Source organism: Halichoeres trimaculatus, unplaced genomic scaffold, assembly GCF_033239565.1.
Source record: "Halichoeres trimaculatus isolate MK-OKI-2021-1 unplaced genomic scaffold, fHalTri1.1 fHalTri1_scaffold_7, whole genome shotgun sequence".
NCBI lineage: Eukaryota > Metazoa > Chordata > Actinopteri > Labriformes > Labridae > Halichoeres > Halichoeres trimaculatus.
Genome location: NW_027437185.1, coordinates 14,509,519 through 14,570,466, shown reverse-complemented (window position 1 = coordinate 14,570,466; position 60,948 = coordinate 14,509,519). Strand labels below are relative to the sequence as shown.

The following is a 60,948-nucleotide window of genomic DNA, read 5'->3' as shown; positions in this document are numbered from 1 at the left end:
GTTGTAGGTTGAAGTATATTGTTGCAGTAATTAGTTGTGGTTTGTTGGCTAGATTACCCCCCCCCCCCCCCCCACAAAATAAATAAATAAATAAATAAATAAATAAATAAATAAATAAAATAAAAATAAAAATAAAATAAATAAATAAATAAAAAATAAAATAAATAAATAAAAAATAAAAATAAAATAATAAATAAATAAATCCTGCACTAAATGGAAGCACCTGCAGCCAAATAACTTGTAGCACTTTGTTGCACTAACTAGGTTTCCTTCGATCTGAATTCTTGCTCATGTTGTTCATTGCTTTGAACAACAGCGTCTGCAAAATGAAACTGTAGAACTGTAAAGAGTGTATTGACTCTGGGCAGCTGGGCACAGATTTCTTGAATTGAGATTTGTGCCATAGCTGCCAATGTTACCGCCCATCAGTGCGGTGGCAGCATCAGGAACTCTCTGCCTGTTCTACATATTATGAGTTTTCTTGTGTGCACCAACTTTTATGGTGAGGAAATATTCGATAAAAGGAGAGTGATGAATGTCACAATGAGACTATAATTCTGAAAAACTGGGGGCATTTCATTTTACTTGATTCTCTAATAGGAAGACAAATCAACTTTGTGATGATGTGGACTAATAAATGGTTTTCCCTCCAAGGTCATATCTAACTTGAGTTTTATGAAACACACTTCACCTAAATGTGTAACAATTAACATGTAATTGGACTGCTTGATGTTGGTTTGACTGAGAAATTTCAGAAAAAAAACAAATGCTGTACAATTAAACAATCCCAAAAGTAAAGCTCAAAGAAACTTCTGAGCAGTGTATTACTGAATTTATACGAATTGGTTACACTTAGCTCCACTTTGCAATTCCAAAGCCATGTCTGTATCAATAAATAACAAACAACAAAACACTTCTAACCACCAGATAGAGTTATCAAGCAGAAGCTCTATTTTTATCTTCCAGCTATGGAAGTTATTCACCCATACTCTCCAGGCCATCATACTTGGCAATCGCACAGGAATCTGCAAATAATAAGTGCTAGTTAGACTCCTAAGCTTTAATTGATTTCATCAATCTTATCCATTATGGGAGAATTCAAAGTAATAAAACTGTCTCTGCAGGGCTCCATGTTTGCAGTGAAATCCCTCTGAAAGGCATGTGAAAACACAAAACCAAAGAGAGAGAGAAGAGAGCACTACAGTAAGAGAGCCTCCCGAGTGGAGACTGCTGCTTCAGTGGAAATGTGCCCATCCTTATTAGCCATGTGGGAGAAAGTAACTCATTACCAACTCCTTCATTTCCTCTGACTGTCTTTATTAACCCACTTTCAAACCAGGCGTTGGTGGGCGTGCTTGCATCTTAAACATTGTGCTGTGCTATATATTTGAATCAACATGCAAAGAATGCACGTTTCCTTTCTCATATTGTGTGATATTTTCTGTTTTCAATTTTGCAATAAGAGAAAGAAATTAAATATCCGGAAATGTTGAATGATCATAAATAAAACACTCCAGCTCCTTTCCAGTAGCCTGCACCTGTAGGCTTGCCCTAAGCCTTTTTTTACCTTTCAAAGTCTGTGCTTTAATGTATCCCTTTCTTCTTCTTTCTTAGTTGTCTTCCTTTCTTGGTTCTGCTACTTCTGCCTATCAAGTGAATGTTTTATCACCCTTCCTGTGAGCGCCCCAGCATCTTGAATGGACTGCCTTAAGTGTGAATCCATTAACCAGCCTGTAAGATCCCCAGAGATCTCACACTGGATTGAGTCATCTACGTAACAAGATGGGACCTTGAAACACATGGAGAAGACAGGTCAGGGACGCAAGTTCATGCACACTCCCAGTTGGTCACTAAGAAATGTTGTGGTGCTTTTGCTCTTCTTATCGGTAACCTTGCATTTCACAAGTCATCAAGGCAAATGACATCATAACAAATGTTATCCTTCTGTTTTCTTCAGACCCTCATTTGTGTATTAAACACTAGCTTTTCTCCAGCAACTTCCAGGCAGTATCATAGTCTTCATGGCACTTTTACCTTTATCAAATCAGTGCACTGACCCATGCAGTCTCTCCTGCTAGAATTATCCCCTCTCCCTGGAGCAAGTCCTGTCCCTTTTGCCTTTCTACTTGAAATTCAGATGAGTGCATTGTCAGGAGCAGTTATCGTCTGGACCTTAGTGGCATCTCGTTTAACTCTACGGGGAATACAATCCCTCGTCACCTTCAACCTGCCAGCTCAGATATATCAGTATTCTGTGTCTCTCTGTGTGGAGTCAGTAAAGAATTCTATTTTGGTCTTTTCATCTGCTTTTTGTTTCTTTATTTCTACTTTAGTTAAAAAATCTGCTCAATGCTGTAAAAAAAAGCCAATCAATGTTTAGATTCCCTCATGATTCCTGGACTAGTCGATCTGACTTTTATTCAACAAGAATTTTTTTTTTTTTTCGTTCCTTTTGAAGACATGCCAAATCTCACACTGATATTGATAATTCTTTTCTGCTGACTTAAAACCCGTTGATTACACATTACACATTATTCACAAGTAAGGTTAATATTTCAGGTCCATACCACTGAAGCTTCTGTTACCCCTTTTCCACTCAAGTGGCCCTTGCTCTGGGGATGCTAGTGCCAGTTCTGGACCCCCTCAGAATGGACACATGCACACAGTTTACAAATATAAATGAGCCCATTATTCTAGATCAAGATTTTATTTTATTTTATTTATATAAGAGTCCTACCTCACAGACAAATCCTTCATAGTGTCATGGCGAGAAGTGTCTAAATCACATGGCTTATCAACAGGGGTACCCCAGGGTTCAGTGCTTGGTCCCCTACTCTTTTCCCTATACATACCTCACTTGGTGCAGTGATCCGCTCTCATGGCTTCTCCTACCACTGCTATGCTGATGACACTCGGCTCTTCCTGTCTTATCCTCCTGATGACATAACTGTCTCGGCTTGGATATCAGCATGTCTGGCTGATATCTCCGCATGGATGAAGGAACGCCACCTTCAGCTAAATCTGTCCAAAACTGAGCTCACCATCCGTCCTGCTTGTCCCTGGGTTCAACCACAGATCAATGTCCTGCTTAACTCCAATCAACTTGTGCCACAAACTCTGCCAGAAATCTGGGTGTCATGATTGATGATCAGCTGACCTTTAAGGTTCATGTGGCCTCAATTTCCCGGACTTGTCGATATGCCCTCTATAACATCAGGAGGATCAGACCCTACCTGATACAACAGTCCACACAGCTTCTGGTACAGACCCTTGTGATATCAGGCATCGACTACTGCAATTCCCTCCTCGCAGGCCTCCCTGCGTGTACATTTAAACCTCTGCAGATGATCCAGGATGGTCTTTAACCAGCCCAAAACAGCACACGTCACCCAGCTGTTAATCTCGCTTCACTGGCTCCCAGTAGCACCTCCAATCAAATTCAAAGCTCTTCTTCTGGCTTACAAAACATTGACAAGAACAGCTCCTGCCTACCTGGGGCCCCTCATCCAGGTCTACACTCCCTCTCGCTCACTACACTCTGCTTGTGAAACATGCCCGGTGTTCCCATCCCAGTGCGGCTCCAAATCACTAGCCAGACTCTTCTCCTCTGTTGTGCCCAAATGGTGGAATGAATAACCTACTAGTAATGACCTACCTAACTCTATATGATCCGCAGAGTCCCTTTCTACTTTTAAGAGATGTCTGAAAACTCATCTGTTTAGGGAACACTTGTGCACTTAAACTGACCCTTCTCCTCTTTGCCTTCAGGGGTAGAATTAGTCAGTAGGTCTAAGACTCAGCTCTTATGATTTTTTAGCACTACTACTGAATGTTGTTGAAGTTTGAAGTATACTGTTGCAGCAATTTATTGTGGTTTCTTGGCTTGTTGATTATTGTACCCCCCCCCCCCCCCCCCAAATAAATAAATAAATAAATTAAATAAATAAATTGAAAAATAAAAAATAAAATAAAACAAAATCCTGCACTTAATGGCAGCACCTGCAGCCAAATAACTTTGTCTCACTAACTAGGTTTTTTCCTTCTGTTCAAATCTTTGCTTGTGTTGTACGTCACTTTGGACAAAAGTATCTGATAAATGAAAATAGAATAGAATAGAATAGAATAGAATAGAAAAGAAAATACTTTATTTATCCCCGAGGGGTAATTCAGGAGTCACAGGCAGCATTTAAGAAAACAAAAGTAAGAAAGAGTACAGAAAGTGCAAAAAGGTCCGTAAGAAATTAGATGACGACATCCCGTCCACCACTCTCCAGCCCAGCCAGCCTCCACCTCCACAGGGTCCAGGACTGAGCCTCCTCAGCAGTCTGTTCAGTCTCTGTCTCCTGGATCCTGTCTGCTCACAGCAGGTGAAGCTCCTCCAATGTGGGGCCGGTGTCCAATGTCAGCTCCATCAGCCACGTCCGTGAACAGCATGATGCTGTTGGGTTGGCACAGCTAGCTCGTCCATCTCCCGGGGCTAGATCCCACGTTCCCAACAACGATGGATGGAAGGACAGGTCCACGTCGTCACCTCCCAGCTCACATCCGGGAACCAGCATGTCGTCCTCACCTCCTCCTCTTCAGCTAGAGGGAAATCATCAAGCCCTACACTAGTTAGCACTGACATGCTACAGGCTGCTAACAGCTGAGTTCACATGTAAACAATGCAGCCATGGTTACATGTAGGATCTCCAGACAAACACAGGAGAAAAGTAGTAAAAAATATCGCCAGAGCCACAAAAAGTTTGGTGTCCGTGACCGACAATGAACCATTCAAAGTGATGATCCACTCCAAATACAAAGATGACGAAAAAGAGACGAGAAAAATGACAAGAAACGGACAAAGACGAGAGAGCTGCTGCAACAGGCAGCTACTTGGGCAGCGCCTAGCGAAAATGTAGAACTATAAGAAAAATGGGATGTTATATTTGGGGTCTATGCTTTTAAATGTCAACATTCACGCAGATAGCGCTAAAGTAAGCCGTCTACTTCTTACTTTCACCTAAACACCACATGTCATATTTGTCTGCTGATCCATATAGGAGGTGCTGGATGCTATCAGGCCGTCAGGTTTTCTTATCGAAGGCAGCAGGACAACACTTCTCTGTTGACTGCAAAAGAATGACAGAAAAAGGTAGAGAGTCAATCCCATCCTGACAGAGAAGGAGGATTAACAGTCAGCAGGTGCAAGTGAGTCAATAGCACATGCATGGCACCAATCGGCATTACAGCCTTCACAAGTTGCAGGAGGATTTAGAACTGTAGTGCTGCTTGTTCTAAATTCAAAGACAGAAATAAATGTCAAGCAAATCATTGAGAAATGTCACTAATAATGTTTGGATGAAACAATGAATAACGCCCTATGTGGGATTTTTAGACAGCTCCACAACCCTGTTTGTCTGGAAACACTTTGATTTCACCTCCAGCGCCGTGAAGTTAGCCATTCTTTCCTTTGGTGCTCTTAACTAGCGCAGAGTGGCTTGGTGGAAAAATAAAGTATCAGTTACTTTTCACTGATATTGAAGCTCATAATAAAAGATGAAAAGGCACCCTTTTAAACACTGCTTTGCTTTAGACCTAAACACAATTGCTTTCACTAATTAGACTGCCAGCAGCGCAGGGCACAGTAAAAGTAAGTCTTTGCTGGATGTCACGTATTGCTAACTGCTGGGTACACAGCCACTATCAGAAGTGATAACACTGTGTGAAGGGGATGAGTCCCAGGATAAATCTAATGCTACCTGTAGTTTTACACCTAACAGACAAATGAAAGCGCTTTTAAATCTTCTTAACCTCAGTATTAGAGCAAACAAAGTGCCTCATTGGTGTAAAAGATGGATCATAAACAGAGCTTATATCACCATTTTCTAAGTTTACAGGGTCAAGCTCATTTCTGTGATCCCTTATTCCCCCTGTAGTTGCTTAATTTTAGTTTCAATCTACCCAGACAGCTGCTGTCCCTGGTAATAGCCTGATGCATCATCGTAAACGGTACCCCTGACTGACAGTTACTGATAATTCCTGGGTTGCTGCATTTGACTCTCACTGACATAATTTTTTATTCAACAGAGAACAAAATGTCTTTGGCAACACCTGCGTTATTTTATTGGCTCTTAACACAATGCAAGCGATGAAAGAGTGTTGGAAGAAACTCAATTGATTTGTCAGCACAGCTTTCAAGCAAAAGTTTACCAACTGTGGAAATAAATGATTACTTACTAGAAATGATTCACAAGTTTTCATTTTTCTCCTTTTATTTCCTTTATTAAGTGAAAACACTTTCTTGTTCTGCTATACTTTTTAAGACATCCTTTCAGAGCATTTTTATTTTGAAGCAGACTTTTGGGCAATTAAAGCAAAGAGAATGGTAAACAAAAACTGATATTTACAAAACACATCTGAATTATCTAAACAAGAAAATACAGGATTGTTCTCCTCTGTAAGCTTTTAAACAAGGGATTAGTTCACCTGCAACTGCCAGACTCAACTAATCTGCATGGTCCAGCAGAGACTCCCCCTCTCATATACGCCCACACATACTACATGTGCACATGCATGCATTGCCAAAGGGATAAAGACGCTAATTAATATGCACCAGTTGGTTTAAAGGAGTTGTAGAAAATCCCAAGGGGAAAGGATCAAGGTTCATAGGGCCAAGCTTTAGCGTCTGGCTTGGGCATACATTAGAATACCACCGCAGTAAGAATAATTAGAAACACAGTTGTGTCTTGGATGTTTAATGACTTTTTGGGGAATTTAAGATAATAGCCAATTACTGGATAATGGACATTAAAGCTCACATAGTTCCTAGCATGGCTTCATTTATCTATGAGCTTACAATCCTTTTTTTTTCCTGCTGATGAATGGATGCAGCTGTTGAGGTGCAAATTAAATTTGTCCTTGCTGCTTCTTCTGCAACATTGTGCTGGATATGTAAATTGCATGTCATTTAGATTATACATCATCCTGGCCATGTTATCAAATATTGGGTTTTCAGGAATCAACCGTGACAGCTTTATTTTCCCGACGGCTCTACAAATATGTGGTTTTATAAGGATTATATGATGCCTATATACTCAGGAGGAAACTCTGCTTACACTATTAATTCAATCTGACATATTTTTCATTTGGAACTCAGTTTTATTGCTTAAAATGGGAATCACTGTCTTGCTGGTTTATTTAGGTTGCTTGTACGATTCGATATTCTATAAAAACATGAAGTGGAGAAAATAAACATGTTCCATTTGTCATGAGTACTTTAAATTAAAGTGAGTATGTTAGCAGAAAAGCGTTTGGTGTAGGTTTTCTTGGATTTTGGTTGATATAAATAAATGTAGCTAAATGTGTGCAGTCACTTTCTGTTCTCCTAACACATCTCCTAACCAATACAGGGATTTGAGTTAAGCTCTGTAAAAACTTCTTTTTGAAGTCAGCCAGCTGTTTGAACACTTTATTGGCTGCCAGGCTACTTAGGTGTGAACCTAAGTCCTTGGTGGACTTGGGTTTGGGGTAAATATATTCTGATCTGACGATGTGTGGAAAGTGGATTCATTTATTCCAGCTCTGGGGGCTTCTTGAGCTCCCTGGTGTTCTCTAACGGTGGTCACAGCTGACTGGCTTTTTTCAACACAAACTATGTTGTAGTGCTCTCTGCATTCACCAGTATGGGTTATAAGAATGGAAATGAGTCTGTGCGAGAAGTGTGTGGGAGATGATTGCAGTATATGCAAAGTAAGTATGTTAAAAGTGAACATAAGGCTGGCCATTCTGCCTCATGCCTTGGAAAATGAAATAATGGGTTATTTGCCAGTCAGTGATGCTCAACCAGCAAAGGCAAGTCTCAATGAAGGTTTAGTCAATTATTCAATGTACATCAAGAAATTGCACCAATGGACAGAAAAAAACACAGAAATGCAAAAATGATCAATTTCTTTGGTCAAATGTCGCTGTCCTGGTCGTGTATTCTTCGTCACCCGCTAATGTACTTGTTAACATACACCAGTCATATCCCAGCTTATAATGTATTCATAGACTACAGTGGTGGTCTCCTTAGAAGCAGTCTGGTTTTTCAATGGATTGATTAGTGATCCAGATCAGCCATGTGTGAAAGACTCTGCAGCATAACAACACAAGCAATTACTTTCCCATTGATTCACTCTTTTAACCCCAGAGATCTGCAAAGTAATGAAAACGGATGGACTTTCCCGAAAGCTGCTGCCTATTGTAACATTCATTAAAACACCTACATCTGAAAGTGAGTTATTCCTTTGATGAAGTGCTACCAACTCTGAGTTAATAATGCCAGAGGTGCACCACACACTCCACCAATCTGATGCAATAAATTTGAATGTAATAACTGTAAACTCTCAGTTCCTTGAAGTGAAAATCAAATGGCTCTTTACTTTACAAGACACCTGTTTCTACATGTCACAGCTGGTCTGCTTGTTTCACACTCAGGGAAAGATACGTAGCTTGAAATTGCTTTGTGTCATCTACTTTTTTAAGGATCAGGGTACTTTCAACTAAAAGCCGTGCTGCTGGTGAATTCTACACTTACTCGTCTACTGTTTTAGCACTGGTATTCACATAAAACACCGTTTATTTCCTTTTAAAGTTTTGTGAGATGAGAGATTGAACTTCTCACCCCATAAGCCCTCTAATGGACTTACAGTCAATCTGTAGCTGCTGAATAAAAATAGTTGACAGAAAAAAAAGACTGTTGTGTTGCCCAATGAGCCAAAATGCGGGCAGATGTTAAATGTTGTTGTATTGTTGTGATACTCAGCAGCACATGTATCCAAAAATCATTTTGTCACACAGTCAGAGAATCACATTAATCCTTAAACTTGCATCAAACATGACCTAAATCCACCACTTGAGTTTTGCTTATTACTCTAAAGCATTAAAAACCCTCTTATCTCCTATAAACCCAGCAGTACCGATCAAACCAGTGGCGTCAGGAACCTCTATTTTTGTTAGGGAAGTCAACGCAGTGTGTCATAACACAAAGGTCATGAGGGTTTAGGGGACGTGACTGCCGGATGTTTCCCAGCATGCTGGGCCAACAGTACTGTGAAGACATCTACAGTTACTCCTTCACAGTAGGTGTGACATCTAATCTATCAGAGATAACCTTTAGGCGCCAACAATAACCGAGTGGCCTCACAGTGAAGGCTTTATGATTAGAAGTGATAGCCCCTGAGGTGAGAAATGGGTTGTCTCTGACATCTTTATCCTGCAGTTTCCTTGTTGAATTTAGACCTTTTGGTTCTTTGGTCTTTACTTTTTTGATTTCATTCACCTCTGGAAAAAAAAAAAAAAAACAAATCCCCCAAAAAAAAGTAGTTGTAAGAAGGATGTAACAAGAAAGCTACAGAACAAAATAATTTCCCCTCGCTTGTGTGAGCCCTAAAATCTGCCGCTCCATCAATTTCTCTGCCTCTTTACAACATAATGGGGTGTCAGACACACTATGGCAAGTCCTTTGATTACCTACAGCGGTCAATGCTGCAGCCCACGTTTGTGCCAGTAAATGCAGAGCATGAGTGCAGACAGCGTGTATAATAGTATTACTTCTTGGGAGCAAAACATGAAGCTTTAAAATCAGTTTTAAAGAAGCTAAACTGTGTTCTGGTAAGCTGAGCCACACAAAGTCTTGGATCATTTTAACTGCATCAGAATGCTTGCCCAAATGTACAGATAGGAAATACAGAGCTGTCAGTCATTTTTGTGCGTACTGTTTTTTAATCAAGATAAAAAAGTCAATTTTGACAGCTACTGCATTTTTAAGTATTTAACTGTGAAGTTTCGGTTTAATCCATTTGCAACACCTCCCTGCAAAGAGAGATGGAAAATTTTCAGAAAACAAACTGCCTTTCAGGTGTGTCAAACACATCATTCTTTAGCTGCATCTGCCTGAGGGGAAATTACCGGAGGAGAGTCCATGTCTGAAGGTTAATGGCCACATTTGCAGACTAGAAAAATGAGCCATGTTTGTTTTCTTTTTGGATTGGTTTTCTGTTGAGCAATTTGTCATCTAAATTGACAGAGTTTGGGAATCATTCGTGCTGACTGGTCCAGTTCCAGAGCTGGTTAATGGGAATAAATTGGATTCCTTTTATGCAACATGAAGTGCATCAGTGCAACTGCACCCATGCTCCTACAGTGTGTTTCTACAGTCTGAGCGGTACATGCTTAAACACAGACTCATAAAGTCCTTGAAATCTGGCTGACATTAAGAAGAACCAAATGTAATTCACTGGGTTTTTATGCTCTGGCTAAAATATTTTTTTTCCCTTCCAGGAAGAATATTATTAGATCACGCTGTCTGAAAACAATAATAATGCCACTTGTTATATAATAGTTTCTTTGTGACTTTTTAAGAGTTGCCTAAGGGTAACATTGTGGAGCCACTGTATGTCATCAGGAGCAATAACTCAAGTACATAAATGTATGAAAAAAAAGAAAAATAAAGAAAAATGACTTAACTTTAACTCGGGCTCATGCTAAAGCACTTACATATCTTTTTTTATCCTTTACAGAAAAACTGGAGCAGACCTGAGGACCACTTGGCCTTAACATCTTGAGGCTTGATTCACAAAAGGATTTTAAGGCTTCTCTGCACACTAAAACAATGCAAATGAGACAAAAGAATACTGAAACTCAAATTCACCATGATTTGTGCTGCAGAACACACTGAACATTTTCTTTCATTTAAATGAACACTAACACATTTTGATGCACAGTTCTTCTCTGTCTACTGGAATGAACCCCTAAACATTGGGACTGACAGGCGTGCAGAGTAATGACTTTTTTACCATCTGCTGGGCGTTGGCGTTAATTGCAGCAGTACTATAAGATGTCTCAATCAAACCTTCTAGCAATCATGAGGACATTTCTTGTTCCGTTTATCTAAAAATGATAAATCTGTTCACACCTTTTTGACATGAAGATAGTGTGAAACTGTTATCTGTGACGTTTTCATTTCAAGAAACTTGTTCTTTCTGTCTTCCTCCTGGGAGAGAGCTTTCTTATACACAGTGAAATTCATCACATAAGTCATGAATAAACAGGTAACCCTCTTTATTTGGCTTATCATCTCTTTGTGGGCAAATCTGAGCTTTAAAATTTGAGGATTAATGCACACGTCAAAGCTCAGCAAGTAGAGGAAAGGGTGATGTTTTGCCTCCTCAGCCAGCCACAACACAACAGCAAACTACCACACAGAGTTTCAAATCTTTGTAAAGTTTCTGCTTTGTGGATACCATCAGGTTATATGCTTCGTAAACTAGACTCTGAGATGACACAGTTAGGAGAGGACAAATTACAAAATTTGGTGTTTAAATAAATCTATGATTTTTTAAGTCAGCGTGCTAACTTGCTTAAATTGGTACACTGAAATCTTATCAAGTGTTTTCTTCTTGTTTTCAGAAAAAATGTCTTTTTAGACTTGCTTTGAGCCTCTTTCACCTGACCAGTCCAGAAACATTGGGGCAAGAGAAATGTGCTTGTCAAGATCAGAGTAATGTCTCAAGACAGGCACACTTCTCTTATCCCAGTGGCATTTTTTTTTACTTGTTACAAGCAATTTAGACCTCATTTTTGTAAATAACTTGAAATAAGTCATTTTTGGACTGGTCAGGTGAATGTGGCTTATTTTAAGTCTAAAAATACATTTTTACTGAAAAAAAGACAAAAACACTTGATAAGATTTCAGTTTTTTTGCAGTGCAATCTTGAGGCTAGGCTGATAAAATGTTTACAAACCTGTCCATGATTAGCTTGTCCAATGATTACCATGTTCATGATGCAAATTTAAGCACGCTATAAGACAAATGAAATACTGACAGAAAGTTGATGCTTGATAAAAAAAAACAGAGACACCAGAGCTATAAACCCTGAGCATCATTGTCTTTAATTAGTGTTATATTTTTGCCAACCCATGAAATATCTTGTTGAGACACGTCCCTGTGGATAATTGCACAAATCTGTATGTGAGTCTCTTTATGTTTTACTGCCCTAAGTTTTAAAATTCTTAGCATATTCATTTTTAATATCAATAAAAAAAACATGCTTCCTTTAAATTCACAAGGCTAAATAATCTAGTGTGATACTTTCAGCAGATGTTCAGTGAGATGTAAACACATTATTCCCCCCTTCTTCCTTCTTCTCCCTCCCTCACTGCTAAGCCCTGTTATATCGCCATGTTTACTGCATGTTGACATGGAAAATATTTTAGGGTGAAATAGTAATGATTCATATATACACACAGTCTCACTGCGCTCTCTGTTTGTCTTTAAACTTCACTTTTCCCCAAATCGTGTATATAAGCCATGTTTAGAAAGGAGAGATCACTTGGTTTCTCACTGCCTGGAGTCTGAACTACTGGGATTTATATGTCTATAAAGATGGACTTGCTTTTATTCTCTAGATTTTCTTCAAGAGCTGGAGTGTGTGGACAAACTGGGACTGCTCACACAAACTGAACATGCTGGACATTGGAGATTACGATCTGGCGAGTGTCTGAGTATTAAGGAATTGAGTTGTGTTGCTTTAATTTTTCTACGATTCCTGGTACAGCTATCTGTCAGGAATGGAAGTTTTCAAGCTATGAATATTTTTTCTGAGCCAAAAATGTGAGAGCAGCAACTGGATAAAATCAAAGGAAAGATGAAGAATTTCAAGTGTTTTCCATCAACCTCCAAAGAGCACAAAAAAACAAAAAGGTTGTTCAATGTCTTCTAGGCTGAAGGACAAGGTACACGATTCCTTTCATCACCTGTATGCGTGTGTCTGGAGTGTGTGCCGATGTTTACACACAACAGCAGGTTGGTAATGTAGAGCTGAAGCACTGGGCATGACGACATGGCTCCAGGCTTGACGTTCTCTGCTGCCGTTTACTAAACAGCCTGGATAGGACACGACTGTTTTAGTAAATACAGAGGTGTGTGTGCTACTTAGTGTGTGTTTTGGGTTGATTTGGTACCAGTACGGTTAGCTATCCATTCAGGTAGCATTTCTCTAAAGTGAAATGGTGCATCCACTCACTAAACCTGCACAGATACATAACCTGTGAGTCTTTACCGCTTCAGCTCAACAGTTGTGAAAGATTTGTGAAATCTGTTTTGAAAAGCTATAATCAGGACAGCTCCTACAAACAAAAGCTTCTCATGCATGGCAGCTCAGGTATAATCCTCTCTGTCTGAGTTTATATTATAAACACCACACACACTGTAAGCCCTGCACCTCACAAACGCGTACCCACACGCACGCATAAACAATATACGAGTGTGGGTGCGTTCCGTTAGATCGACAGGTGTGTGGAAGACTGCCACGAGCCAGGCGGCAGGTGGAGATGAGGATTTATAGATTTTAATCGTATCACTGTGTTGAGCAATAATTCTACTGCCTAAGGCGAGGAAGGTCCACAGCTACAGTAACATGTGATTGATGGATGCTGTGCTGGGTATCCCTGAATCATTGAGAAACTACCACCTTTCATAAAACAACTATTATAGCTTAGGCTCCAATAAGAAACATCTTAATTCTGAAACTGCAGGCACTCTAAGGTAAAAGAAACAAAGTTATTATGCAGGATTTGCTTCTTATCGTCTACAAGGGAACAGATAAAGCTAGATGAGAAGAAATGCCAGAAGGAAAAAATGTTGCACCAGTTTGATGTCTTTGGATAAGCTACCAGATAAAGAAATATTTGCCCCTCATTAAGAAACAGAAAAACAGAGAAGGGGAGTTCCAAAACATTCAAAGGTGTAAAGACTTATCAGTTTCAATGAAAGCTCCTTGACTTTGGTTTCAGGGAGTCGGTCACGTAAATCCCTCAGGTTTTACCGTTTCTTATCTGGAAAGCTGCATCTGGAACAGCACATTTTCCCTCTGACCCTGTCATCCCCATCCATGGTGTGATTAACGGCTGCAAATTTGCATCAATTTGAAACTGTCTAAGGAAGACAGCAGAGGGTGATGTGTCTGCTGTTAATGAAGCAGTCTACAAGACAAAAGCCCTATAATGTTTCTTTTGGCAGATCCACTTGCATGGGATCAACAAGGCAAATAGCCACCCCTGTTCTTGATACCACATCTTTCACCTGTCAGCATTAAGTCTGAACAAGATATGGAGAAAAAACAAACAAAGTTGGCAGCACAGACCATCAAAAGTGCCAAGACGATAGCTGGGATAGCAGTGTGACATGTTGGGACAGCGATTCTTCTCATATTCATAGGGCTTTTCTCTTTTGTCTCCACTTTTCTCTGCTGATCTCCCAAGTCTTTCTCTTCTTCCTTTAATAAAAGCTCCATCCTTTTAGTATCTGCAGGAAAACAAGATCTATTTGCATATGAATTTGGCACAGTCATGTTTCCCAGAAAGAGTGCTGAGGTTTATGGCGCGATGCGAGGCAGTACATACCAAACAGTTAAATCAGATACGAATAATAAAGCAAAACTTTGTGATCTGAAAGCAACCTCTTTGCTTGTTTTAAAATCAGTTATGCAAATTTGAATGGGGTGACCTGTTAACCTCCAACCACTAATGCACTTTGTCACTTGTGCCAGATTGTTAAATTCCACTTAATGTAGTTCTGAGGAGTGTGCTCCTTCTTTCTTTCTCTCCCTGTGTTTCTTTCTGTCTTGTGTTTAGTGTAAATTGTTGTCATGCTGCCTGTGTTTCAGGGTAAATAAAGGCCCAAGGGTGATACCGATCAAAGAGTTTATATCATTCTGTATAACAAGACAACTTCATGAAAAAGTGAACCCCAGGTTGGAGTTTGGAAAATTCCATTCATCACCGTTATACAACTGTGACTAATAGAAGTTAGGAAATAACTTATATCATTGGAAAGTTTCAGAACTATTTCAGTAAAGCTTAAATTATGATTTTCTACTGTATTCAATGACATTAAAAAAATGTGTTCCGAGTATTTAACTGTGTGTTTTATCTTTAAAACAAAATCATCTAAAGGATTTTAACTTGTGGTGTAATGTATTTAATATGATGCAGCACATCTTCAGTAATCTAAAATGAAACTACTGCTCCACATATGAATTCATGTATTTACGTAAAGCATGTGCATCCCACTTTACAGTTTTACAGTTTTTAATGCTTCTATTTATGCTTTTTTATTTGCTTTATCTGAAATTACTTTATGTATTCTGGGTCCACTTTAATTTGCCGATACAGACCTAAGAAGACGAATGTCTGTAAAGTTTGGTCCTGTTTATGTACACAAGTGAATAAAGCTTCATACACACATTTTTCTTGTACAGTTTTTATTGTTTTGCTTTTAATTGCCTGTCAGAAGTGTAATAGTTTACATTATTTAAGTTTACCCTCTTATTTTGCCTAGGGGTCCACTTTAAATAAACATGTTGTAAATAGTATAGGGTGATATTGTTTATTTGGCAGTCAGTTCATGCTTCAGCATTTTTATAGCTTTTCTCAGTTGCTCCCTCTCCCCACCTAAACCCACTTGCATCCTGTCAGCACTATCTGTGTATAGATGGTGTGACAGACAGGGATTTATTTCAGTGTTAGGCGTAGCGGAGAGGGGCAGCATGGGAATGTAGATCTTTACCGTTTAGAAGAATCAGTTAACTATCCATCACACAAAGATCAGGTTTCACCGACATGCAGGTTCGACACTACTGGTCATCGTTTTTCTGACAGGGCTGTTTTCTGTCATCGGGTGCTTACTGCATTGCTTGTTCTGCCTTTGTTTTTTACAGAGGGGGGTGACTTTTAGGCTGTATAATAAAGGTTGACTGAGAAATACAATGGTAGAATTTCAAAAGCTTTTAATCATATTAAAAAAACACATTGTAGATAGAATACATTACAAATCCACTTTGTACAATAATAGTAAAATACCAACAAACCCAAAATACAAATGTATAACATTTCACAACAAAATCAAGCAAGGTTTAACTTCTGTATCAGTTGGTCAATCAGATACTTGAGTTTAGTAAAAGCAATAAAATAAACTCTTAACTGTGTTTTTTGTTATTTTTCTTAACACAGAGAAACTTCACACAGTATGTGGTGTAATTGATGTGCTTGTCTGGGCTAAATATGCTGTCTGAGCGTGGTAAAGTCGATACCATCAAAGAATTACAGAAAGCTGTGTGGAAAGACCTGACGTCAGCAGATCAGATCGAGGATCAGTTGGTAATGAGTCAGATCTGATAGAGACTAGCTTAACTTAGAATAAGAGCTGACTGAGGATCTGATAGCACAACTGACTGCTGTTTCAGGGAGTGACACTTGTAGTCCATTGCTGCTGACTCAGCTGTTCCTGTGGGAATCAAAGCCCTGTTACTTAGCTGTCACACGCTATAGTGATCTGGAGTGTCTCAGTCAGCGCAAACATACTGTGTGTGTGTGTGTGTGTGTGTGTGTTTTAGAGTATCACTCAGAACAAAGCTTCTCTAGAACAAAAGTGACCAGACAAGTTCAATGAGTCTTTTTTCAAACTTAACTCTTCACCCTCACTGTCTCATTACACCTCTGTGCCCTCACGATGATAGATGATTCCTGTTGAACCCAGCGAAGGGTAAAAATGCCCGCTGGAGCCACTGTACTGGCTGAGGATTGGACTGGTGTAGCTTAGAGAGGAGTGGGTGGGTGAGGAGGAGAGCACAGGGGGAGCTGGGACTTGTGGTACCCACTCTGGGCCCCCTGAGTTGGGGGAGTAGCTGCTGAAGCTTCCTGGTTGTGGGGGTCGATGAGGCCCATCTAGAGGAAGATTGATCTGCAGGGGTCGGCTTAGACCATCACCCCCCACTTCGTTAGCTGCACCGGCTGTCACTCCAGACATCTCAGATAAGAAGCTGCTGAGACAAGGTGTAGGACCTGATGATGAAGGGGAGGGGATCCTGTCATCTGCGGGGGAGATGCTAAGGGACGCTGGGTTGCCAGAGTGTTTGGGGCTGCCTCTCTCGCTGTCACCTGAATCTTGAGCTCCGCCATCACCTCCAGCCAGGGAATCTGACTTCCTCTTCCTTTTGCGACGGAAATTTCCATTGTCAAACATCTTTTCACAGTTTGGGTCAAGAGTCCAGTAGTTGCCTTTGCCTGCAAATACAAACAGAGAATTTGTGAAGCTCAAATAAAATCAAATAAAAACATTACAACATTGCAACACCTCAAGAAATCACTTGAGAAATCCTATTTTAAAATTGAGAACATTAAATAAAATATGATTTCAGCATTTAATTTTTTTTGTCCTGGTAAGAGATATTAAAAATAAAGGAAGGAAAGGAAGTTGAATTCAGCATTTACCTGGGTCATCCTCATCTCTTGGTACTTTTTTGAAGCAGTCATTAAGCGACAGGTTGTGTCTGATGGAGTTCTGCCAACCTGCTTTGCTCTTGTTGTAGAAAGGGAAATTGTCAGCAACGTACTGGTAAATCTGACTCAAGGTCAGTCTCCTGTCTGGTGCTCCATGGATAGCCATTGCAATGAGAGCTGAGTATGAATATGGTGGTCTGACCAGCTTCATTAAGTCTTCCTGTGAGGGGAGGGAGAACCAGCTCAGCTCTCCCCCTGGGCCCCCAGCCCCAGCAGGACCCAGGTAAGGCCTCTGCATGCCGTAGTGCTGCGGGACAAAGGGAGGGCCAGGGTTGCCAGGTGGGCCAGTAGTGGCCAGGTACGGCGGCGTGTTGATGCCAGAGCCATTGAACCAAAGGTAAGGGTTTGGAGAGGACGTGGTGTAGTCGCTCAAGTCGTAGGAGGTCGGCGTGGTGCGCTGAGGACTCGGCAGTGAGGGAGGAGGGTAGTAGCAGTCACTGTACATGCTGAGCTCAGGGGGCTCCTGGCCCAGGCTGGGAAACTGTGGGCCACATCGAGGAGGAGACTGGCCCTGGGTCTCAAAAGAAGACATTATCAAAATTCTTCTCACCTTCGAGTGTCTCTTCTTTATTCTTCAGTTTTCCTTCAGTTCTTTGACAAACTTTTTCTTTCTCAAGTGAAGCCGTTCGTAATAAAAAAAAAGTCTTCTTCTTGTTCAGATCTGATTGCAAGCTGCTGAGCCAAATGATGGTCCTACTGCTTCCATGTGACTCCTCTCCACCCCTTTCTTGTCTGTTTGCCCTTGCTGTATGTCAAGATGTCACCTGTCATACCTGCTTTATCTGTTCCCCTGGAAACACCCCCTGCCTGCTTTGATTGGTTGTTTTCTCAGGTGAGTATTCTGTTCCTGCTTTCTCTGTGTTTTTCCTGCTGACAGCTAATTTAGTTCCTCCGGGGGGGTTTGTTCACTCTCAATTAAATAATTTTCCACTCCAGCAGATTCTTCAACATTAATGATGTTAGTCATCCGTATTTTGGGTTAATAATGATGAAAATTCAAACAGACTGAAGTAATGTTATTTGGTGGACTGAAAATATGCACTTGGTTCATTCTGTTTTATGGGTGATATAATGGACAATTTGCACATAGTAAAGATCAGTTCATTATTCAATGAAAGAGATACAATTGTGTTAACATCCTGGCAGTTTTTCACATTGAATATTTTCGATATTTCATGATAGCAGGACTGACATTAACATTAGGCTTTTATCACTGTAAAATTTCCGTAAAGCCTGGGATACACATGAAATAAAAGATTGTATAAAAAAAATCTGTCAAGAATCCTTTCAAACCAGCCTCTCACTTGCTCTTGTTATATCTAGCATTGTGGTGAATGATACATGTCCATCCTGTTAGGTGGCCTTATAGCTGACAAGATTTAATCATACATTTAAAAATCAGGAATCACCGTCAAGAAAGTGCAGCACAAAAAGGAAAAATACCTAAACATTTACAAACTGTAGATGTCTTGCACAATATATCAAGCTTCTTCAAGTATTTAGAAAAGTGCTACGTCAGCCTGATCACTTATTAAAGTATTTGGATCTGCATTAGTAATGCAGGCTTTTTTTGTTCATGAGAAATGCAAAGTACCAAACTTCAAGAGCAGAAAAGGTCGTATAATCTCCTGTGAAACTTACTTGGATTACCCCTGCTTCTTGGAAGGCCTGTGAAGTAATCTATGATTGACAGGTTGTGCTGAATGGGTCCAGCTCCTCTGCTTGTAGTCAGTGGCAAACAGGGGAATCTGCTGTCTTTCTTCTTCTTGGCTAGCAAAGCTGAAAGAAAACAATTTTGTGTTTTTATCATTAAACCATTTATAGAACTAAAAAAAAGAGCAAAATATAAAAGTAATCTACCGTTAATAGGAATGAATCAGCAAAATCTGGTAGGTTTGGCCAATTAAGTAGCAAAGGACTACTTTTTAATTTATTTAATTATTTTTTCACAGCTGCAATGCACTTAATTCTACTTTCCTTTTAATTCCTGCAGTTTGACTAGTAGCACATATCTTTCATTCTTAAACAATTAGGAAGCTAGCTCAGTTGTCAGAGTTCGTTTATAATAAACGAAATAAAAGTATCACAGGGAAATTACCTAGCAGGATGTTGTATCATCCCTCTTTGGTACTGAGTCTGCGCACTTACCGTTTTTCAAACAGTGGAGCTACCTCGCGCGAGACCTCCTTCAACCTAACGTACGCAAGAAAGACAATTCACCGTAAGTTTGGCTTGTTTTGGTAATGTGCAAGATGTGCAGCATGTAATTTTGTTAATATCCCCAATGTGCAGTTTTACAAAACGTCATTTCAATTAAGAAGCTGAATTTATTCGAAACCTCGACAGTTACTTTACTCTGTTACCTAAGCTAAGTATTTCGACCTAGCTTCCATTGAACGTTAACTATCTCACTAAAGGTAACCCGAATTGCCGTCACAACTTCGCATCAGACGGTGTCTCCTGACGGCAACAAAATTATTTAGTTTTAACGCAAAAAAAAAAAAAAAAAAACTACTCACCAACACCTTTTAAAAACAATGAACTGTTTAGATGGCAGATTCTTCGCTCCCTGACCTCTCGCAGGACATTAACCAGGTTGTTATGGAGCTCGACGAGGATCTGGAGCGGATGATAGAAAACGTTGAAACCATATCAGGTAACCATCGACCAGCTTGAACTGTTGCATTGTGTTTCACTTCAGTGAGTGTTGACGTATTTCGAGTGACGGACTTCTTTGGCATCTAGCTTTAAATTAACATTTAATTGTCTAACATGGAACTGCACCTGTGTCTTTATTTTCCTGCAGTTCAGTTGACCTGGATGGCTTATGACATGGTGGCAATGAGGACCAGTCCAGACCTGGAGTCCTCAATGCAGAAACTGGAAGAAGCCTGTGACAGATGCAGAGCTGCTGTGTTTGGGGAAGAGCAGCCAGATGATGGCGAAGTCCCTGATCCTATGTGATGGAACAATTAGAGTTCTTGGTTCATAAGAATAGTGCACTGAAATTGAAAGATTGGTTGATAGAGTCCATAAAACAAGCTGTAACTGTTTTGTTTGATATTTCTTGCTACAATATCCAGCCAGGACTGCAGCTCTTTGAGTGTTGTTTATATAAGCACGCAAATTCGGGTTGCTTTGTTGGTATAGAGTTCTTCTCTTGAATAAACAGTTAAATAAACCAGATGAAATTGTGTTTTGTTTTATTTGAGACATGACCGGCTCCTCTTCTCCATTGTTCTGATGTTTGTACATGTCTAACTTCAGGTTTGATTAATGTAGCATTTACAGTTTCATGAACTGTTGTTGATAAGGTCTGTTTTGCCTCTGTGTAATGTGTTTTTCAGATGGAGACAACAGAGAAAAGCTTAACACAAGCTGCTCCAACTGCCCGCATAGATCTGGACTACATACTGAAAGAGCTGGACTCCTTGTTGAACTGCATGGATGAACTGATATGTAAGTATGACTGTTTATTCCTGTCATCTCCCTTCATAACCCCCAAAATGTCAGGAAGCATCAATTCTGCCAGCAAAATGATCTTGATGTTCGATTTGCAAATATGCAAAGCACATGATGTAACTGTAACACCAGATCTGTAATGTGATAGCGAAAAGTGGATTTTGCGCACCAACTGCTGCGCACTTTCACCTTGCTTGTATGTGTCAAGGGTGCAGAGTTACATGATGCTACATGATGTCTGTCAGATCACACTTTGCTGATGGGTAGATAGGAGCAACTGAAGGATTTCACACACAGATGTCCATCGGGAGATTTGATGTGAAGTATGATGTTGCAACATCTTTCTTGCTAAAGGGGACAGTTGCGGGCAAAGAAGCAGTCAAAATCTGCTTGAGAAGTCTTACTCGATCAGGGCTATCTTTCTATACCTTCACTGCTTGAGGCCTGGAAAAAAACAACAGCTGTTCATAAAGTATTTAACATTTTAAGAAGAGAAAAATGTGATACTTTGCAATTTGTTTTGACACCACATGTAGTACACCAAGCAGGAAAATTCTGCTTTACCTAATCCTTTCAACAAAAAAGACTAAAGACATGCTCAAACAGATTTCAAACTGGGATTTTAAGCAGCTGTTGCCATTTTCAGAGGGGAAAACTCGACACTTAAATGTATTTATTTCCCTCGTTCTCTCACGCTGTCGTACAATTTATTAACTTCTGCCTCACCCCTGTCTTCTAATTGTTTCAAGTACTCCAGCTGTGAGCAGCTCCTCTTCATTTTGCATTGTGAAGCAATAACACCTTCTGAACATCACACTCTCAAAATATCAATCCAATTTAATCTGCTCGCAGACTTTTTTATTCTTATGCAATTTTGTCATACTCGGTGGTGAGCCCACTCCTGTGTTTAAAAAATGTTTTTGTTTTTTTTACACTTGCACTTCGTCTTTGCATCCCTCATGGGGATGTTCATGTTCACATAAAGGTTGTTTTAGACGCCTGAAGACCTCTGGCAGTTGAAGAAGTTATTTGTTTTCTGTCTACAGTACGAACCCAGCTGAAGCTTTGTGATCTGATCACTTGTGTTGGCCACCCTGACAAGCTGGCACTCCTGACAGTCCAAGAGGAAACACTGAAGCAGCAGCAGCCGCCAGCATGGCGGGAAACTGAGGTACGATAGACACAAGTAAAACTGCATATCTGCAAAAACATACTTTAATATAATATACAAAACCATTTCCACTTCAGGAAAACATTTCCTTGTGTTCCTTCAACTGAAAACACAATCATGGTTAACAAAAAGAGAAATGAAAACACCAAGGAACACTGTGAAAATTGTGACATATGTGCAGATGTTGTCATACTTCTTAACAAGCCACGAGGGCACATTGGAGCTTCTCAGCATAGAAAAACACCCACATTAAGCTAGATGCTGGTATTGGTCAGAATCCCGCAGGGTGCAGCAGACAGCAGTGGTTGTGTGCTTCAGAGCTCTGGTCCGTGGCATCAATGAGCAGCAGTGGAGTGTGTGTGTGATGGGTAATCATCTCCCTCACCCCAGGGAAACTCTACAGCACAGCAGCAGACAAAAAAGATGACAGGGACCTAATGACGCAGCGCAATACAAGTCTGCATCAAACGCTCCCAGAGGCGTCTCAAGATGTGAACTTTTTCAGTTCACTTTGACTGAACACAGACTGCCTTTTTTCACTTTTTAACATTGTGGATAATGGCATCATTTTCAGCTTACCTTGTTATTGAGGCCATTGCCCAGAGAGTAGGAGTTGCCTTGGTTACGGATTTTAATGTTGAAAACCTTATCTTGTTTAAGCAGCATTAGGGTGTACGGATGCTCTTCTGAACTTTTTGAGCTGTCTCTCACTAGAAATGCCCCATCCTGAACACAGAAGAGATCACAAAGACTCAGTGGGAAATGATGATTAAAATCCATGCTGCTTCACAATTTGGTGAATGTGTGTGTGTGTGTGTGTGTGTGTGTGTGTGTGTGTGTGTGTGTGTGTGTGTGTGTGTGTGTGTGTGTGTGTGTGTGTGTGTGTGTGTGTGTGTGTGTGTGTCTCCTCTAGGTACTAAAGAGATAGGATACTTGAGACTGTAAGAGGCAGCATCTGACCTCGTTCACATCTCTGAGAGCTTCTTCAGCTTGATGTCTGGTCATCTGTCCTCCATACCAGCTGGGATCCAGATCTGGTGTGGACTGGAATTAAACAGGCATGTAAGGATTATGTTGAGTAAAACAGCAATGTCCCCTGTGCTGTCTTTTGCAGTGAGAGAAAGATGTGTTAACACCGTTCTTTTGAACAACACTGCCACCTGCTGTTTGTTTTAGAATGTGAGGAAACAAAATGTATATTAAGGAATTCAACATGTAATCCTTGTTCTCATTGTGGTTCCTCTTGGAGTTCTTACCTGTCTTGGTTCTGGTGGTGGACTGTTCATTTTAGCTGCCTGTGGAGGCACTGGAGGGGCTGGAGTAGGTTTACTTGTTCTAAAAGAGCAGAAGATTAAATGGAAATGATTAAAAAACGTAAACATTCTCTTTAAACCTAGTGATGAACTATTTTTCCACACAACTCTCACAGTTTTGATCACCTGCTGGAAACCTCTGAGGGTGTTGGGGGTTTTGGTTTGGAAGCCTTTCTGAAGGATGAAGTGAGACTCTTTACAGTGCTGCCCTCTAGTGGACAGATAATAGACATGCATAACTATGTGGGTGAAATTGTTGAAATGAACCCAGATACAGAGCTGTACATACTTGATTTCTTTATGTCATTCTTAGATGAAGCAGGCTGCCTGGGCTTCTTGCTCCTGTCCACAGGTTGACTGGGCTGGCTTGCTGTCGCTGCCAAAAGAAAAACACATCACACAATAAACAAAAATCATCAGCTTAATCATAGTTTGGATAAGTTAATGTGGAGTAGTTAGATACAATGTCCACCTGGTGCTTTTGGAGGTCTCTTAGTGGCATTATTTGATTTTTTTGGACAAGGAAGTGGAGGTCTCAAGACCCTCTCTGTAGGGGATGAGTCTGCTCACATACAGACATATATATTATTAGTAAAGCTTTTAGGGAAATCAAGACCTAATGTTGTCAAAGCACAGAAAAAAACCTTTCATAAGGTTGCATTTCTTGTCATGCTGAGTAACTGCAGTGATCTGTGTTACCTCTGTTGTTACCTCTGTTGTTACTGTCGGGATGTTTGGCTGCTCTGGGATGCTGAGGCGGTTTCACGGGGTCTTTAGACGGTATCTCATACTCGTCTGAACTGACTTCCTCTGTGTCATGTGACTCAGTCAGAGCACAGATGTAGCCATCCCCCCTTCTGTGCTGCTGCAGAGCCTCATCTTCACGATCACTTTCATTGTCCTGACCGAAGTGACACAAGCAGTGCAGTCAATTTGAGAATTAAGTTCTTTTGTTATCCTAGAAGTTGAATGACCTGTGGTATTTTAAATAATGTCATTGTCAGCTGCAGGTGAGATGTAACAAAAGCATGAATAATTTTTCAAGATCTTGTTTAAATATGACTTCACTTTGGCTAGACTAACATCGTGCATGCAGATCAGTATAGCCTGAAGACTATCTCTGTAAGGGGCCTTTAATGGCAGATACACCTGCACATCATCAGCAAAACAGTGAAAAGGTATACCACGCTTCTTAATAGGTTTTCACACCTGAAGTTTGATCATATAATGAGTTTTTCTTACTTACAAACTCATCTGAGTCCCACACTTCCTCTTCCCGGGCAAAAGCTGCAAAATGAAAGACAGTTGTAGACCCTTGTTAAGATGGTTTGTGTTAATTAATCTATTATAATCTTCTCATAACCTGGAGGCATGAATCACTAATCTATATGACAAAAGGCTTTTGATTTATTGGACAAAAATATCAATATAATAATTACACTTAATGGTCATTATAATAATTAGCAAGTCAAAAATGCAAATTAGGATTAGATACTGAAATCAAAAACTTCACCGTGATACAGACTTGATTCCTATTCAGTTCAGAGGCCTGAGATTGATAAGAGATAATGATGATGGACAATTTGATTGGTTACATTAAGTATAAGTTTTCAGTATATCTATTGAAAATAAAAATTCATTGGAACATTAAACAGTTTTATTACATGGTCCACAGGTGTTCCTGTTTGAGTGTGTGTATGCTCCTTGAGTTTCATGGTTATAAATATAAGTTTTATTTAGTCTTTGTTTCTAGACCCAACTTACTTAAACTTTAAAAAAATCTAATTTTAACATTTTTTGTTGTTTTTTAATTATAGTTTTGTTATAGCCTAACTGATATACTCAACAGTTACACTTGTTATCTCATTTTTAGAGGCTGTTTAACATCTACTTGACCGCACTGTGACACAGATCATACAAGGAAATCATTTTTTTTTAAAAAAGCACATCTCAGGTCACCAAAAAATTGATCACTACATATTTTCCCTACATAACAGTTTTCAATTTCACAACAATAGTTCTGAATAAGTTGTTCTTTACAGCACATAAAATCTAGATCTAGATGATATAGTATTTGATACAGATGTATTAATTTTTAACACGCAGATCTATATCAGTTGGTTGGAGAGCTCCTGTCCCTTACCTTGTTGAGGAAGCATCTGAGTCTTTGGTCTGCTCAAAGAAGAAGACAAATGAAAGTTAAACAAGTTTTTTGGTTAGTTAAACATTCAGTTAAAGCTGAAAAGGTTGATTCTCTTACTTGTGTCCAAAAGCCTTCATTTGTTCCCCCTTGCTGATTTGACTTTGGATTTTTGAGATTACCCTAGAGATTTAAAAAAACAACAACAATCAAGTGAATATCACCAAATGATGTTGTGGAAAAAGATCATACCTTTGCCTACATGACTTCTGTGAAACTTAATAACAGTTAATATGTGAAGGATTATTTGATGTTTAAGTTAGACTCACGGAACAAAAAGAACAGGGAAGACATGAAGGTCACCTTCGGTCAGTTTCTGCATAAATATTTGATTATCACAAAAGAAACAGAGGCACTGTTTGAAGGAGTACTTTAAAATTAAAAGAATAAAAAGTCTTGCAGAGGAATTGACGCACCTACCATGAACTGAGCTCCACTCATGCTGCTTTTCATCACTGCTTTATCACAGCCTGATAGATTCAGCTAAGGAAATGTGACACACATTTAGCTGCAGAGTTTTTATAAACAGTATGTTTGAAATTTTATCATTCAACAGTCATGAAGCAGGTTAGATGAAGTTTTGTTTATATTTAATGTGATATACTGCAGCAAACTGTTGATGCTAAAAGCAATATTTATCATAAGGTATTGTAAATCTTATTTCTAAAGTCTTTTTTAAAACCTCGTACAGATTTTTATTTACGTGCCCAATGTCTAGTTTTAGTTCAACTCAGCAGAAAAGTAATAAGTAAAGCTTTTAACTCTCACTACTCACCTTCCTCATGTAGTCAGCCAGACTTTGGGGATTCCATCCCATCACCTCTTTTTTGGAGGGAAGATTATTAAAATTCATGTTCGTCTTTTCAAAATATCACATTCACTGAAATGCAGACTTGTTGAGGAGCTTGAGAGGAAACATAAACCTGTTGCTGTGTTCTCAGCCTACCTTCTAAAGTGAAAGGTTAGACACACCAGTCTGCACTCTGGTCATCAGACTTGTAGGGGGACAGTTTCTGAACTACCTATTACATTAACCGCTGTTGAGAGTAGGAAGTTTCTCTGGTTATATAAAGATCTTGACAGATATAAATAAGTGCGTGCATACACTGCAGAGTTTAGCTACATCTAAAAAAAGAAGCTGTTACTTTCATTTCACACACAGCCATATGCGCTTATTTAAATTCAGCGGTTCATATTTTAATTTTATTTTTGCTTCTCAGACGCATTGCTTGTCAGTCATGTTGTGATGTCACACATGCTTTTTCCTCTAATCCACAACTTCACAGTGCCTGAAGCTGTGTCAGATCTTGTGTCTCAGCCTGTCCTGTGTCAGGCCTCATGGTATCTCACACCCAGGTGAGAGAGGAGGGCAGTGGGGAGGAGGGATGATCAATCACGCTCAGATCCCCCAGGCATGTCTGGGTGAATACATGAGTCCTCCTGGGGGGTCCTGGGGTGATCACCCCCCTCTCGTGTTTTCTTCTTCTGTCCTGATTGTGGAAACGCTCATCCCCTCATTAAAGACATGATACAAGTACACATTTTGTGATTCAGAATAACTATAAAACAGGAAGTGCAACACTTTTTGGCAAAGCATCAGATAGTGGAATGCAGTCTCAAAAAAGTGAAGTCCAATTTGGTACAAAAAGTGCAAATTTCACTGAAGTGAAAAACGTGTCCTATTCTTTTCCTAAAAGTGTTGTTTTTCAGGGTAAAAAGAACAAAAACAGTGAAGCAGCATCATCACATGGGACCAATGTGGAAACAGTCTTGTTCCCAGTGGAAAGCAGAGATAAGAGACCGGACTTCCAGTGGGGAGAAACCTTCATTAACACACAGCAGGACAGCATGGGAAATGCAGGACATCCCCACAAGCAAACAGACAAATGGGAACTATGGGAGGGGGCGTTTTGGTCAGTGTTTTGGTTGCGTTACTCCGCATGTTGTGGTAGTTTCTCAGCTTTTCGGTCCCTTCATGTAAAACAGTTCTCACGCTAGAATGTTAGAAGTATTTCTTAAGCAGTTTGGATGTTTTCTGTGATCAGCACCTGGAGCTAAAATGTCAAATTTGAAACATTAGGGAGTGTTTGCTTAAACAGAAGAAAGATGACTCCATGAGGTGTAATATTGTTGAGCTCTAGGAAATATGAAGTGACAGCACTTGATCTAGAGTAAAGATAATCAGGCTGTAATTCCTCACTTATCTTGTTATTTACAGCTTCTACAGTAACTGCTCTGTAAAGATAGTGACACAGCCCTCTTTCTGTTACACTCCCACCCCCTCAGCCTCAGGCATTATGAAGCTAATATCCACTCCATCACTCAATGAGCTGAGACAGTGGCAGATTTATGACACGTCCAGCTGAGAGGAAGATTTTTGGAGATACAGGGGGTAGAGGGAAGAAGGACGGGATGAATGGCTCCTCAGACACAGATAAGCCTGTGGGCGGAGAGAAGGCTTCTCTCAGACCTAATTACTTGCAAATTATGAGATTAGAATTGTGCTGGAATCCAAGGTGGAATGTAAGTCACACTTATTTATAACTTCCCTGGATCTATAGTGTGATATCTGAATTCTAATCTGACCCAGTTTTCTGAGAAATATATTGTGAGTTCAGTCAGATTGTCCTGTTACAGTCTGTCAGTGTGTTTCCTCTCCGGGGCTTTGATGTATTGTGATACATTTGCATTGCCTGTGGGATGCGACAAAGAATAGGATAGGCAGTGGGGTCCTGGATTAACAGGCCAAATACCTGGAAATACTCCCTGATTTGTCTTTCAAAGCCTCACTGCTCTTTGAATGAAATCAATACACATTGACATCAAAGTGATAGTGGATCAACTGCTGGATCAACATCTTGGTTAAGTGCGAAGTGCAGCATGTTATCCATGTAATCCTTTGTTAAGTGTATTCACTCCTTTCTTATTCTAAGAGAGGCCTGTGTGCTCTGTCATAAAATGTAAGGATCACAAGGTTTATCAGGTAAACTCACCAAATGTCTTATTGTAGCTATGTGTAAAGAAATATGAAAATACATGTATTTCCCCATTTTATTTAAGGTAAAAAAAACAACAACATTCATAAATAGACCATCAGTGATAATGTACAGAGACATAAAAAGGAATAAAAAGTGCAAACAGACATTTAACATCTCCACATTAGCCATCACTCAATTCTTTAAATGCGATTTAAAACTGCTAACATTAACTTTGGGCATTTTATTTGGGTCCTCTGTGTCTCCGTCTAAAGCTGTGTCCATCTCCGTCCCTCCTGGCGCAGACGTGCTTCACCACCACCTGGGAGCAGTCCTCACAGTTCACCGTGCAGCACCAGTGAAACTTGCAGTTGCAGCTGCTCACTACCTCCGTGCGCCTCTCCTCCACCTTCAGGCCGCAGTCATGACACAACCTGCGGCAGCTGCGTCTTTCCCACTGGCTCACACCCTCTGCATGCTGCACACACTCCCGGCCCTCGGTGCCGTACAGCCCCAGACTGATGTTCCTTTTGCAGTAGTCCGGGGAATCCTCCAGGTAGATTAGCTCCGTGGGTGCCACGCTGCTGAACGCATCCACGATGGCGCCTCGGTTGTCCGCGCTATTTCCTGCACGCATGCGCTTTTTGTCAATGTCTAGCTTCTGTGCTTGACTGTGCTTGATCTTCAGGTAATTTCCAATTTCTCTGAAATCAGACAGCTGTGTCCAGCAGGTTTGGACACTGCAGCTCTCAGACATACCGTGACACCTGCAGATGCGCTTCATTGTTGCCTTCACGGCCTGTAGAAAAACACGAAAAGTTACTACCTGCCCCCTTAACCCATGGTGTGTTCAGCAAATGCATGTGATGTGAGCACAACTCACCATCCGCCCGGCAGCATTGTTGTGCAGGTTGACAGCAGCCCTGGAGTCCTGACCAGTCTCCTGTGCATCCACGTACTGTTTAGAAATCCTCTCTCCAAAATCCACGTTATCACTGCAGCCACCCCACAACCAGCCACGACCACCTGCGCACAAAGTGTCACTGTAAACAGGTGACGAATCCTATCCCTTTACAGTTTTGGAGTGTCATAAAGCCAAGATTTATTAGGCTTACATTATATATTCATACTTTTGTTTCCTTTTTTTCAGTTTAGTGTCTAAAATCTTACCAATTTTTCCGTTCTTTGACGCATCGCAGCCGCAGTTATCCAAATCCCCCAGACTACAGTTCCTAGTCAGAGTGTACATGACCCCGGCTGCACTGATGGCGTGGACGAAAGATGACTCTCTGGTGGCTGTCGATTGTAAGATAAACAATAAAAACGAAAATTACTACGAATACTTAAATGCTGGTTTGTATTCTGCTGCTTTCACTTCTTTTTGACACAAATAATTTAAACAAGTTTTTGCCATCCACTATAACAAAATAGACACACTTTGTTTCTCATTTACATATTCACGTGCACTCTTTAATCTATTAAGAAGAGTTGCCCCTTACGAAGACGTTTATGTTCGTTTCACATTTTACGCAGGAATGATCTGTTTTAATCCAAACCTTAATCAATGTTTTGTATTTCAACCAACCGCGTCTGAGGCCTTTTAGCTGAGTTGCGCTGTCAGGACAATTCCATCTGTCCCATGCAAACTGATGTTTACACTCCTCAATCCCTCTTTCAGCGCCCGCTTGTACGCTTCTTGCGTATGTCAGATAGGCCTGCAGAGTGACACAACGTCATTTTTTCGTACATAAATGTGTACATAGGTTCCTCAAATGATAACACTCACAAGAAAAAGTCTACTAACCTTTGGTCCTGTCATGAGTAAGTTGCTCGCCAGCCTGAAAGGAAGGTCGATGGTGTTAAATTTAAGTTTGTAACCAGAGATAGAATGGATTAAACAGTGCAGTTGGTCTCTTACCAGGCATGCCCCGGACACATTTTGTACAAAATAACCAGGAACCAGAACGATGACTGCATCGTTTTCATCTGCTCTGTTTATCCTTTGCGGAGAGATGTGGTTAATTTCTACCTGTGCGCTCAAACTTTCTGTTTTCCTTGAATGAAGAACAAATGGATCTCTTGTTCTGTGACCCCGAGGCCCTAGCGAGGTGATTGGTTGTCGGGTTAAGGAAACGCCTTAATGCGCACTTCAAAGGATGGTATTAAGCAGCAGTTTATCTTCCTCCGAACTCTGTGTGAGAGCAAGGGACGAATATACAAAACTATCTGTACTGATAGATCAGACTGAGCCACGCTTAATTTAGAAAAATATTTATTTGTTAAATTTATACACATATAAGATATTTGACATTTTACAGACTTCACAGAAGACAAACAACAAACCCGGCCAAAACATCCTTTGACACAAACACTAACGAGTGAGAATGTGAAGCTTGGTCCTCAGGGAACAATGCAAAATCAGAATCAAATCATTTAAATAAAGTGCCAAAAGTGACGAGGGGAAGGGAGAATTAGAATGAAAATGTAACAATACAGATTTCTGTCTCGAGGTGTCCAAAATGTTCAATGCAACAAGGAGTGATACAGATACTGACTTTAATGTTTCTATTGCTACTGGCAATTACTGCCGGCGCGCACGGTGCCTGCGCTTCGTTTTGTTAAGCGGTTTTCTGCTTCCCTCCCTACGTGCACAATAATATTTCGTCACAACTTGCACGCATTTGTCACACCTGACTGTGCAGCACCAGTGAAACTTGCAGTTGCAGCTGCTGACAACCTCAATGCGCTTCTCCACCACTCTGTGGCCGCATTCATAGCACAGCCTGCGGCAGCTCTTTTTCCCCCGCTGGCCCATGCTCTTGCCCCCCTTTAGACACTCCCGGCCCTCCGTGCCCTGGTAACCCAGGCTCAGGTTCTTGACGCAGTAATCCGGGGAATCTTCCATGTAAATGAGCTCTGTCCGAGCGATGCTACGGAAAGTGTGAGCGATGGCCCCTCTGTTGTCTGCACTGTTCCCAGCCCTTACAGGCCTCTTGTCCATCTCCAGCTTCTTTGCTTGTTCATGCTTCATTTTCAGGTAGGTTCCCACCTCCCTGAAGTCTGCCAGCTGCATCCAGCAGGTTTGGATGCTGCAGCTTCCGGATACTCCATGACACTTACAGGCTTTCCTCATAGTGGCTTTGATGGCCTGCAGAGAAAGTGATAGATTACACTTTTAAAATTTTGAACTTAATCAATTGCCACTGATAAAGTGACTCACAATAGTTCAATAGGTAGACAAAAAACAAACAAACAAACAAACAAACAAACAAACAAACAAACAAACAAACTGTAGCTTACCAGTCTGCCAGCCTCGTTGTTATGCAGGTTGACTGCTGCGCGCGAGTCGTGTCCATCTTCCAGTGCGTCCACAAATTGTTTGGAAATCTTTTCTCCAAATGCTACATTATCACTGCAGCCTCCCCAAATCCATCCTCGTCCACCTTTTAAATACAGAAAAATGCATTTATAATAGTGTTCTTCTGTTAAAAGTCCAATTGTATAGATTGAAAGTTCATTTTAACCACGAATAAAATAATTACCCGTCTGCCCAATTCTGGAGTCATCGCAGCCACAGTTGTCAAAGTCTCCCATACTACAGTTCTTGGTGAGTGTGTACATCACCCCAGCAGCGCTGATTGCATGGACGAAAGATGTCTCCCTTGTGGCTACAATAAGTGACAATACGAAAAAGCAAAGTGTTATTCATTGTCATGGAATCTTATACAAAAATGTGCACTGGTTGCACTCACACGTCGTGCGTAAAAGCGCGTAAACCGTGCGTAAAGACATGCAGGAGACATCTATTCGGGTCTAATCAGCTTAAGTTCAACAAATAATTTGAGTAAACATTGTTTTGAAATCATTGTGGATCACAAAGCCCCCGATTTAGACACACTGAGTGTAAAGTGGATACTTTCATCATTTTGCCTCGTCATTCAAAGCTGACGTGACGTGCCAAGAGATTTGAAATGATTAAGAAACTGTCTTACCACTTCGCAGGCCGTTGTGTGTGGATAGTTGGAGTGTGTTCTCTGGACAGTTCCACTTCTCCCATGCGAACTGGTGTTTACACTCCTGTATTCCACTTTGCGCGCCCATCTGCACGCTGCCGGCATATGTCAGAAAAGCCTGAGGAGAGGCAACGTGCAACGACATCAGTTACGTGTTGTATAAAAACAGGATGAAAAGTCCTGAAGAAAAAAAGTTGATCAACATAAAATTGACCCTGAAGTTATTTTACGCACAGCATATAATTAAGTCATATTTTACCTTTGGTCCAGTCATCAGGAAGTTATTCACCGTCCTACAGAGAAAACCAGAAGCAAAGCAGACACATTATTGCCATCCTCTATCAAATAAACCCATCACACTTTTCTGTGTCTTAATGAATTTCTACAACAGTTGACGTACCAAGCCAATGCAAACTGAACGTTGCAGCACACGAACAGAACTAAAGCTGGAAACAGTTTTAAAGGTCCCATAGCAGCTGTAATCCACACGGTCTGTTTGTATCTGTCCCAGATGTGAGTACCGCAAGAGCAGGAGTCAACTGAGGAAGCTGTGGGACTGATGATATTTATATGGTCGTGCCCCTTTGATTGACAGATTTGTCCTGCAGGTAACGTTTCGCTGTGAAAAAGCTTCAACTACGACATTGATTGCTGCGTTCGAGAGACAAATAGGAGCCGTCGCTGCGTAAGTGCACTTCAAAGAAGTTACGCAGACAGTCAAACAGCCCCTCATTCATTCACCTGTCGTTCCCAGGCCTAATCCTGAAACTCTTTCCCACGTATTAAAATAAATCACGCGGATTTAATCAGAATATCACGCCGATAACCAAATGAAAAAATGAAACACACGTTGTTGTTTTTTTTATAATATATGTTAAAGTAAAATTAAATTATGGATAAAATACTTGACAAAATGTAAAGGGACACACAAACACTGTGCATTGTAATCCCAGAGAATACTTGACACAGTGATATATAATATGTTAAAATAGAGGAGATTTTGATTAGAGGAATTATTGAATTCCCAATATTTTACCGCCTTGAGTTCATAAGACTTGAGTGTTAGGTAATAAATCTTACAATTCGGTCACACCGAACAAAAGTTTTTATGGACAAGGATTCTATATCACTGACAATCTCACATGTATTAAGGACATACAGGACTGAATTTTGCCGTAAGGCTCTATGTGTAGTTGGAATTTGGAAGATGGCACCGGTGTCCTGGTGTCTCAGTGGGAAAGACAGTGGTTACAAAGCTATAAAGTCTTTCAGAAGCTGATGGTATATAGTCATGTAAATACTGCCTCACACATCGGCGACATTGGCATCTTTGTGATAATAGGATAATAGATGTTTCCCTGGGAGGCAACTTGGTGTGAAAACAGTCTGGAATTTACAAGAGTTTAAACAAATAAGAAATTCTCAGTTTTAACTTGTAAGTTAATATTTCATCGGCGTTTATTTTTTGTATTAGGATGTTCCTGGTTGGTATTTTTCAGGCACAGGGATTGAATTCATGTTGATCACCATCAGTTTAATCTAGGATTATCCAGCACTTATTCTCATCACTTATAACTTTTCTGATTATCCTTGATTTAGCCCCCATGATCACTACCATCATCTGCCTTCTCTGCAGTTTCTGTTTCATACTCATACCGTGATTTGATGCGAGAGGTGTTATCAGCTCTGAACAACATTAGAGTTTTTAAATGATATCTCTCATACTTGTCAAATCCCCTTTGAGCCACTCAAAATTCGATAAAACAGCCATTCACTCAGCGCATTAGACAATAGCCGGACGACTGGGCGAGGTCCTGCAGTCAATAGTGGAGGGGTGTAGGTGAGGATAATCCTTACTAATTAGACATGGCTCACATTCATTCTGCGATATGACTGAAACCTAGAGCCCCTCGACACCTGATTGCTAAATAATACAGAGCGATTAAAATGCTTCATAATTTGTCCCTTAAGTGATTTTAATGGGTTAACAATAGTAAACAAAAGGACCAGAGCCTGCTGGGCGTGTTGAAGCATAAGTGCTACACTGAAACTCGTGGACATAGCCTATCACGTGGATTGTAAATAAACAGTCTTTAATTAATGTTTAACTTGGAAAATTTTGCTTTTGATTAAATACTTTTTTAACTTTATTTACTCAGGATGGACGATAAAGTTTGCGTGGTGTTAACTTGATGAATGTAGCCTATTGTACGCAAGGTTTGATTATGTGTATTCCGGCTCATCCTCACAATTCACCACAGAGGAAGCTGCTGGGTCAGGATCGTTACAGGTAGAATAACATGGAGTAAAAATGCACATTCATTAAAGACTTCTAACAGAGATTTCAGACACATTAGGCTGTCCAAGGCGCGCTGACGGCTGATTTATGGCAGTGTGAGGTGAGAGAAATGGAGCAATAAAGGATCAGGAGGTGGCAAGTTTGACGGTCCGGGGAAGGGTGGTAGGACTGGTGACGCCAACGAGCGACATCAGCCAGCCAAGAATCCTGGGTCATAAATAACTATTTTACTGCGGCTGCTGTGACTGATTTTTATCCAACTGTATTTTTAAAAAGGACAGAAAAAAAACCCAGACGCTTTGTTAATTCGGAAGAGTAATTTTGTTATTCATTGTTTTCATTGTGCATTGTGATATTTTCAATCAATTTCTTCTATAGGCTTATAAATAGCATACATTTTAATTTCTCCATACCATATTTTATTTAGTGGCATATATCACTTTGGTGTACGTTGTATTTTGTGGATACCTTTCCATAAGACCAAAGTTAAGACAGTATCTTTGCAACAACCCCCGCCCCTCAATCTCTTTCAGCCAATCACAGTCCACCACTCCCCTTTAGGCTCAACAGTTGCTACCACCTAGCAAGCTAGCTTCTTTTTGCTACAGAAACCTAATGGGTTAAGATATTGTAGGTGTGTCTCTCCCTGTGAATCCTGAACCACTGATGTTCCTGTTAATATTTACTGTTACTATTCATGCCTATGGTGTGTTTTCACTACTGTCAGTTAAATTGGTGTGAACTGTGCAGCATTATAAAACCTTAAAAAAATCGAAGACATTTTGAAAGCTTTAATCAAATGAAAGTTTACTTTAACAGATGCCATTTTTTATACTGAGTGGTTACAGGACAGGTACAGCAAGAAGCAATATGTTCAGTTTACTTACTTTTTAACAAAACACATCTAATGTCAAGCTAATTAAAAATGTAGCGCATTAAGAACTGAAGTATATATATTAAAAAGCTACTCTTTTTTACATGTGGTCTTCTTAGGATGCATACATGCGTAAGGCTGTATGACTAGTTGCTACTGAAATTACTTCTTACTCTTTTATTAAAAATAGTATTTGCTACTCTTTTTAAGGGAACCCTGTATCTAAAATATGTCAAACCTGGGCCCATGTTGGCGTATAAACTTCTTATAGATCCTACTGGCAGTATGCCTGCCCCTTAAATTATTGATTCAAGATCGATAGCTAAGTATTGAGACTGACTGGTAGCTTTGGGTAGTCAGTCACTTTAATACAAGGTGATATTTACATGTGCATGTGTCTAATGTTTGTAATTTGCTCTAGTACCATTAGCTAGCAGCCCAGATAAGTCATTGTGCATTAACACCAGTCTTTTAAGAGCTCCATTTGTTTGTGTAGTACTCTGAAATTGTTAAACGTATCCCCACAAAATAGACACAAAGGAAAGAGAAATATGCAGAGCAGGCAGGTTGAATGTCTTCATATTTATTTCATAAAGAAAAGTAAAAAGTTTTTTTTTAAGAAAACATCCCACATGATTAGACTCAAGATGCTCCCATGTCCCCACCCTCCCACCCACACTTCCTTCCCCTAGCCTGGATGCCTGCCTATCTGTCTGTGCTCCACCACCACTCTCACCATCACCACTCCCCAGTTTGGCAACATTTGGGACACGCTAGCTCTCAGCTAACTGCTAGATAGGCACCCAGGCTAATGTTTTTCCACCCCTGTGGTAAGAGAGCCCCCATGTGAGGATGCCATATACCCCTTACAGCACCCCTGGGAGCTTAAGAGCACCCTTTTTCTGAAGACAAAGCAAGGGATTGAAATACTGTATTGATCAAAAGAAAGTGCTTTTTTGCTGTGGCATCTCAGCTTCTTTTCTTCATGTGCTCTGAAGTCAAGGTGTGGCATCGCCTTTTCTCTCTTGCTCAATTGCTGAAAGAAAAGAAAAACATAGATTATTGGTCAGCGGGCTTGAATTTGCTTCAGTAAATACAGGAGAGGCACGCTGGTCTTGGGGATTCTGTGGATTGTGGATATCAATGATGTGCTGATGTTGCAGCAATTTGCTTTCTGCTGCTCTGCTTGCTGAGCATGTACTCCTCTGACAGCGCTGGAGGTGATGAGTAGCTACTGACAGGAAAATTGTTGGAGGGAATTGAGGCTTTAATTCTGCCCAGAAACACACAACGCATGCACTCGCACATACATGCACATGCTGTAGACACGAGGGACACTCACTCTCTTTGGTGGGCAGAGGGTTTTTTTCTTTTGTCTCTGTCTTCTTCAGCTTTGTCTTGTCAAAGCGAGCAATCTCAGTCATGTCAGGCTTGTCAGACATTTTGGCTGCAAAAGAAAAGAAGAAAAAAAATAGAGTTTGACCTTTCCTGTCAGCCATCAAAGGGATTAGACAATGTGGTTTATAACGATATACAAGATGTTTCTGAAAGATTTAGAGATGTATTCTGCGGGAGCAGCATTTGTCAAGTTGTAGAAAGGGCTCTTAATGCAAATAGTTTTTGCTGAAATTAAATACAATTTTTGTGTCTGTGTAACTGTCTGAGCAGCTCACCTCGTAGCCACTCCCTTTCTGTGCAGACACGTTCACATGCACGCCTGTGAGTGGTGGCCACCTCCCACTCATGCTCTGCCTTGGTTTTCTTCCCACCAAAATGCCTATGAAGCTAACATGTGCCTATTTTTACCCATCTGTCTGATCTTCTTTGTCTCTACCTTTTCCCTTTTCTCCCAGACTGAGCTCTTTGTTCTCTCCTCTGCATCCTCTCCCTCCTTCTTTTTCTCTGCATCCTCCCCTGCAGCCTTCTGGATCCAGCCACAAGCTCCACTGCAGTCATATTCCTGACCTAGCCTCAGGTCTGACTAATCTGTCTTGCAGAGTCGGGCCCAGTCACGCCTCTTTGAACCACTGCTCTGTCAAGAGCTGCTGTGGAAATGTGACAAGCCCACCAGCCTGTAGCTAGCCGTCTACACACCAAGCTGCTGTAAAATTATCTAATGTTGCTCGTCTGAATGCGAATGAGGCCTACAAGACTCAGTGCGACATAAGCAGAGGTGTGCCACGCACATGGACAGAATTTTAAGTATGCATTTCCTTATAACAAGGGACACTGGATCATGTCTGCGAAGCTCCAGATGTGTCTATTTCCATCCCTGCCGAGTCTTTACAATAACATTAGCTGCCATAATCTCAACCTAGCTTTGAAACATGTGCTCCATTGTTCCTTTAACACCATCACTGTCATCCTCAGCATCCTGTTTTCACATCATTTCACAGCTTTCAGCGGCAGCAGGCTCCCTCTTCCCCAGCCACACCCCAATCCTTTGTCAGACTCCCGTAAAATGAAACCAAAAAGAGGCACGCAAGCTTAGAGAAATGAGGAACACAAAAGAAGGAGAGGTGGTTCATTCTTACCGGTTTTCCACAAAGCAGTGGGTAAGAATCCACCAGAGGAGAGAGCAGGGAGGGATCGAGACACAGAGATGGAGCAGGGAGAGCGGTACGGAAGCTGAGTCAATCTGCCGGTGTGTGCACGCCTGCCTACATCCAGGGTGTGGGTATAAGAGGGAGGGGGAGAGAGCGAGGGATGTGGGAGAGGGAGAGAGAGTGACTGAGAGCTTGCTCAGCCTCCTTTCTCGGCATCAATATTAATGCTCTCGAGGGAAAAGACTGGAGGAAACCAACCGCTCATAGGAAGCAGCTGTACTGTTAAGCTTGTATGGGATTGATTTTGTGTGTAATATTGTATTATTCAGCTGTTGTGCTGAGTATGTCAGTCACACTGCATGATGGGGGAAAGAGGATTTTGTCCTCTGTTGTGTTTAATAATAATGGTCTAAAAAAATAGGGCAGAGACTTCCTCAACGATATTTAGGTGTCAACGTGTTGCTTATGAACATACCAGAAATTGCGCAGAGTCTTCTTAGACCTTCTTTAAATAGGGCAGTGTTTTAGTTTCAGTATTTTTTATGTCATGTTTATTTTTACAAGGACCAGTATAAGGGTTGGACTGGTGCTGCATACCACAGCATTAATAACCGAAGATGGTCTGCAGTGCCCATCCCTAGATGGGCCTCATACTCACAGAGAGCTCAAGAAGAAACATACAGCGGCACAAAAACCACACATTTACACACGCAGATTGCATAAATCACTTTAAATGACACTCAGTGATGTCTGCATTCTCCTGTACCTCTCTAAAAGTTGTCATCTGCTTCATTTGTGTTTGTCGTGAGTATTCATAGAATAAAAGCAGGGACGCTTATGAAACCACAGTCCTGATTTTGACACATTTGTTGAAATGACTAATGCGCTCATTTTTAGATATTTTTAAAGAAAACCAGCTGATTGTTCAGCCAGAAAAGCCACAATATGGACAGTTATGCAATAAAATCCTCAAGGAATATTAGTCTCAATCAAAGTGTGTCCACTTCAAATGCATTTTCACATGCTGGGATTGCTGTCTAAAATACCTGGCTTTATTTTTACCGCCAGAACTACCACAGAGAAAGAGCTTTTTGTTAACAGAGGATTTACTTTCTCATCTAGAAAGCAGCCACTCTGCCTCTTATGAAACACCAGACTTCCTATTTAAAACTGTATATTCACCCACCAGAACGTGAGATGGGCCAGTCCACGTGTGCATTGACTGAAAATGTGTTGAAGAAACATGGTCCAGGTTTAAAAATATCAGAATCCCTCTTTAGGTTAAAGGTCTGTAGAGAACCACATTTATACATATGTGTTTATTTTTATTTGAATTGATATAGTGCACTGATCAGTTCTCATAACACAGCATGTATGGCCTGATTATCTTTGCAATGTGTTCCTTTGAAATAGGTCTTTTGCATTAATATTTAGTGCTTAACGTGAAAAACAGAAACTTCTCAAAACATACAAAAAATGATACACAAACAGTAGATATTCAGTGACTGCATGGCTGGAAAATTAATTAGTGGTTGTCTTTAAATAAAGCAATTAGTAATGTTTTTAAACCCTTTCCTATGTTACAACCAGAGGGACAAAAAGAGATTTAAATGGGGAACCATCCAGTTTAGATATTCATTAACGCATCAACAAATTAATCAAACATTATTATTTTTTGATTCACGTGGTCTGTTCCACATTATTTGTAAATTAACTGCATATTTCACTCATCCTATTTCTACATTACTGCTATTATTTTGTTGTTACCATACCTGTGTGCAGGGTTTTATAAGTCTAGTAGTCACATCTTTATTTTGCAACTGATCCAGCTACTCTTGATAACATCAGGCTTTAATAAAGCCATGACACACACAGCTCATGTCCCCCTGCTGACATCATGAAACCTGCTGGTCTTCCCTCTTTAATCTCCTCAGAGGTTCAGCCAGGGAGAGAGTATTTCTCTGAGCGCTCGTCTCAGAATAGCAGAGTGATGATGAGTCAACATGACCTCAACCTTTGATATGACACAGTGAGCCAGGCGAGGTTCTGGTAAGCACTGTGTTAATGTGTGACATCACACGACTGCATGACTTCGAGCTTTTCTGGATTACAGTGTGGTCAGCATGAATACCCTGAATGCTATCAACAGAGGCAGCTGCACCACCTGCTGGTAGAAGTATGTCACTGCTTCTTCTACTGGAGCTTTAATCTGAATGTAAACAAAACCTATACTTCATGCTTTCTTGGTCATTTTCTCTGAATCTAGCTGTTTACTTGCAATATTTTAATAATCTATATTAAACTTTTTCCATTGGAGCCATTGGAGCTAATTATACTTCCACACTCTTCAAACTTCTTCCTGAATCGGCCTTTCAGATAGATGTTTCTATTGAGCTGTTTGCTTCTTTCTGATATCATGTGTGGGGGAGAAGGATCTTTGACCTTCTATAAATTTGCTCCAGCTCTCCCATTAACCTTTCTGTGTGAAATGTTTTCATATTTGAAGCTTGGAGAAGTGATGTACATCGACAAAGGTCAGACTTAAACAGCCAAATGGCCTGTCAGACAGCGCCTGCTGGGGGATTGTTATAGACCAGTAAACCTTTTCGGGGATTTTGTCAGTGTCTGTGCCGTTTGTCAACGTCTAGATGCCTGCTAAAATGGCACCACTGTGCAGCACAAGATGGAAAGCTGAAGTACTCAATCATTTAAGTTATTAAATACTATTTTAGTGAATTTTAAAGCATTAAAGGAGAATCTGTGAGTGCATTATAAAAACATGCTAACATATGATGTGCACACATGATGGCAGCACAGGACCAATTGAAATTTCTCCTCTCCAAGCTGCACTAAGATGAACAGTCCACAAGAACCCACCAGGGGGCACTAAACCCTCAGAAAACCAATATAACAGCTTGTAGCAGCTTGAGTCCTAATGTTTGGAATGTGATTTAAAAAAAACAACTATTCACACATTTTCTAACACAGCTCTTCCATTATTTTGTGTTAATAAGAGCTTGAGATTCATCCAGTCAGCTCACTGGGTTAGCATGTAGCTAGCAGACAACAGGAGATTCAGAGGGAGCAATTAAGTGTCAAGAAAAAGAGAATACAGAAATGGCTGCAGCAGATAAGTATTCAGTGTACATCTTTGTTTTTTTCAGAGTTCTGATTAGATTGATTTTTTTCCTGATTTGTATTTATTTCAGGAAACAGGTCAGAGAAGACGGAACTCAATCCTCAGTGTTAAGAGAGTAAATGTGCTGCAGCAGCCTATTTCGACTATACTTATCCTACAAAGCCAGTATAGAATACAAAGCAGGCCCTTGGATTTCATTTTTTTCTGTCTTTGTGTGATCTCTTCACACTTTTTCTGTTTAACCAAATGAGCAGCATGGCTCTGTGGATGGCAATGTTGGCTTATTGAATGCTATTACTTGCACGGCTGCAGGCTAGAAACATCTCCAGTTATCACAGTAAACTGTTTCCCTTCCCCCACATATTTTCTGACACTTTGCTGCACATTTTCACTCTTAGGTTCTGCTTTGTGTGTTAGTTATCTGCAGCTGTGGTATAATGAGCTTTAGAGAAGTAGTTGTTATGCTATCTGACTTATTTGATGCTTACAGGGACAGACACATACCAAGAAGCAACCTGTGAAAACCTGCAGCTCCTGAAGCGTTCACTTGAAGCTTACTGCAAAATCCCAGAAGACCCCATTAACATCCATAATAAATGCCTTTTTTATAGAGCTGAAATAAACAAGCATGGAACAGGCCATGAGTAACTAGACTGATAGATAAACACATTGTAGCTGTTAACCAGGAGGCGAATGGCCTGCTTAACTCCACCTATACACCTCCTGCTAGGTTGACTAAAAGTTAGGTTGAGTCAGCATTTTGAACATGTCAGCTGCAATCATTTGGCAGCACAGCTCTTTAGAAAGGATTAGGTGCCATCACTCACTAAGACCATGTCTATCTTCCATGCAGTCTTATGACCCCAGTAGCAAAAGAAACCTGTTGGAATTCATATTAATAAGACCAATTCAGAACAGAAACCAACATGTTTACAACCTGGAACACACACACACACACACACACACACACACACACACACACACACACACACACACACACACACACACACACCGCACACACACACACACACACACACACACACACACACACAAACAAAAAAAATTAAAAAAAAATGAAACAATTAAAAAAAATGTTAAGTTTAGTTTAGAAAACTTGACTTGTCCCCAAAAAAGGCAAACTGTGGTACAGCATAGCATATAAACTAGGGGTGGGAGAAATAATTGATATCAAGTATATCAGGATTTTTTGTCTGACATGTCAAAATCAAGATTCTTTTTCAAAAAATAAAATGTATATATTTTTCAAAATCAAATTTTTAATTTCGGTCTTTTTTCTGGATAGGAAAAAAGTTACCACTTTCCTCCAGCAGAGGGTGAAATGTTTCTCGCTGACTCACGTGATGTGCATTTTATGGTCAATTTGGCTCCGGATATAGTCTGTAGACATTATCATCATCATTTAGCTTTTCTCATATGGTCTGGTTGTTAAAAAGCAAACTAAAATCGCGAAAATTGTAGATATCAAAGAATCCCAATTTAAATTGAATCAGCACCCCAAAAATCATAATCGAATCGAATCATGAGAGTAGCATACCATCCCAGCCCTATTATATACATTAAAGCCTGATAATGCACAGCATCTGTATTCAGTGTTTCAATAAAACCTCATCGATAGACATGACAAAATTTCACAGTAAACCATATCAGCTTTTGGCAGTGTACTTTGGTCTGATGCATGTCAATACTTGGTGTACTGGACAAATGTTTGTACCCACAGTCCATAATGTTAGTAATTTCTTTTCCGACGCACCTTATTTTATCATAGTAATACCAAGGGTCGTACATTTTGGGCAGAATTAGGGGCACATCTTTGCCTGTTGTCAAGACTTCAGCTTAAGACATAAGTTCTATTGTGGTAACCATCTCTTTGTGCTTCATGCACTAATGCCTCTCCTCACACCTGTGATATCACTAAGACAATGTCCATGCTTTAGATGCTCTGTGCTGCTTGTTTGAAAGCAAATCAAACTTTCATTTGTCTAATATTAGCAGGTTGGAACTTAGAGTTTATTAGGATTGGCTATTCTCACCTATACTGTGAACAAAACAAATGATAAACATAAAACACCACTCGTTTTGTCCATAGGCCGTAAAAAAAATGGACGTCCGCTTGCTCGGCTTCAAGTGAGGTTGCCACAAAAACTGCTCCCCCTGGTGACTGGCTGCAGTAAAGGTAAAAAAAAACTGTCTGTCCAGTCATTCCAGATGGGCTGTGGTCAAACTTAAAAAAATTAACACACTTGGAAGAAATGTTTCTCATGTCCAATTGTTGTAATTTGAAGATATCATTTGGTTGCCTTGTATTCAAGTCCTCTTTTTTCTGAAAAGTTTTGTTTTCAGTAGTTATAAGAGGTTAAAAATGAGGTCTCACCATGTCTTAATTAATTTAACTTTTCTACGATCTGACTTTCCTTTAGTGTTCTTTTTAGTTTAATCCATGTCGGCCAGCTGCAGCTCTGAACTCAAGAGCTTTGCAAAACTAAATCCTTTCATTCTTCGTCTTATTACTGGTAAAAAAAAGAACAGACGCATGGACAAATCTATTCACACTTACATTCAAGTTCTTTTCCATTATCAAAGTTTGCGGAAGTTGAGTGTGAGAGTGTTGGCAGTGAATGTGCTCAACAAATTAAACTCTGCCAGGGACTTCTACTAGCCGTAAGCCAACAGTGAAGGATCTCTAGTATTCAGAGGCCGTCAAAATGATAATTCCATCCGCTTAATGTTGTTAAAGGTCTTAGTTATCGCTTAAAACATCTAGATTGCTCTGTGTTCCAAGGGGAATAAGGTGTTCAACAAAATGGGGCTAATGTGCACACACATTAGATTGGAGTGTGTTTAAGAGTTTAGTGGGATAGAAAAGATGGGTTAGGACAGTTCAGGATCAGGTAGAGCAGATAAAGCCACATCCTCAGCTCATGATCGCCACAACTAATGATGCTGCCTGCGATTGGTGCCCTTTCCTTCATCACAGCCAATGAGCTGCGAGTATCTCAGTGTGGAGGATTATCTCACCTAGCCAGCTGGGGGACAGTGACAGAGATGAAAAGAGAAGAAGGGGGGAAGAGCGCAGAGGAAGGAGAGGAGATGGAGACAGAGATCAGGGATGAAGAAAGCAGAGAGGGGAAGAGATGGATAGAGGGATAAGAGCGCTGCCACAAACAGCAAAAACACATTTGTAATGCACCTTTACAGGTATCAGGAAGCAGAAGCATTCGTAGAGTTTGATGTCCACAGGAGTCAGAGTGTGTTGCTGGCTTAGCTTGTGTGTGAGTGACATAATTCTTCCTGAAATATCTTTACTTTCAGGGTAAGCTTAAGCATTGTTTACACAGCTTAACACATCAAAGTAAATATCCTCCATGCATCTTCTTCTCTCTTTCAACTTCACTCCCTCATCTCCTCCCTGTGTGTTTCCTCCACTTCCTCTGAGGGATAAAAACATTAAGCACTCACACAACTGAAAGCTTGGAGTAGATTAAGTAAATCATCAAACTTTAAACCCACACATCAGTGAATTATGTGAACAAATGAGTGACAACACAAACAAACTTATGCCTTTGCTTAAACTCAAAGCAGGGATGGTTTAAAAAGAATGATATGTTGCCTTAAGGAATACAAAATTGATTTTCTAACAATATTTTTTTTCACAGTAATTAAAGTAAAATGTAGGTGCTAAATGATGATACAATAGAACTGTATTCACACATGCACAAATCTATCCAAACCCCCATCTCAGGATGAGCTACATATGTGAAAAGAATATTCAGGAGCAGCCACCATGAGCAAGCCACAGGGTGGTGATCACAATTGAAATATGTGAAATATGCGAAATCCAGGGCCTACACCACATAAAGCTAGCCCAAGAGCAGTTGACCAGGGTTTAAATGGAGCCTGCAGCCCCTTTCTTGCATGTCACTCCCCACTTTCACCCTGTTTTCTGTTCTATCCACTGTCATGTTCTTTTTGAGTAAAGGTAGAAAAAAAGCTGAAACGTAACTGAAAAATTTGCAAAACCTGAAGAGCAATATGCAACCAAGGCTGAAAGAGAATGGTGAGAAAAGAAGACTCACCTATAGCGTTGATACAAAAACTGTCAGTAAAGCAGCAGGCTCTTGTGCTACCTCTGCCATACATGTTACACTGTGGTTAAAAAAGCACTCTTATGATGTCCTGCCCTGAAGACTCCTCTAGGGAGGCAAATACTAGGGGGCAATTATATGATTTGATAGTCACCTATAACTATTCAAAGATTCATCAAAATGTGACTTTCCCTTCTGCTGGGTGCCTTGCTCTCTGCATAGATTGTATGGGTCAATCTCATGATCTTCATATGTGTCCAGAAATTTTGTTCCTTTTTAAATGTTTTGATCTATCTAGAATTTGTATCAACAAGCACTCTGAAACCTCTTTAGTTTAAATAAATTTTAATACATCTTGTCTGTGGCATGATTTTATGTTCAATTTTTTTAAGGGCTATGAGGACTTTGAAAGTGATCTTGAAAAACTCTCCCTTTTTGATGTATGCCTGACTGTAATCCACACTTTAAAATGAGATTATCAGCGCCAATATTACAGGTTACAGGTTATTTTAAATTGCTACTTCTTAGCCTCCAGGACGGGTCAAACGGGACCGAATTGATTCACAGTACATTTAGGTCTCTATGACAACACCATGCCAGCTGACAAAGTTTAGAAGTGAGAAGAGATAAAACACAGAGATCTGTGTTTTTCTCCGCTGAAAACAAGTTCTGTGATTAATTATATAGTGATGGTGGACACAGGAGCCTTGCTGTCAGACAGAAAAGGACAGAAGAGCAGAAGAAAGCTAAACAGGAGAGCGATACAGCCCAAGCTAAAAGCTAATTAGCCTTTAGCTTGGGCTGTATTACTCTATAACACGGGAGCTAATCTGTTTGTGATAATGATCATTCCAACTCACATGCAGCAGTTATTCTGTCTGTTCAAACTCGAGTCTGTCAATAAAATGATTGATAGATGACTGGCAGGACATAGCTAACCATGATTCACTAACGTTGCATATTGCAGTCATGTCTCAGAGCATCGGGCTGCCAGCTGGGCTTAATATAAACGTCTACTAAACAATTTACAAGCTGACAGTGTTTACTTGTTGTCATGTTAGCCCACAGATACGTCAGCGCATAGGGCTGCCAATGTTGCTACAAATAGCCGGCTGCTACAGCGTTTGTCACATGTCACGTTTCAAACTGTAGCGATATGTAACTGTACTTATAAGTCCCTTACCTCTGCGCGTTGTATCCAGGAAAAAGTTGCCTTGAACAAAGAAAATTTGTTTTGATCCAATCTCCATTTAATTCCAAAACAAACACACGCCTCGCTAAAAGTTATTTACAACAGTGTGCGGAGACTCCGGGTCACAGCGTGGCTAGGGAGTACAATTAAAACAAATTCTTCTCATATCATCTTTAAATCAATATACTTCAATATTTATAATGTTAAGCCATGAAGATTATTTCAGAACTTTTGTCCAGTAGTTCAATGTTTTTGAGCGTCAGGGTGGTACAACAGTAATTAACAGTGTTTATTTTGAAGTTGAGTGGAAATAAGAGATTGCAGGATGTTGCATCATCCACAGGACCCCATCTGACCTCAAAGGCTAAATGAAAGGGTTTGTGGATATCTCAGGCAGGTACAGTTTCCATGTCAAGGGTACAACCAACTTAAACCTGGAAAAAAATATTTCATAATAAAACGCTTTATGGCCTTTCCTGTACTGTATTCAAACAGAACTCTCTGTCATGACACAGGATGTTGTTACATTAGCAGAAAAGATAATTATCTATTTTTCTTCATCAACAGGCCTGATAATGCATGACATATACATAAGAACTTTAAAAGTACAAGGACATGCAAATGAACAGAAGAGGGAGCTGAAAGGACATCAATTCAACACCAGCTAATGACAAAACAGGCAACAGACAGCTCTGACACATGAGCTTGAGACTGCTCTACTGATTTCTTATAAACAAGTCAATGGAAAAGGGGAAAAGAAAATCTCCTTGGGGATTGACTGCCACCCTCAATTTGACAACCGACCAGTTCACCTTAAGAACCCATGTTTGTGAAATCTTGAACTCGTCTCACCTCTTTAAGAGAAGGTCGGGGTGAAGTGATGCATTTGCAATAAGTATTTCAGCCATTTTTATTCAGAAAGAGTCCACTACATCCCAAGAGATTGTTGGAAAACTCAAGATATAGGGAATAAGTCACAAGCGCATTAGGTAGCACTTTAGATTACAGCCCGCGTCTTACAGTGTAGTTTCCCGTCTCTTACAGTGTAGTTTCGTCAACTGTAGGGGTAACTCTCACACATGTACCTTGACATTTTGCGGTACCTATCGGGTAGTTACGCTCTCGTCTTACAGTGTAGTTTCCCGTCTCTTACAGTGTAGTTTCCTCAACTGTAGGGGTAACTCTCACACATGTACCTTGACATTTTGCAGTACCTATCGGGTAGTTACGCTCTCGTCTTACAGTGTAGTTTCGTCAACTGTAGGGGTAACTCTCACACATGTACCTTGACATTTTGCGGTACCTATCGGGTAGTGCTCGCGTCTTACAGTGTAAGTCCCGGAGTCTTACAGTGTAGTTTCCCGTGTCTTACCATGAACTTATCAAAACAGTGTAATTTTCCTGGACATATGCTCTAACTATGCAAACCTTGATGTATCACTTCCTCTTAAGAATCAGCATGGATAAAGATTATGTAGACCAATGATAAAGTTAAAAGCTGTAATGTATTGATGAGTATGGGTTTCACATAATAATGATATTCAGACGTATAAAATATCTTTATTTTTTTATACACACAGAGACCCCACATTGTAATTCTCCTTTTAAGGTACTGATCCATTAAGATCACACTTGTCTTTGCTTACTGGCTAACTATCCAGTATTTTCTGTTATAAATTGCCTCTGTTCTTCGTTGATGTGTTGTAAGCATTTTGTATATAATTTTATTCAGGCAACTTGGAGGGCAGACCGGGGTCCTTAGGATTTTGCGTATTTGCGTTCATGCCTTTATGCGGGCAGCCTGGGGTCCTAAAAGTTGTATAGCCCGAACGGAGATTCCGCGATTGTTTAAAAGCATCTTCAAAACATCTTATAAGTTATCAGTGATGCATTCTTGAGGAAGTAAGTACTTTAATAGCTTACAAGTTATCTTTAAGGAGTGTTGAGAGGGGAATAAACATTTAGTTTGTTTGATTATGTGGCAGGAATTTTGGCTCTTGTTTCCCTTACGTTGCACTGCTAATGCTAAACAGCTAGTGGGCGCATCATTAACGTCTGGTAGACACTGTCTTTGATTCACCTTCTGTTATTTATTGTTTCAGATACCATACACTGCCAACCCTGTTGAGATGCACTACTGATAAGTGGCTGTTGGACGTTGATGTCACACACATTATTCATCCTCTTCGTTCATTCATTCTCCATGCATCCGGCCGTTGCTGTAATGCTGTTTCTTAAAGGATACATAAAAGACTGAACTGTGAACTGTGTATCTGCCTTTACTCTCTGACCGGAGTATCTGTATGGATAAAGTGTCCAAGCGTTATTCATCATAGAAACACAGATGTCACTAGCTTCAACAGTTCCACTGCAACAACCCAGCACTTTACCTGTAACTACTGGTCAACACCTGGAACTGGACTAGATTATAAAATGCACACTAGTAGAGGGTAGTTAAACATTAAGTACAGCGAACAAGTGTGCACTTTAAAATCCAGCCCGGTTCCAGTTGTTGACCAGTAGTTACAGGTAAAGTAGTGGGTAGTTACACAGTAAGTAAAGCCAACAAGTGTGCACTTTAAAATCCAGCCCGGTTCCAGTTGTTGACCAGTAGTTACAGGTAAAGTAGTGGGTAGTTACACAGTAAGTAAAGCCAACAAGTGTGCACTTTAAAATCCAGCCCGGTTCCAGTTGTTGACCAGTAGTTACAGGTAAAGTAGTGGGTAGTTACACAGTAAGTAAAGCCAACAAGTGTGCACTTTAAAATCCAGCCCGGTTCCAGTTGTTGACCAGTAGTTACAGTAAAGTAGTGGGTAGTTACACAGTAAGTAAAGCCAACAAGTGTGCACTTTAAAATCCAGCCCGGTTCCAGTTGTTGACCAGTAGTTACAGTAAAGTAGTGGGTAGTTACACAGTAAGTAAAGCCAACAAGTGTGCACTTTAAAATCCAGCCCGGTTCCAGTTGTTGACCAGTAGTTACAGGTAAAGTAGTGGGTAGTTACACAGTAAGTAAAGCCAACAAGTGTGCACTTTAAAATCCAGCCCGGTTCCAGTTGTTGACCAGTAGTTACAGTAAAGTAGTGGGTAGTTACACAGTAAGTAAAGCCAACAAGTGTGCACTTTAAAATCCAGCCCGGTTCCAGTTGTTGACCAGTAGTTACAGGTAAAGTAGTGGGTAGTTACACAGTAAGTCAAGCCAACAAGTGTGCACTATAAAATCCAGCCCGGTTCCAGTTGTTGACCAGTAGTTACAGGTAAAGTAGTGGGTAGTTACACAGTAAGTCAAGCCAACAAGTGTGCACTTTATAATCCAGCCCGGTTCCAGTTGTTGACCAGTAGTTACAGGTAAAGTAGTGGGTTGTCGCAGTGGAAGTACTGGACAGTTAGACAGTAAGCAGTGGCTAGTGTTAACTTAATGGCCGGGTTACTTAAAAGGTGAATTACTATGTGGGGTCTCTGTGTGTTTAAAAAAATAAAGTTTTTTTTTTTTTACATCTGCAAGTCTTATCATTATTGTGTGAAACACATACTCATCAATACATTACAGTGTTTAGGTTCATCATTGGTCTACTTTATTCACCATACTAATTGTCAAGAGGAAGTGGCACATTAACAGCAAAAGCATATGCCCAGGAAAATTACACTGTTTTGACAAGTTCATGGTAAGACACGGGAAACTACACTGTAAGACGAGAGCGTAACTACCCGACAGGTACCGCAAAATGTCAAGGTACATGTGTGAGAGTTACCCCTACAGTTGACGAAACTACACTGTAAGACTCCAGGACTTACACTGTAAGACGAGAGCGTAACTACCCGATAGGTACCGCAAAATGTCAAGGTACATGTGTGAGAGTTACCCCTACAGTTGACGAAACTACACTGTAAGAGACGGGAAACTACACTGTAAGACGCGGGCTGTAATCTAAAGTGCTACCGCGCATTACAATCTCCAACTGCAATGATGTGACTTTGCTGGTGTTGGAAGCTTAACTTGCCAGGAACAAAAGCTGTCCATAAATATAAAGTCACTTTTGAATATGATGGAATTTTTTTTTCTGGTTCCATAAAGTAGTCTGAAAATTAATCTTAAACTTATCTGAATGTTTCCTTGCATAAATGCCCAGTGTATGCGGTTCTTTTTCTCTGTATTTCGCTAACCGCAAGTTTGATAATTTTGCCCCCAAATCTTTGAAAATTTTAAGGGGATTTCATTTTGCAAAAATAAACCCAACAGATACTCTTATTCTGTTTTCAGGAAGTTATGCCATTGCTTCAGCACCTGCTGACAGTCACTTTCCAAACAACGTTGACACTTCTCAATTCTGAAAGCTCGCTCAAAAAAGCATTGTTTGGTCTTTTTATTCAGTCCCATTCTTTGTTATTTTGTTAGATTGACAGTTCTGGTGATGCAGACAGTAGCTCAGCATGTTCTTTGAGGTGAGTAGTTGTACTAAAAGTTTTGAAAACAGTAGGAGATTCAAATATTAGTCACAAATTTTGAACCACTAAATGAAAAGTTCAAATGAAGAAAAGCATGGCACAAAAACTGCATTGAATGTAGACAAATACATCTGAGATCCTTTCATTAATTTGTTCAGTTATACATTCCTCTTTTTATCTAAACGGAGCTGAAAGTATTTGTTTTCTCTTCCAACAAAATCAATAAGAAAATGCATTTTATGCTCCTCTGCTGTACTATTGAGCTTTCCTCTGTCGATAACCGCCTCTGCAACCTCATACAGTAAGTGGAATATTAGTGATTTACTGTAACGTTCAAATAAAAGCTGTGTGGGCTGAGTGACTCATAACGGCTTTCAAAGCGAACATTATTTGTCAAAGAAGCACTGAGTTATTTTTAACAAACTGTCCAACTGTCTAGTGGGGACCAAGGTAACAGTCACTGGTGTACTTTTAATGGATGGAAATAGAGCAAGGTTGCTGACTAATTCGAGACCCAACAAAGGGAATATTGTGCAGCACTTTGAAATATTCCACTTTTAGCCCTGTGGGATTACTTTTGAATGTAAGTTTTGAATGTTAAAAGGCCTTTGAAAAGTAGGCTAAATCATTCTAGCACAGTCAGACATCTATTTGATTCAATCGTGATAAATTGATATGACTCTGTCAGCACTGTCACCCTGTGTTTCTGAGCTGTGTAATAAAAGATCAATAGAGAGGTCGGCCCCTGGATGTGAGGTGTCAAGGTCGGCCTGTAAACGTGGTGTTAGCTCAGACATGAGTAGAAGAGACAAAAAATATATATGTAATTTTTGGTTCAAAGAAAGGAGCACTCTCACAATAAAACTCATCCACATATACTCTCTTTCCTTTTGTTTTTAAATTTTGCTGTGATGGATGGCCATTTTTTATTTTTGCTCTGACAGACGGCCATAAATAGTATAATAATATAAAACTTGGACCTGGTCTTTGTGTCGTCACTCAGTAGCTTCCAAAGAGGTGATGTGAAGCCAGAATATGGAGGACATCATTAAAGGGAGTCACTCTCACTAATTTACAGCTAATCTACGTACCAGCAAAGAGGCAAAGTTGAGATCACAGCCTAACTGCCTGGCAAACGACAACAGACAGACAACAAACTGCCTGCCTGTCCATCAAATCAGCAATACCCTTTACTATATCTTATGACCACTCTCAATTACATTACTGTTAAACTCTGCAGTTTAAATTAGCTTTTAAAAAGGACTCTAAGAGTGCGCTCAGACTGTCCATCCATATTGTGCCCAAGCACGCTTCAGCCCTAAAGCCCAGTTTGTCTGGCCAGTGTGACCATGCTTAGGAACGGCACACTTTTCTGCTTTGCCATGCTTCAGAATCATTCAGAATCATTCAAAATCATTCAGAATAATTTTATTATTAATGGCCACACAACAGGGTTGGTGGAAATTGTCTTCGGTACATCACTTCATGCTCGACATTCCAGTGTCAGTCACATTACAACACACACACATCACAATACAGATACAGATACACAAAAATATAGTTACAAATATTCAAGTGACTGATTTAATGTCCGTATGGCTATGGGGAAAAAACTGTTTTTAAACCTGTCTGACTTTGCTCGCAATGACCTGTAGCGCCTCCCAGAGGGCATGAGTGTAAACAAATGATGGGCAGGGTGTGTTGGGTCTGAGGTGGTTTGTTTCGAAGAGGTGTGCTTTGGCACACTTCATACACATACACAGCAAGGACATGGTGTATAACCACTGTGACTGCTCCTTTCATTTACCATTTTTAACAATGGTGAAAGTGTTAGAGGTTTGTGTCAGACCAGAATAACTGAACAAAAGCTCCAAAGTAGCTAAAGCTGTATCAGTATTCTCTGTGTTCATCATTGTGCTGACTCTGAGACCGTGCTTCCTGTAAACAGATGCTTCATGATGACATAGGCGGGCCATGCGTTCATGCATTGGAGTCGCGACTGTGGGCCGTACTGGTCACCCTGAGAACAACTCTGTTGGAGGAAATCATGCTTGAGTACAGCCCTTACAGTTTCTTGGCCAATAGAGTCAGCCTCAAGTGGACAATTGAGGAACTGCAGTTTTTGCACCAACACCTTGGCTTCATTCTTATACACCAGCAGAAAACATGACAGCTCCCTATAAGTGAATCCAAAAAAGTTGAGGCTCTCTGTGGGCTGGCCACAGTACAGGTCATGAAGTCAGATTCCTCCATATTAACAGACAGAAAATTGGTTAATCTTCAAAATCCAATTAAACATAAAATAAACTGTTTGGAAACGTGGTTTTTGTTGTGAAATTTAATTATCGTCATCTAAGTCTTTTTTTTTTTTTTTTTAATAGTCTGTCATCAGGGATGGCTTAATGCACAGGCTCACCTAGGCTGCAGCCTGGGGGCCCCACATGTGCAGGAGCCCTAGGCTCCAGGGGCTTGATTTGTATCCTATGGGATCTCTGCTTGATTCTCTCTTATCTCTTCAAAACAAGAAAATACATTTGTCATGTTTTATTCAATTCCATTAATTCTATTCTATCATTTTTTTTTCATCAAAGAAAGAATATACAATTTATTTTTTTATATGGGCTGTTTATCATCAATTTGCTGTTATTTATGCAAAATACACATGTATTTTCTTTTAATCAGAGTTTAGAAAATATGTTATTCAATGATTTTTATGTTGACTGAGTTTACTGCCAATTTACTGCAAACAAAAATAAATATTTATATTGTTATCAAGAGATCTGTCGTTTACACAATGTGGCAAGTCACCTGTTGGGCTTGTTTTGGGCTTGTTTCCATAGTGAGATAAGGCAGCATTGCCTGGAGCTTATGCCTGTGCTGGGATAGCATGAACTTTAAGAGAGGGGCCCGCAAAAAGAATAGCCTGGGGGCCCATGACTACCTTAATCCTCTTTTGTATCTCGTAGACCATTTAGGCTTTGATTTTGTACCATAGGAGTAGTAGAGACAAGTAGTCCTTCTTTGTATTCAGCCAGTTTGCTTCCATGATGACTGGATTACGAAGGGGACAGTCACGACCGTGTTATCTTGATGATGAAAAGACAAATGAAGGCGTGTGCTTGCCTGTGCTTCAGTTTTGAAGTAAAACCACACCACTTTCACACAGTTTCACCTTTCCATTTCCCTCCTCTTCAAAAAGCATTCATCCCCCACAACCACACTACTCATGTGACCTCATCTAAATTGGTAAAAATGAGTCTTGATAACAAGCTTGAGGAATAGGAGCAGTGGGTGGAGAGCAGAAAAGAAGCAGCTTTTGTTTACACACCTTTCTGCAGCAGCAGCAACAAAGCAAACCCAGTTTGGTTTTGTTGTTGCAGCTCCACACTGTGTGGCTACGAGGTGACATCTGTTCAGGAATCCCTGCTCATACACCTGAAAGGCTTTGGCACTCTTTGTCTGAAATATAGAGATTAATAAATGTCCCTCTGACTGCTTTGGGATAAAAAAACACACACACCAGATGTGTGTATGTGTGTGTATGTGTGCATCATTGTCTCCACAATATGCTGTACGTTATCTCCACACAGCCACCTGTTTATATGAAGGGAGTCAACAAACGTCATCTGAATTCCAATAAGGCTCACCCTCAGAGTGCACACACTTCATCATCATGGAGCTGGTTGACTGTTCACTGTAATCTAAATCCCTTATTTGAAAGCTGTGTGTGTAAGAGAGACGGGAGGACAGCGGTAAGGAGGGAGATTAAAACTGACAGTTTTCAGTGGTCATGGGGGCAATGTGCAGAGAGGGGTTAAGATAATGGGTCTTCAGTGTCAGCATGGGATTGATTGCTGGGTTAATTAGTAAGAACCATGCTCATCATTGAAGTGACAGGTAGACCAGAGGTTTGAAGGTATATGAGGAAAACGCACTGACAGGATACTTTGATTTGAGTCTCACACTATAAAATACACCCTCTTCTCTGGATACCTGTGTGATTAGAGCTGCAGACAGAAATTTAAACAACCTTTTTAAACTTAAAAAGCATGAATCGCTTCAACTACACTCGAAATAGTTGAAGATTCACCTCACGTGCTGCTCCCATTTTCCGTAAGGAAATAAGACTTTTCAAACTGTTGAGAATTAAAGCTGCTAATCCCGAGGATTAATACAATTGAGTTTGCTGGATTTTGGTAATGCCCTGCTTCCTAAGCTTTGCCCATTAGGCACCTGCTGCAGTCACACTCTGATGCCCTCACAGGAAATTGCCTGGTTTTACAAGCGAGGGCATTCCAACTGCAACACAGAAAACCGCTCAAAAACTTAAACGCCGTACAAACACAGGAGGTGGAATTTTGCTGTTCTTGTCCTTCAGCTTCATGAGACCAATTACCAGCTCCAGTGTGTTTGTCTATGTGTGCAAGCGTAAATCTGTCAGTGTGTGTCTGCAGGCAGGTGCGTCAGCAGACCTTGACAGTCAGATTTCATGCTCCGCAGGCTGTGCCATAAACGGACACACTCAGTCTTAGAGTAGCGGGGATGATTGGCCCTGCGGCTCCTCTCGGAAGCTTTCATAAACATTTGATAATTTCGAGGAGCCAATTGCGAGGGAGGCTCTGGCTTAAGATTAGCATGCCTCTTCCCCTCATCTCCTCAAAGCATCAGAAACAAAGCTGCAAGGATTGTGCTAGCTGTCAATTTAGATCCTGTTAGCACGGTGGGACAGAGACGACCTCAGCAGGTATCAGACAGAGCAGCTGCTCAGATTAACATTCAGACATTAAATGATAATAGGATATAATAAGTTGATTTCTCTTGTAAACATATCTTAACTGCTCTCTGAGAAAGAAGTGTTCATGTATGCTTGTTGGTTATGCAAGTTTACATTTACTGCAGAATGTATGCTGCTCTCACAACCAATGAGTTCCAAATAACATAATAGAGGCTGGCCGTCACACAAACACAGAGAGAAAGCAGGAAAAGATAGGGTTGCTACAGTGATGTTGAAATGCTTTCATCAGTAAAGAGTAGTATCAAGTCAAGTTAGTAACACAGGAGCACAGACCTGCATCAGGCATGACGTTTTGCGCCACAGTTGCAGAAGCAGCACCAGAGTTTTCCCTTCAGATAGTGTAGGGATTTTTGACAACTAAACACTTTCGCTAAACACTTTCGACCCAAACATTTACACTGTTATGAAAGGCTGAGAAAAATGAGGTTTTAAATACGCTTTGCAAGCTGTTGACAATTCAGATGATCCATGTACATTCATTACACTCTCCAAATATTTCACCAAGTCCTGCACATTTAACCCTGGAGATTTGACTTCCAGAGTATAATAAAGTCCCCTTAATTCAAACAATCAGAGTTTGCACTGCTGTGTGATTAAAAGGTGCTGTATCACACTTCAGGCTGCACCAACTGGTTTCCTGAACATAAAATCACAATCAGGGAATTTGGAAGGGAGATGGAGAGGACATGACAATCTATCTAAAACTCTCCTGTGCACAGCTCATTTCAGTTACTGTTTCTACACGCCTGAGTTATGACATTAAAATATGTCTTTTATATACAACTAAAATCATACTTAAGGTAAGAGATTGATAGATTTCTTGTTTCCAACTGATCAGGATTTGGCTTTCAGGTTGGCATCTCCTGGTGATATCACAAACTCTGTGCTAAATATGGGCATAGCAAGTGCGCACTACACAAAGCAACTACTGTTTGAATATTAGTGTCACTCAAAGATAAGTGTAATTGTGGGAATGCATTTTCTTGTGTGTGAAGAAATATTTTCATGGATAAAAGTTTTTGATTAATGGAGTATTGTCTATGCAATGCATCAGAGGATGCGGTCTTGAAATGTCAGTTGCTTCACCGACAGGGCAACAGGTGCTTCAATCGAAAATCTGACTGCCACATTCCTCTAAAAATGTCCATTTCTTCAAACTGTACCTTTATAGTCTAAAACAACCCTAAGCCTGACATACACTGTGGTGTTGTTGGCTCGTTTTGAGCCGATTTGTCGCTCTTGCGTCTATTTTTTGGAAAGGGCCAAATTTCGGCTTGGTCTTGTGTTGTGCTTTGTGTAGTATACATGGGGTAACGAAAAGAGATTAACACCTTACAACGTGCTCCAGATTAAATCCAGTGATCTTGAAATCCTGCGTACTGAAGGTTGAAGGTATCAGGCAGTAGAAGCAATGCCACGAGCCAACCTGTCGCAACCTCTCGCATAGAGCATGCATGATCACTGAAGTGAAGTCAAAACAAGCTGAACGAGAAACATGGTGGCTCGATGTGACAATGATAATGTTACTTTGCTTTCTACCTTGTTGCTGCTGTTTGGTGCAGAATTTTTAATAAAATTCTATAACCAATGTTGCTTTTTTATTTAATAGCGCAAATAATTTTTGTTTCCCTGTGTGCCTGTGCTTGCATACACAGATTTATAATTTGCGTCAACTACGTACTGTAAGTACTGTGGAAAACCTTGATTTACAATTGTAGAATATGCTTCCACTCTTGGCTAGGGGCTAAATAAAGATTTGTTTCCTCCCTTTTGCCCCTAAGCAGAGTGGAAACTGCCACTTGTGTGGAAACTCTTTGGCAATAGCCTTCTGGTCAAATTTACCTTCATGTAACCTTCATGCAATCCAAAAGTAAGGGCTGAGCATGTTTCCATGACACTCCCACTCAGTACTGGAAACTTAGTGGGTTAAAGGTTTCACCTGCAAAAGTGCTGAAAGTGTCAGTTGTCACGTGGATTTAGATGGTTATTATATCGAAAGGTGGACATGGATGAATTTTGATAGATTGACAGATTATAGTTGATGGAGGGTGGAGAACAATAATGTAGCAATATGTAGTAATAGTACATAGATGACTAGATATTGGGCTAGCATGGCTGATCTAGAAAGGTGAAAGATTGCACAATGTAGCCTGCATGTATGTAATTCAATGGTTGAATTGATTTAAAATGTGAGATCAGTGACCTGGTCTCATGTCCACCTTTATATAGTGTAAAAGAGAGAATTACAGAAGTCTAATTTATATGTGCATACACTTGCCTGTTGCCAAAAATCGCAGGGTGACAGAAAGCCTCTCTCTGGGGCTGAAGGCCTTGCTCAGATGTGCATCCTTCTTGAAGATGGGAGGAGTTACCTTCTCTATGAGATAATTGAATTCCTCCACAGACACGCGGAGAAGGTCCTGAAAACTGTTCATATCATCTGCCTATGTACACATAACATCCCATAGCAGCAGTCAACTTTACTCTAGAGGAGCAGACAGGTATTCTTTAGAAATACGGATAACTTAAACACAACACAGGACAAAAAGCAACACTGTTGACCCAGCAAAAGCCTGGAATGAATGCTGGCTCCGTTTATGTTTAGACTTGTGAGATTATATAATGTTAAGTCATCGGACAATATCAACAGACAGTGCTCCGATCTCTCAATTTAATTTTATTACGGCACTGGCGTTTGGAGCAGAGCGCTCCCTCACTGCCCTTCCTCTGGTTTATATTTTCCATTGACTTCTTTGAGGCTCAGCCCCCTGTGTGACCGCATGTTGTGATGGAATATTAATTCCAGTAGTGGTGCGTTTAATAAATTCATGTTTCTGCAGTTATGCCTGTGACCATTATTATTAACCTCATTGTTTCAGATGCACCTGACTGAGATGTGTAACGTTTGTAACATATGGCCCCATCACTTGACAAATGTAACCAAGTCCATCGAATGAAAATCTGTATCTTTCATAGGATGTCACCAGGGACATCAAAAGGATTACATCTATCCCTCAAAACCCTTTCTCTCCTAAGTGCTCCTCTCATGATGTGTGCACCAACTTTGTCAGGGTCATCTAAGAATTGGCTGATCATTTTTTAGGAGAGCTGATTGGTTGGGAGGTGGTCCTTTTCTACTCGTTGATCTCGTATCTAGAACCTAACCTACTATGGAGCAGGTTAGCTGTTCCCCAGTTACCATGGTGATTTATCCTGGTAAGAAGTGTTCCAGCGTCCCAGGACGGGAAATCCAGGGTTAACCCTGAAGTTACCTCACTCAGAAAAAAAACAGCTTCATAGTACAGGCCTCAGGTCCCTAGGGAAGCTTAGTGTTGCAGTTCATCAGAACCATCAGTGCAAGTAACAGCTTTGCAGCATACTCTGAGTATTCAGAGCCTGATGCTGGGCAGTGGAGCAGCTAACTGAACATTAAACAAAAAAAGCTAGCTGTCTGACACCATCAGAAACTGTCTCTCAGTGATTATTTGTAAAAAGGATTATGGCTTTGTGAGGGTTGGACATTACTAACTTCAGTGCAGACACTGGCTGTGTCTATCACCAGGTGGTCTAACAATGAGACTTGTCTTCCTCACTCTATGCAGTCAATAATAAAATGTTGAAAACTGTTTCCATGAGCACCCTGGAGGCCCAGAGTTTATTCATCGCCATGCCATGATTTTTTAAACCTTTTTTTCCTTCTTTGTGTGTTTTTCCAATGTGTGTGCATCAAAAACAGTATCTGCAGTGCATTGGTTATTACTGCAGTCACTGGATTTGTCTTTCACATTTGCTGGTGTCAATAAATTTGCATTGTCAATGTACATGTTGCTCTGGGCCTTTGCACCTTGTTTAGGCTTACCATGGTGGACTAGGAATTAGTTGAACCTCTCCCCCTTGTGGGCATTTTTTAGGCTTCTATGTTTACAGGATTTCAGAGTTTTCAGTGAGTAATCCTACTGCAACTGACCTTTGTCCTGTGATACATCATCCTTGATAAGGATTGGGTGTTTAGGTTTGGCTAATTTTGCTTACTGCAGATGAAGCCAGGCTGCTGCTTGACAGAAATAAATTATGAAGTGAAATAAACTGACTTGAAATAATAAAGAACCTGTGTTGCATGGTGTTGCTGGGATCAGGCCCCTTCCAACTACCTTGTTCGATAAACAGCACACCAGAGTCTAACTTTATAAAGAGACCCAGAATGACAGACCTTAAGCGTGAGACCAAAACGATGCCATTCTACTGTCAACATTAAAGAGGGGCTATTGTGATTTTTTAGGCTTTATATTGTCCCTCTGGTACCCTAGTGACACTCCTTATTTTTCCTCACTCTGATGTTTAAAAAGGAGAAGAAAAGAAAACCTACTTCATCCTCTGGCTGAAATGCTTTGTTTTAGCTTCTGCTGCTTTAAAGTGATACTCCGGAATGGAACAAGTTGGGTCCTATCACAAGTTTTGGGCAGAAATTACCCCTACAGCAGTGTTTTTATGCAGCAGAAGCCCAGAGGGCTCGCACCAAACACCTCCTCCCTGCTCCTCTGCCGGTTTCCTCTGCACTCAGACGGGGCCATTTTTTACTTGACCAAAAACAAAAATAAACGGACTCCCACCGATAAACTCTGACATCGGTCTGCATTATTTAGAGAATTTTCAGCGCGTTACCTTCACACAAAAACACAGCTAAATAAGGCTCTGGTTCTCATCTTGTCGTAAAACGGTGCTACCTCCGCTGCAGAGCCACAGCTGGCTACGAGGTGCTCGCCGCTTACTGTATCAGTCCGCGCGCGCGGCGTGCCAGATACAAACAAACGCAGGTAGTCTGCCAGGACGGAGAGACACGATGAGAACTAGAGCCTTATTTAGCAGTGTTTAGGTGTGAAAGTAACGCGCTGAAAATTCTCTGTATAAAGCATAAATGCAGACTGATATCAGATTTTTTGGGTGGGAGTCCGTTTATTTGTGTTTTTGATCAAGTAAAATATGGCCCCATCTGAGTGCAGAGGAAACAGGCAGAGGAGCAGGGAGGGGGTGTTTTGTGCGTGCCCCCTGGGCTTCGGCTGCA

At 40.5% G+C, this 60,948-nt stretch overlaps 5 protein-coding genes across 7 annotated transcripts; 1 reads left to right on the top strand and 4 right to left on the bottom strand.

The window, feature by feature from the left end:
- Positions 1–16,070: 16,070 nt before the first annotated feature.
- On the bottom strand, positions 16,071–19,956 carry foxi3b (forkhead box I3b). 2 transcript variants are annotated; one of them, XM_074673856.1, is made up of 4 exons: positions 19,881–19,956; positions 19,003–19,140; positions 17,293–17,878; positions 16,071–17,085 (listed from the first exon to the last, which is right to left on the bottom strand). In XM_074673856.1, the coding sequence occupies exons 3-4, from the start codon at positions 17,804–17,806 to the stop codon at positions 16,511–16,513; spliced, it is 1,089 nt and encodes a 362-aa protein (XP_074529957.1). In that variant the 5' UTR covers positions 17,807–17,878; positions 19,003–19,140; positions 19,881–19,956; the 3' UTR covers positions 16,071–16,510. The 2 variants fall into 2 exon arrangements, with proteins under 2 accessions (XP_074529957.1, XP_074529956.1); XM_074673855.1 differs by lacking the exons at positions 19,003–19,140; positions 19,881–19,956 and having other exon boundaries at positions 17,293–17,893.
- syce3 (synaptonemal complex central element protein 3) lies at positions 19,472–20,540 on the top strand. The gene is made up of 3 exons (XM_074673858.1): positions 19,472–19,582; positions 19,912–20,017; positions 20,168–20,540. The coding sequence occupies exons 2-3, from the start codon at positions 19,912–19,914 to the stop codon at positions 20,323–20,325; spliced, it is 264 nt and encodes an 87-aa protein (XP_074529959.1). The 5' UTR covers positions 19,472–19,582; the 3' UTR covers positions 20,326–20,540.
- Positions 20,541–22,265: 1,725 nt separating this feature from the next.
- lcp2b (lymphocyte cytosolic protein 2b) lies at positions 22,266–26,360 on the bottom strand. The gene is made up of 14 exons (XM_074674788.1): positions 26,283–26,360; positions 25,928–25,990; positions 25,777–25,823; positions 25,568–25,630; positions 25,451–25,479; positions 24,554–24,594; positions 24,007–24,208; positions 23,780–23,869; positions 23,597–23,683; positions 23,434–23,518; positions 23,251–23,329; positions 22,955–23,038; positions 22,574–22,720; positions 22,266–22,391 (listed from the first exon to the last, which is right to left on the bottom strand). The coding sequence occupies exons 1-14, from the start codon at positions 26,358–26,360 to the stop codon at positions 22,266–22,268; spliced, it is 1,221 nt and encodes a 406-aa protein (XP_074530889.1).
- A 2,206-nt stretch (positions 26,361–28,566) lies between these two features.
- On the bottom strand, positions 28,567–30,420 carry LOC141793296 (protein Wnt-8-like). The gene is made up of 6 exons (XM_074673857.1): positions 30,401–30,420; positions 30,287–30,320; positions 30,068–30,197; positions 29,653–29,778; positions 29,366–29,508; positions 28,567–29,281 (listed from the first exon to the last, which is right to left on the bottom strand). The coding sequence occupies exons 1-6, from the start codon at positions 30,418–30,420 to the stop codon at positions 28,727–28,729; spliced, it is 1,008 nt and encodes a 335-aa protein (XP_074529958.1). The 3' UTR covers positions 28,567–28,726.
- A 643-nt stretch (positions 30,421–31,063) lies between these two features.
- Positions 31,064–37,870, bottom strand: LOC141793335 (protein Wnt-8a-like). Of its 2 annotated transcripts, none has more exons than XM_074673956.1 (6): positions 37,848–37,870; positions 32,755–32,788; positions 32,475–32,613; positions 32,025–32,150; positions 31,783–31,925; positions 31,064–31,630 (listed from the first exon to the last, which is right to left on the bottom strand). In XM_074673956.1, the coding sequence occupies exons 2-6, from the start codon at positions 32,767–32,769 to the stop codon at positions 31,064–31,066; spliced, it is 990 nt and encodes a 329-aa protein (XP_074530057.1). In that variant the 5' UTR covers positions 32,770–32,788; positions 37,848–37,870. The 2 variants fall into 2 exon arrangements, with proteins under 2 accessions (XP_074530057.1, XP_074530056.1); XM_074673955.1 differs by lacking the exon at positions 37,848–37,870 and adding an exon at positions 32,896–32,987.
- Between the last annotated feature and the right edge of the window lie 23,078 nt (positions 37,871–60,948).

Coding starts and splice junctions, on each gene's coding strand:
- foxi3b (XM_074673855.1), bottom strand. CDS start 17,893: ATGTCTTCTTTTGAGACCCAGGGCCAGTCTCCTCCTCGATGTGGCCCA. Junction 17,086..17,292: donor AAGAGATGAGGATGACCCAG/GTAAATGCTGAA, acceptor TTGTATTTGCAG/GCAAAGGCAACTACTGGACT.
- syce3 (XM_074673858.1), top strand. CDS start 19,912: ATGGCAGATTCTTCGCTCCCTGACCTCTCGCAGGACATTAACCAGGTT. Junction 20,018..20,167: donor AAACGTTGAAACCATATCAG/GTAACCATCGAC, acceptor ATTTTCCTGCAG/TTCAGTTGACCTGGATGGCT.
- lcp2b (XM_074674788.1), bottom strand. CDS start 26,360: ATGAATTTTAATAATCTTCCCTCCAAAAAAGAGGTGATGGGATGGAAT. Junction 23,684..23,779: donor GAGACCTCCAAAAGCACCAG/GTGGACATTGTA, acceptor TTCTTTTGGCAG/CGACAGCAAGCCAGCCCAGT. Junction 23,330..23,433: donor CCCTCAGAGGTTTCCAGCAG/GTGATCAAAACT, acceptor CTGCTCTTTTAG/AACAAGTAAACCTACTCCAG.
- LOC141793296 (XM_074673857.1), bottom strand. CDS start 30,420: ATGTGTCCGGGGCATGCCTG. Junction 30,198..30,286: donor TACTCATGACAGGACCAAAG/GTTAGTAGACTT, acceptor GTCACTCTGCAG/GCCTATCTGACATACGCAAG. Junction 29,282..29,365: donor ACAATGCTGCCGGGCGGATG/GTGAGTTGTGCT, acceptor GTTTTTCTACAG/GCCGTGAAGGCAACAATGAA.
- LOC141793335 (XM_074673955.1), bottom strand. CDS start 32,966: ATGGGACCTTTAAAACTGTTTCCAGCTTTAGTTCTGTTCGTGTGCTGC. Junction 32,789..32,895: donor GTTCAGTTTGCATTGGCTTG/GTACGTCAACTG, acceptor TTTTCTCTGTAG/GACGGTGAATAACTTCCTGA. Junction 31,926..32,024: donor CTCCAGAATTGGGCAGACGG/GTAATTATTTTA, acceptor TGTATTTAAAAG/GTGGACGAGGATGGATTTGG.